Source organism: Cyprinodon tularosa, unplaced genomic scaffold (genome assembly GCF_016077235.1).
Source record: "Cyprinodon tularosa strain WSP-4 unplaced genomic scaffold, ASM1607723v1 ctg666, whole genome shotgun sequence".
NCBI classification, from domain to species: Eukaryota; Metazoa; Chordata; class Actinopteri; order Cyprinodontiformes; family Cyprinodontidae; genus Cyprinodon; species Cyprinodon tularosa.
The window spans coordinates 294,458-355,405 of record NW_024039414.1 but is presented as its reverse complement, the minus strand read 5'-3'; the positions used below and the strand labels follow the sequence as shown (position 1 = coordinate 355,405).

Genomic DNA, 60,948 nt, shown 5'->3' with positions numbered 1-60,948 from the left:
TTCTTAGGCTACGTTCACACTGCAGGCCTTGATGCTAAATTCCGATTTTTTTGTGAAATCTGATTTTTTTTTGCGTTGCCGTCCACATTTCCAAATATATGCGATTTGTATGTAATCTCCTGTGTGAACTGCATTCATACAATCTAAGTGTCCCGCATGCGCAGTAGAGGACGCAGTGACATCACAAGCCAGCATGCTCTGTGTTTACAGAAGTAAGCATGGATGGTAGAGCTGGAGCGCATCTAGCGATCTTTCCCAACATTAAAAACTCAATCTTTCAAAGATGGTTAAACATAAATACGACTCTCTGCATCATCGTCCACCATTGTTGTTGTTGTTCTTGCCACCTCTGCGTAGCAAGAAGCAGAAGAGTGATCACTGTCGGGTAATAATGACATTCAGGACGGATGAATGTGACCTGGTCGCATTTAAAACGATCAGATTCATATCAGGTTTAGGACCACATAGCCAAGCGGCCTGGGTCGCATTGAAAATCGGATCTGTGTTGTTCAGACTGCCATTAAAAGATCAGATCCAGGTCGCACATGGGCAAAAAAAAATCAGATTTGGGTCACTTCAGGCTGCGCTGTGAACATAGCCTTTGTTACCAATTTAATTTCCCTTTGGAAACCTACTAGCACTAAGTTGCTAACTGGTTAGCAAGATGCTTCCGACAAACGGGCCACAACCAATCTTGCTTTGGAACCTTCCGCCACAACAATCCCGCCCTCTTGTTAAACGACCAATCACATTCACTTTATTCACTCGTGTAAAGTCGTGCACCACTCGGGAGTATTCAGAATTCGGAAGTTTAACCTACGACTTTAAAGACCCACTGCTTGACCTATATTTATAGGTACAGGTTTATACCTATGCGCAGGTTTATTAAGGCTCTCATTAATTAACAATCATATTAACAATCATATTCATTTCATTATGAGGATATTTGACTACTGAAGTTTCTTTCCTCCTGTTGAATTTAAAGTATCTGCCCTCTCCTGAATTTTCAGTGCCTCTCTTCATGCAGAAAAAGAACCCCCCCTCCTCCCTTTAATGTAGTTTACTGACACAAAAAAACATTTTAAATTTAGGATTATTTAAGTTTAGGATTTCCAGAGGACGGAGAGACAGGCAATAAATATGTCCCACGGTTACCTAGTTAAGAATAAAGTGATTATATGAAGGAATAAAGCAGGCAGGAATGCAGCAAAAATCACAAGCATGATGCAAAAGTCGAATAAATAGAAAAGGTTTCCTATGTGAGAGCTCTGAGCATAGCAGGAGCTGTTTGACATTCTCATACGTAGTGCTGAGTGACAGTACCTTGGATACATTATAGAGCTTTACATCCATCACTTTATAGTCCAGAGGACGGATAGAAGAGGAGGAAGGAGGTAAAGAGAAAATAGTATTTACAAGGATGCAAGGCCGAGGTAACCCAGGAAGGAGTGTTTGTTGGAAGAAGGCAGAGTAGAGGAGGAGGAGGATGAAGGGGAGCGAGGTTTCAGGGAGATGAGAGTTGTGATGGGGAGGAGAGGAGATAAATCTCTCCAGCCGGCGCGCTCAGGGAGCAGAGGCAGCAGCACAGCAGGGGGAGGATGATGATGAGAGGAGGCAGTGTGAGAGCTGGCCGGCGTGTGAAGCCGCTGGACGTGTTTGTTCGAGCGCTGGCCGTCCCCGTGCTGGGCGTACGTCCGGTGCGTGTGCACGTCGCCGGGCACGTCGGCGGCGCCGTGCGAGCCGTGCTTCACCTTGCAGTGCAGCCGCAGACTGTCCCTCCGCTTGGCGCTGTAAGGGCAGAGGCCGCAGGTGAACGGACGCTCCCCCGTGTGCACGCGCACGTGTTCCACCAGCTTGTTGGCCGTCCGCGTCAGGTGGCCGCAGCGGTCGCAGCGGTACTGGTTGCCTTGGCGATGACCCTGGAAGTGGACCAGGAGCTCCTGTTGCTCGGGAAACGACCTCTGGCAGATGCGGCAGCGGTGCTCGGAGGTGCTTTGCTCCGGCTGGGTTGCCAGGGAGATGGGCAGAGCTCTGCTGGAGGCGGGGGGAAGCGTGACCGGGCGTCTGGAAGTCAGTCATGTTAACGACACAAACAGGCGTCACATGATGAGGAACACAACATGAAACAGAACATACAGAGCCCTGCAAAAACACCTAGAGCTTTATTATTTCCTTGTGTTCTTTAATGTTTTATTTTATTAAGAATTTATGTAACAAACCAATGAATGACAAATAAATTCAGTTTTTTTCTTAAAAATAAAGATCTAAAAAGTGTGTTTTAATATTCAGCTCCTTTTTTACACTGATTAAATCTTGATTAAATATAAAAAGTGACCTAATTAGAACATATAATTCCTCTGTGTTTACTTTAATCCTATAACATACTGGGAATACTGAGGACTGAGACACTGAGAGTATTGGTAAATTAAGTGTTAAATTTTAGGGCTGCAACAACGAATCGATAAAATCGATAAAAATCAACTTTTAAAAGCGTTGGCAACGAATTTCATCATCGATTAGTTGTGTCGCGCGATTAATGCGTCATCCGCCGCGCCGTCATCACTGCCTCTTGACTGAAAGAGGAAGAAAAAAAAATACGGCAGAGCGAGCCAGCGCCGCAGGTGCAGTGTTGCCAACTCAGCGACTTTTCAGACCCCTCTAGCGACTATTTTTCAAAAAAGCGACTAGCGACAAATCTGGCGACTTTTTTCGGTGTCACTGCCGGCTTTTGGAGACTCTTACGTGAAAGCATGCATCGTTCCTACTCTGCCGTGGGGCGCCTCCCCCACCCCAACCCCGTTCTCCCGCTCCCACAGGAGTCCCTCTCAGCGCTGCAGTCAGAGCCTCAGCGTCCAGACTGCAAATGAAGCGCGCATGCACCGGGATTGACGGCGCAAATTGATCACAATAATTAAAATAGCCTGCGCTTTGTAAAGTGAAAAAAGTGATAACATGCAACTTTTGTCAAAAGAAATTAACATGGCACGGAACCACCATGTTTGTTTGGTTTTAAAGTGGGGAAACGTAACATTAGTTTCTCAGGTAGCTCATCTGATGCTTTCCTTACCTTGTTAGTAGGTTACAGACAGTGATAAGGTTGGCTACTTATTTTACTTTTAATTTCATTTGAATTAGCTTAAGCAGCGTTTACATTTACTTTATAAATAAATTAACTTGCAAATTATGAGGGCAAGGCTTTTAAAGTTTAAATCTTCTGGCAAAGATAAAGTAAAGATGATCCTGCAATTTATGGAAGTAAAGCAGAATAAAATCCAGCAAGATCAGTAATATGTCAATTAATTATATGCCACATTCCCATGTAAATTGGAGTCTTTGGAGGATGTGTTTTTTAACACCCCTAGTTCTCTCATTTTTATTCCAAATACAATTTATAATTTGAATCACAGGGCTATTTTTATCTCTATGGTTCAGTATTTTCTCAAGTAGCAACTTTAACTGCTATACTTTCCTGTCTTGAAAGGCAGAACTCTTCTAGTCTAAAAAAAACCCTCATTTGTTGAAATGGGGGGGCCTATTGTTTGAACCCCTTAGGGGCTTTTAAAAACAAAAATGTCTTTTTTTGCGCTTTATGAAACAAAGTAGCCTATATTTTGTGGATGTACAGCTACATTTCTCATGTAAGTTTGCGTAGTTTTAACACAAACATTTATTTTTCATATTGCACCAGTACAGTTAATGAGCAACCTGTACTTGTGTGCTTGTTTGTTCTGTCTAAAATTTTTATTTTGGAATAAAGAGGTTAATATAAAAAATATTTTTTGTCCGATTCATCGATTAATCGAAAAAATAATCGTCCGATTCATCGATTTTTAAAATAATCGTTAGTTGTAGCCCTAATGTATTTTTCTTTACACTGTCAAACTCAATAGGTAAGTTAAAGTGAAATGATATAAGGAAACTAACAACCTAAACAATTAAGTTTATTATCTCAAACTGTTGAATTGAATAGGAAAATATAATCAAGTGCATTTAATTTAATATTTCTGCTAGGGTAACATGGGTATTAACATTGTTTTGTTAGGACTCCAGTCTGTGTTTCTGTGTGGTTGTCTTCCTTCCTCCACCAGGTGGCGCCTGGTTCTGATTCTCCTCCTCACACACTTGCAAGGGGTTACCTCTTTAACGGAGTGCTCTTAAGCTGCTGACTGCCACTACCTCGACGCCAGAGTGTTTGCCAGTTTTGGGTACTCTAACCAAGCTGAGTTTTGCTGATTCAAACTGAGATTTTGTCAACCTGAGTCTTAACATTGTTTTTTTTGTCTTTGCCTCTCAGCAGGGAAACATCCTGCAAACTGAATTTTTCGGACCTTCTCTCCACGGAAGGATCAACTGAGCTTCAAACTGAGCTGAGGAAACAAATCAGAGGTTTGGATCCCCTTTTCCCGAGGAAACGTTTGAGCTTCTCACTGAGCAAGGGATTCATCTGCACAACAGTCCGTTCAAGTACCGCAGGAAAACCGAGTGGCAGTCAGTCTTCTACATTCATCTACAAGCAACCGCATTCTGGGTAACCCTGTCCGCCCTCCACCGTATGAGACAAACACCGGAACACATTCCTCACCAACTGGAGTCTAAGAGTCAACCTAATCTCTGGAAACGTGAGTCTGCCTACCTTTCCTCCTCTTCAAGTTCGAGAATCAATTCTCCCACTGAACCTGAACTAACCACAGTGTCTTCCCCTCACCTTTCAGTTCCGGTTGAGCAGTGTTCAGGGCAACACTGGAACCTCCACTAAACTTCTCAATAAAACTGTTAAGCTTTTTCCCTGGTCTCTCTGTATTGGTTTTGCTGCATGTGGGTCCGAGCTCTTGATAAAATCATGACATGTTTATTTACTGTTCTATTCTGTAAATTGGGCTTAAGAACAGTAAGATTCCTACGTATACTTTTAACTTAGTTATCAGTTATTCACTTATTAGTACTGAGCCTTTTTGAATTAGTTGGAACAAACTTTTCTTTATTCTGTATTCAATTATAAATATAACATTATTTTATTACTCATGACTGCAACTAGAAAGCTTTGAAATTGAACTACCTGAAAGGTAGTACGCTGCCCAGCCAGGTAGAGTCTGGTAAACCGCATTTGACTCAGGAGACGGGACTTTACAATGCGTGACTCTCAGCGCCAGATTTACCCATAATGCAGCAGTGAATTTCTGCTAGAAGAACAACAGGCTGTGTCATTACCCGATCCGTACTGGAAGCACGATCCGTTGCATCACAAAAATTTTTTTCCTCCCTAATAATAGTAAGCATACTAAACTATAATGTGTTAAAGGTCAATAATGCATTTCCTGAGAGAATAAATGCCTTAAAATCCTTTTTTAATGAGTCGTCTGTGACTGATCTGCATTGGAAATGGGATCCTATGCTACTCCTGCAAGCTAACTTTTTGGGCTTTGGATTCAAACATAAATCTAGTCTTTTTGAGTTTTATGTTTTCCTTTCATGTTAACCTTGTGGTGTATAGTGTGCTATCTAAAGAAAAACAATTAAAATGCAGATAAACATTGTTGAATCATATTTTGCCGGACTGCTCCAAGCATCTCCGATGATGATGTCAGAGAAGTAGTTTAATGGAGAAAATGTAAAAAGCATCAAATTGTCTCAGAAAAGTCATAACTTTTTAAAAACATATATGTATCAGCATTCTTTAGTGAGTTAAGGATATAAATAAGTAATTTTCCGATGGTACGGTTCGTCATTCCATGCGGATCAGGTAGTGACAAGCTCTCCACAGCTACAGCACAATTTTGCAATAAAAATTAAGAACAGAGAGCACAACTTATATCTGGAGATTTTTTGGCAAAACTAGCAGAAAATGTTCACTGGAGAGTTTCTTCACCAGCTTGAAATGTTTCACGGACTCGAAAATACAAAAATACAAATTACATAAACAGAAAGTGTGGCTTGGAATTCCTACATCACATCTATAGTTAACTGATTGGTTCTACCCAATCAGTTTATTTTATTTTATGAAATAGCACACATATGCAGAGGATGTTTGTGTTCCCTTAGGGGCAGATCTTTAATTTGAATTTTCTATGCACTTATATGCATAAATAATTAGCATATTTAAGCAATATTAAAACCTATAAAGTCCTTCAGGATGCTAAATGCTATAAAAACCATCATAATAACTATCTATTTAGCTAATACAGAGCTGCCTAAACATTTTTCATGTCCTGAGGTGAAGATAAAACGTTATAAAGAAAACAGTTGTTCAAAAGATGCCACAATAATTATCAGTAGAAACTCACTGCTGAACTTAAACCCACCTAATTTCTCCCGTGTCGCCCTGTATGTGCGAGTCAACGTGGGCCATCATCTCTGCCTCCTGATTGGTCGAGTGCTCGCACCTGCAGCAGTGTAGCGAGAAAGAGCTGTGTTCCCATTGGCGATGTTCCGTCATGTGACTATTAAATAGGGCGTGGCCTTCTGTTTCAAAGCCGCAAACGTGACACCTTAAAGGAGAGGGTGAGTACATGTCTGAGAAAGATGGTAGCCATGGCGACAGCGTTACGTTATAAATGTTATGGCTTCAATCAAACCTTTTGTACCAAGAAATCATGATGTAACAATAATTATAATAACATCAATTAATATTAATTATTATTATTAATTAATAGTAATAACAATGTATATTTCCCTTAAAAACATACATTGGCACAATACTATTTTGTCACAATTAGTTTCTCAATAACTAATAAACTAATAGAAGTGTTTAGTTAGTTTTGTGTCCAAAATCATTCAATCCTATGCTAATGCTAATGATTTTATGCAGATGATATTTGTAGTGAGCTTAAGAATGTAAGGAATCCCCATTGCTAAAGTTGACCAATGAATTATGCACGCTTGGTCACATGTAAATGTATGGAAGCCCCGAAAGGCAAATGAAAAAAACAAATCTGGATAAGAAAAGTTGTAATTTTTAAGTATTTTCTGCCCTGAAAGGCAAGTGAGTAGTGATAGTTTTCGAAATACCACTAAAGGTACTAAAGTAAAAGCATGCACATTCACAAATCAAATTTAGAAATATCCCAATTTCTAAATTTGATTTTTGCAAACTAAAATAAGCTGCGATGAAGGTACAAACAATTTATTTGTAGCCCATAGTATGTGGTTACCATATCCACCTCGTATATTCATGAGCAATATAGAATAAATTACAGCGATATTATAAATATATATAAATATGTAAATCACCATGACTGCTCTTTCTTAGGATCAAGACTGTATTTCCCGAATAACCTTAAAACTTGCTTGTCATAAAAATGACACATTTTTAAGAAATAGTATGGCAACAATTTAAATATGAAAGCTTTATTGATTATTATATGTACTTATTAGTGTCTAATCTATTTATGCTATACCAGCTAAATGACAGTTTTTAATCTCAAATACCAGAGTGGTACAAAAAAATCTTGGTATAGATTTTTAGGTCTTTTCTCCTTCACTAACAAAATGCAATAAATGAATACATACATTTCATGCCTGTCAGGCTTACAAAAAAAAAAAAAAAAAAAACAGATTAGAAACATAGATCTTATGTAGTTTTTCTTTGCTCTTTAGGGCAGAAAAAAACAAACAAACTTTGAACTTTTTTTATCCATTAATTTTTCTCACTCGCCTTCCAGGGCTTCCATATATGTAATGTTGTTATCTTGATGAACCATTACAACATATTTCTATACTTTCAAAAGGTAAAACTTATAGGATTCAATAATTATCATGCCTGAAAAAACAAATAGAGGGTGACACCGATGTAATATTAAGCATCTTATGGATAAAAGTGTTGTGTAACATGTTTATTAATCAGCGATAGCACTGTGCTATCCACACATCTCATTTCATAAGTGAAGATGACAGATGATTTAATTAACAGTCTGTTACTGCAGTGTGATTTATGTGCAGGGAAGACATGTTTGGTTCTGAGGTTGGAAAAAACACAAACCTCTGATCATGAAAATCAGACTTGTATTTATTGAAACATATTTGTGCATATAGACTGTACACCAACTAACAAATAAGAGCCTAACACATTTTATTTGAATATATTTGGCACACAAATACCTTTTTATAAAAATTTATTTGCGTTTTTAAAACAGATTTTTTTATGTGAAAATCAGGAATTTATTTCAGAACATTTAGATTTTAAATTCAAGTTAAAATAAATATATGTAAACAATAATTAATTCTATTCATTGGAGGCTCTGCATCTACGCTCTCCAGATAGCCAGCATGGTGTGGTGCAGAAAAGGAATGCAAACCCTTTTTCTTTTTAACCACCTCCTTGTCTTATACTGTAAAGTTAAATGTCTACTGCTTTTAAGCACAATGAAAAAGTGTTTTTCACACCTTGAGCTTTTCCACATTTTGAGAAAACTTCAGTTTATTTTTTACGTGTATGCCATTTAATATGCTGAAACAAAATGGTGTAAAAGCCGAATGTGAAAGGTAAAAAATGGCTTTTAAAGTTTTTCAAAACATCTGAAAATTGTTGGATGCATCTTATCTTGTACTTTGAACCCTTTACACTACAACTAGGGCAAGGTGTTTAAAAAAAATCAATTGAAATCCGATTCTAAAGATTTAGAATCAAGTGTTTTAAATCCAATCCATTCTCAAATTGTCAAAGTCTTGGTCTGTTTGTTCCTGTTTTTCTTGGTTATCCATTTGTTGTCCTCTGCTGCCCTCTTGTGTCCTCCCTTGCTCTGTTTTTCTGTCCTGCCTGCACCTGTTTTCACTTCCCTCGTCAGCTCTCTCGTTGTCTCTGTCCCCTTTAAAAGCCCTCCCTCTTCAGTTCCTGTTTGCTGGATCCTCGTCTAACATCCCGTCTAACTTCAGTCTGTGCTCCTCGTCTCTCCCTGGCTTCTAGTTTTGGTTACCCCTGATGTCTCCTTGGTTCAGGTGCGTTAGTAGTTTTCTGTTGGACTCTGATTCCTGCCCTTGGATCTGTGAACTTAAATAAACCCACTTTAATTCACCTCTGCCTACTGGTCTCTGCATTTGGGTCCTCCAAACAAACACCGCTGCATGACACAAATTGGATATCTGTTAATAAAATTTTTATTTTAGCTTTTATGTAACATATAAATACTAGTATTATATTAACATTCAATGGAAAAGTCATAAAATAATTTTAGTTAATGGAGGCTGAAAGGACCAAACCATCTACCTCATTGCAATTTAAATTCAAATTAAAAATACATTTGTGGTTATCGGTCTTAATATCAATATAAAAACTAAAAAATAATTTTTTAACACAGCTTTAACCAATAATCCTCGATAAAACAGTTTAGGTCTTGCCTTAATGACCTTAAGTTCCATGCAGCTTTTACATTACATTAATCTTTATGCTCTCATAGTCAATTAAAGGGTTAGTAATATTCTACTATTTATCTTTAAACTGCATAACACATAAAATAAACAATACATAGAAAAATTTGATGAACAGTCAATGGTGAACTAATACATTTCCAGAAATATTCAACTAAATAAGAATTACTAAACACACATGCTGGTAAAAAACAGTTAAATCTGGGAAATGCATAAGGGAGAACTTAAAAACAGAACAAATAATTAGCTCAACAAAGTGTATTAATAATACTGATATACATTTTGTTTGTTTTGGGATTTTCTTAGTGAATCTTAATCTTTTTAATGTAAAAGGAAAGAATACTTGAGTGTTACCTGAAGAAGTACGAAGAACCCGTGGTTTGATCCCTAAACATGTTGATTTTAGTTTCTGTGGAGAAAAAAAATGAGATTGTTTTCTTATGATCCTGCTCATAGCCACATGAAATAAGTTGATTAATGATGAATCCATTTGGAAGTTATCATTGTTAAACCTCTCTTTGACGAGGTAATTTAACTTTCCTAACATCTTTATTATAAACCCACCAGGCAAAGTGGCGGGATCGTAAATCCATAATACAATAGAAAAGCAGCTCAGCAGAAGGCGGTCATTAAAAACTAATAACATTACCAATAAGAGAGACAATAATAACCACTAGAGGCAAACTAAATAAACAAATTCACTATAAGGTATTTATCAACATATTTCAGTTCAGGACTTAAAGTGTTTTTTCCTGCTGAACCTCAAATGAAGCAGCTTGCAGTGACCGCAGCCTGGAATCTGATGGAGGATAATTAACAAAGTCCTCTGTCTGAACCTGCATCAGTCCTCACTTCATATTTCACACATGTGGAAGGTGAGAAAATATCTGCATGTCTGCAGGGTTCACAGGGCGGAGACTAAACCTCAGCAGGCTTTAGACACATTAGAGCAGACAGGACACAAAACTGCTGTTTACTCTTTAAATACAAATCCATCCATCCATCCATCCATCCATCCATAATTCATCCATTCATCCATCCATCCATCCATCCATCCACCCATCCATCCATCCATCCATCCATCCATCCATCCATCCACCCATCCATCCACCCATTCATCCATCCATCCATCCATCCACCCATCCATCCATCCATCCATCCATCCATCCATCCACCCATTCATCCATCCATCCATCCATAATTCATCCATCCATCCATCCATCCATCCATCCATCCATCCATCCATAATTCATCCATTCATCCATCCATCCATCCATCCACCCATCCATCCATAATTCATCCATCCATCCATCCATCCATCCATAATTCATCCATCCATCCATCCATCCATCCATCCATCCATCCATCCATCCATCCATCCATCCACAGGATAGTATCATATGCAAATATATGAAAGCTGAGTTCCCCTAACTCAGTAACTTTTAGAAAAAAATCTATGTGTAGGAGAAATTTTACTATACTCCACTTTTTGCTTTTACTTAAATATCTTAATAAAGTATCCCTACTCTTAAGCCCAGGTCACACCGGTTGTGTCTGACTTTTTATTCTCTGATCCGATTTTTTTAAAATTTCACAGTGACTGCTGTGCATAATGCGAGGCTCCTGCTTTGCATGGGGTGAGCAGATCCCAATCTGTGCTGATTTTATTCACTTCTGTCTCCGGCCCCACAGAAATAAAACAATGTGCCACATTTGACTAGATCAGATTAATACTTAAGAATGAATTAAAACAAGGAGAAAGAAAAACATCCAGCACGGCTACAACACAAAACTCAACTTCATTACCAGCCTGCACAGTAATATCTTAAACCATGACAGAGGATTTAAATATATACAGAAAATAATAGGAACTACATTTAAAGGAAAGGAGGATCACTAATTTACTTAATCTGTTTTCTGTGTTCCTGAACTCCAATGATGTACAAAGTATTTTTTTTTTTTTTATCGATTTTTTATAGCCAAGTCTGCTCTGCCTGCTGTATAGGCATCCTGCTCTTAGAATTTGTTAATGCTTAAATGAAAAAAAGAAAAAAGATGAACCTCACAACCATTTTTAAACTTCTTTTAATACTCACTAATTCTAATTTATTGTTTAGACCAGAGGTCTTAGACAGGCGTTCCGCGACCCCTAAGGGGGCCACAGAGGTGCTGCATGGGGGTTGTGAAAGTTTGGTTGATTAGACCTTTTTTTATATTCCCCCCTGCAATTTTTTCCAATAAATGAAATGTCTTTAAATGGATATTAACATGAATTCAACACACTGTAGTAAACAGATAAATGGAGGCAGAAGATGTCTTTTAGTCATCAATGCACACATTTAGCGGCACACAGGAGCTCTTTCAAGCTGGGCACCGTTTCATTCACAACACCTGTCCCATCAACCAGGAACCAGAATCAGAAATACTTTAATAATCCCAGGGAGGAATTACTTTCATTACATGACTCCATCTGTAATAGAGTGACTGTATCACCAGTTTGATATAACACAATTTCATACTATATTCTAGAGTTCTGGTTCTGTTATGTTTTTCTTGTGGATGTTCAGTTTTGCTTTGCTCCTTGTTTTCTAGTTTTTTAGTGGTTTTATTTTTATTTTGCAGGGTTCTCTGGTTAATTCTTATTTAATGTTTCAGTCTTGTCTCTGTTTTGTTTTTCTTTTGAGTTTTCAGTTTTACTTTGCTCCATGTTTTATAGTCTTGGTGGTTTAATTCTTATTTTGTTTTGTTTTCTAGTTGTTTTCAGTTTTCATTTGTTTTTATATGTTGCCCTCTGCTGGCCTCTTGTGTTCTCCTTTTTTTCTAGCTCCATTTCTGTTCTGTGCACACCTGCTCCCAATCTGCTCGTTACTCCTCTGTCTCTGTCTCCCTTAGATACCCTCTTTGTTCAGTTCTTCTTTGCTGGGTCCTCGTCAAACTTCCTCCAACTCCGTCTCTCTGAGCCTTCCTCCTTGTGATTGTGATCCCCCTGATGTGTCCATGGTTTCTGGTTTGTCTTGACCCGTTTTCTTGTTTAGATTTTTGGACTCCTGGTTTCACGTTAGTTTGGGCTTTGTTTTCTTTTTGGATTCCTGGTTTCCTATTTGTTTTTTGACTTTGTTTTCATATTTTGGTTGATTTTTGGATTACCTGCCTCTGTTCTTAGTTATCTCATCATTAAATCCACAAGAAATTCACCTCTGCCTCCCTGCCTCTGCTTTTGGGTCAACAAATGTTATCCAAATCATGACACTATATATAATTAGGGTCCTTGCTCCATCTCGCCATCAGTTTCGTGGTCCTTGGCCCTTGGAAAACATTGAAGACCCCTGCTTTAGACCATAAATCAAAATAGTTAAATGACTAGAAATTTATCACAGTAGCAATAAACGAGACGATATATGTTCATTCCTAATCATAATGAAAACTAAAAAGGTTGTTCTTCCAGAATCTAAGCTAAAACAATCTATAAGACTCTCCTGTGTGGTATCTCTTCATAAATCGTCGCTCATTAAACTATGTGTTTCTTTTCAAGGAGTAAGAAAGAGCCAAACTGGAGATGGGATTTAGGTCCAACAAGGTGCTTTCTGTAAAGATTAAATATAGTCAAGATAAATTGACCGGGTTTTTCTTATTCTCCTCCCTGCCACTTACCTGATTTATAAAAAAGAATATTTAACAGCCGTCTGCAGCCGTTGATAGCTGCTGAAGGTGTCAAACAATGGTTTGAATCAGGTGTTCTGCAGCAGAGAGGAATCTAAACCATGCAGGGCAGCGGTATCTGAGGAGCAGGTATGAGAACCACTGCAATGGACGATCCCTGAGGGATAAAGCATCTCTCAGGTCCTCCGTCTAAGACTTTGCCAGCTGCTGTTTATTCCTATCCTACAGACTCCACTGCTCTTCTTTTGTTTTGCCGTTTCAACAAACGTCTTTACAGCTCCCATGGTTCCTCAGTCAGGCTGATTTCACATTAGATTCCCATCCATCAATAGTTTAGCTCTTCTCAGGCCGACTATCTGGAACAATTTGTAAAACTCAACTTAAGTGAGTAGGTGGCAGGTGAAACAGGTGGTGACGTTGACACAGTGACTCCATGTCGAATTAAAAAGTAAACAACCCGATAACACTATGAGAGAGGATTGACGCACACTAAATCAAAGCAGGAGGAACTGAGGGCTTCAGTTCTGTGATCTGTATCCCTAATGCGTGTTTGCATGTGAGGGCTGTATTTAAAATAAAAACATTACAGCTTTATCAGTGATCTACCCTGTGAATATCATTTTTCCACCTGTATGTCCTTTGAGCTCATGAGGGCCGCTTATAAATGCTTGCATATGCTGCACTGGTAGGATTTCTTTATGAGTCAGTAAAGATCTAACAAGCTTCAGTAAGGATGTTATTCAATCAAACTGGCCTCCGATCACAGATGTGACATCAGGTTCAGGGGCGGAGTTATCATGAGGTAAAAACTGGCAGTGGCCTAGGGCCACAAGTTCCTCAGAGCCCCATAAAACTCCTCATACATGTATGTTTAATACAGCCATTACTTATTTAAGCACATTAGCTATGTTTTTGATTAAAATCCTGATGTAAGATTCCATCAAAATACTTGTCTCCACTACTATTGATCAGTTGAGCTTACTGTGCCTGTGAGGAAAGGATTCAGGATAGGGTCGCCAACTGAAAAAAAAAAAGGGACACTTCCTATGCGTGCCAGCTGACCCGATTGCCTGACCCCTCCCGGTGTGGTGATTTTTTTTTGTCCCCCTTTGTGTGTGAATTTTTTTTTTAATTTTAACTATTTTACTCAAATATGCATTGAATTAGATACATATTTGTCAGTGACATGAACACATGGAAGGGCAAATTATTATCCAGCAATTCACTTTACTACAAAATAATAAACTTTGTTGAATTAAATAAGTATCTTAAACAAACATCTGTTCTGTCAGGACTTCTGTCTGTGTGTTTGTGTTTCTGTGTTTGTCTCCCTTCCTCCACCAGGAGGCACCTGGTTCTGGTCCGCCTCCTCACACACCTGCTGATGGTTTCCTCGTTAACGGAGTGTTCTTAAGCTGCTGACTGACACTACCTCGATGCCAGAGTGTTTGCCAGTTATGGGTACTCTAGCCAAGCTGAGTTTTGCTGAGTCAAACTGAGTTCTTGTCAACCTGAGTTTTAACATTGTTTTTGTCTTTGCCTCTCGGCAGGAAGTCATCCTGCAAACTAGATTTTTCTGACCTTCTCTCCCTGGAAGGATCAACAGAGCTTCGAGCTGAGCTGGGGATTCAAACTGGAGGTTTGGATCCACTTTCCCCAGAGATCGTTTGAGCTTCACACTGAGAAAGGGATTCATCTCCACTACGACCCGTTCAAGTACCGCAGGAAATCTGAGTGGCAGTCAGTTTCTCCGTTCTCCTACAAACAACCACATTCTGGGTAAACCCTGTTCCGCCCTCCACCGAATCAGACAAACACTGGAACAACAGCATATAGACTGGAGTCAAAGATTCAACAACTTCTCTGGAAACGTGAGTCAGCAACCAGGTCCTCTATTCCAACTTCACGATTCAAGTTTCCCACTGAGCCTGAACTAATCGCTGTGTCTTCCCCTCACTTTTCAGTTCGGGTTGAGCAGTGTTCAGAGCAACTCTTCTCTCTGCATTATCTCTTCAAAAAAACCTGTTCAACCTTTTCCCATTTGGGTCTGAACTTTAGTAAAACCATGACATGTTCTATTTAATTTTAAACTGTAAAAGTGAATATAAAACAATACATAAATAGTGCACACTTTTGGTGCAAAAGCAAACTTGTGCAAACTTGTAAACATATTTGTGCCTTAAATGCACTGAAAAAAATAATGCAACCATTTTTGACATTTACTTCTTCCTATTCAGTTACTTTAACACAATTGTTCATGTTAGCACGGTAAGACATAAAACAATTGGGATAAAGTAACTAAATATGATTAAGTAAATGCCCGAAACGATTGCATTATTTTTTTCGGTGAGCAATGAATGTAGGCTACAGTTTAAAAAAAGAAAACAACACTTTTGCTCAATGCCACATTATGTGGTAATGGCCTACTTTTTTCCACCTGTATGTCCTTTGAGCTCTTGCAGAAATGAGGAGGTGTCCGCCCCCAAAAGCAGCGCCAGGATTTAAATTACTCCGTTCATCCCCCATACTGCTCTCTGAGCAACACTTGGCTCGACCAATGGGATGAGGGTATTCTGGATCGTTACATATATGTTGTCAGCTCATTGGTCACAACGCAGGACAGGGACAGGAACAAGTTTACCGTAAGTTTTGTATCTAACATGTACGGAGCCCCTAAAGGGACATGGAGGGGAAAAAAGAACTTTTGCGAGATCCCGCAATACTTTTGCAGGATCTCGCAATACTTTTGCAGGATCTCACAATACTTTTGCAGGATCTCGCAATACTTTTGCAGGATCTCGCAATACTTTTGCAGGATCTCACAATACTTTTGCAGGATCTCACAATACTTTTGAGAGATCCCGCAATAGTTTTACGAGATCTCGCAAAAGTATTGCAGGATCTCGCAAAAGTTTATTTTTTCTCTCCATGTCCCTTTAGGGGCTCCGTAAACATGCCCTTATTCGTCATTTTCCATTAGCTTTTTACTATTTCTTACTCACAGTAACACGGGACAAAGTGGGTCCTTTTTCCACTAAAGACAGGACAGGTACTTTTATTTCTAAATATGGAACGATTCCGTGTTTCAAGGGACGGTTGGCAACCCTAATTCAGGAAGACAGCAGCCAAACATATGAAAGTAAACAGAGAAAAGAGGCAAGAAAAGAAGAGAAATTAAAATGGAAAAGAATGTAAGCAATGCTGGAAAGAGGAGAGAGAAGGAGGAAAGCTGAGAGCAGCACAAAGCAACCAAAAGTGACCAGCTTATTTACTGCTAGCAGCAGCTAAAGTTAGGAAACCACAATGGGCAGCAAGCACAAGGATGACATGTGGAGATGAACAAATACCGAGTATTAGAGGCTTTCTCCCATATACTGATATGTTTCTCCTTGTCCCAATGGACACCAGGAAACTTGTGGGTCATTATGAAGGAAGCTTCAAATTTAGCTTGTGTCGCTACAGAGAATCGGTAATCAGTCTTATTTTTTTAAATTTTGCTTTTTCAGATAATATTTTGAGTAAAACATCAGTCTTTTTTCTTTCTTGGGGGTCTCGAGTAAAGCCAGGCATACACTGTGTGATTTTTTCTATTGTTGCACGCAGCTAAAGCTCACGATTTTGGTGTGTGTGATTCAGTGTGAGTTCACAGCTCATGATGGATGTTCTCACACTGTGCGGCCCGACGCTCTGATGCGATCTACCTGCTCACCCTGCACATCTAAAAACCACGTCGGACTCGGCCCCGCAGTGAGATGGTGCTACTCGGACTCGTCTATCCAGAAGCCAAATGAGTAGAAGAGGAGTATGAAGCTCAATAGAGTGAAATGCGTTGCCTTGGCAATTCGTGCAAGTTTGTGCTGAAAGCCCTAAAAATAAAGGTGACGACATATTTGGACAAAGACATGGCTGGGCAAACGTGGCTACTACGGTCTCTCCAGGGTTTTTACATGAATGAGTAGCTCTTGTTTAATGCTTTTTAATCCTCTTTTAATGCTCTTAGAAAAAGTTTTAATGCCATCAACAAGTACCCATAACTCCGTGTATATATATATATATATATATATATATATATATATATATATATATATATATATATATATATATATATATATATACATATATACACGGCAAAATCCTTCACCGTGGACAGGCTGCAGCCATGTCCCGAGTTCCTCATTTTCCCGCCACTTTGGTTCAAATAAAGAATTTTCCCATTCTCTAGCCTTTTTTCCACCTCAAGCTTCTTTTCCAAAGCATTTTAATGCCACGATTATCAAATTTAATGAATTTTAATGCCAATTAAGGCCTTAATTTAAAAGATAATTATTTAATTACTTTTAATGATTTTTAATGACCCACGGAAACCCTGCTGTCAATGTTACAGAAAGGACTCCATTTCAGTCGCACCTTGCCATGCTTTTGTGTTTACATCTGAGAGAAAGAAGAATCCTTGTTTGTGCACGCCCACTGAGCGATTTGCCCACGATGGCCGACTGAATTTCAAACATGTTTAATATTTCTGATCACCCCTCGTTACCCCCCTATAGACTGCACAACGCATGATCAGGCTGAAAGTCGGCCCGATTGAAAAACCCTCACATGACTGGAAAGTCGGCATGAAAAGGACAAAAAAACGTACAGTGTATGCCTGGCTTAAGTAAATGTAGACCTCTTAATTGACAAATTTGCAGAATTTGCATTCCAGGAATATAATGGGAGAAAATATTAAAACTGATAAAAAGAGACAAAAAACACGGAGAGAAGGATAGCAAGAAAAGGGGACAGAAGGAAAAGGATGGAGGAATGAGTAAAAGGGACAGAAGAGGAATGAAAACAAAAAAAGGGAGATAAATAGAAATAGAGGGAAAAAAATAATGGAGGACAAAAAGAAGAAAGAAAAAGGGAGAAGAAAAAATAAAGGTAAAACAAATAATGCACGTCGATTCTATTAAAATGTTTATAATTGACCTCTTGTTTTGTACGTTTTCTTCTTATTCAGAGGATTCCATACCAGCCTTCGCTCAGGGCTCCACATTTCGTAAACATACTACTGGTCAGATTATTGGTTGGACCCAAAAATGTGGGCAGGACCACACCGCATGGATCAGCAGAGGAATTTATTATAAAAACAAAGAGTAGAAATGAACAATGAAAAGCTAGGAAGATTAAACACTGAGCCAGAGGTAGCAGCCAGGTGAGTTAATGAAAGGAAATGTGAAACAGCTGTGACAGAGTGAAAGCAAGGAAACTGAGGGAGGAAGACTAATTAATACAAAGAGAGCTCAGCAAACGGACTGAAAGGGTTCCACTAAGAAAGGGGGAGAAAGCCTCAAAGTATCATAGGGAAACAAACAAAAGAGAAAAGCAACACAAATGAATGGGCTGATCTGGCAAAACCCTAATGACAATAATTAACCAGGGGATACGGCAAGACCTTTCAGACAATTATAAACCCAGAAACGATCAGGAAGGACAGACAAAAGAAAAGCAAACATGAAGACGGTGCTGTTGTGAGTTTCTACACCAAGCTGAGCCTTTGCAGGCGTGACGCCTTTCAGCCTGGTTCTGGTTTCCTCCTGTTAAATGGGAGCAAACCCACAAATTGAGCAGGCGAGCATCTCTGGGGAGAGAGATGCTTGGGTTTCCCTCCTAGAACCATTACTTCAACAACCCGATCTCAAATCAGCAGAAGACTAAAGGGTTGCAGTGGATTGGTTTTGTTCATGTCAGGATGAAGGTAACATATCAAAATAACATTTATAAAAGCCACAACCTAATTGTTAACATTACAGTGGATCAAGGCTGCTTTCTAGATTCTCAGATAGAAATGTTTCTCTGTTGTGGAAATTAAACCTTAGAAACACGCAGAGTCCAATTACCATGAGGAGCTTCTTGGGGAGTCAAAAGTGGAGAGGAGGGGACATGGTTTATATTGTTCTTCAAGACAGGACTGCAGAGAAGACAACAGACATACACAGAGTCAGGTACATATGTCAGATTGATCTGTTACTAGATGGATTATTCGTTAAAGTTATTTATAATACCTGTTTCTGATGGGTGGTGCCATCTTTGCCACCTGCTGACAGCTGGATTTACTGACCTTTTCTGTTTGCAAAAAAACACAAACGCAACAATCAATTAAAGCCACAGCAGCATGTGTCATTTTAACAGCTAAAGATACTGACAGAAGGTTAATAATTATACTTAGATTAAAAGTATAGATACACCTTTTTAAATTTTAATTGCAATACTTGAGTTTTTATATCTGTCCCGATATGTTTCCAATACCAGAGCTCTGTTTGATTCAATGACAGTACTGATTTTTTTTCATGAGGCTTAATATTAGAGACTGACATTTTTTTGGGAATCCAACGGGTCACGGGATTCCCGTGGGATGGGAGTCAGTATTAGTAACTATCACGTGATTGGGACGGTACAGGATTAAACATTAACGGGAGCAGGTGGGAGCGGGAGCAAACCAATAGTAATTAAAAAAAAAACTAGGATCGATGCCAAAAAAATAAAATAAAATAGAAAGAAAAAAAATCCAGTACTGGCACCGCCATTTGGTAGTTTTTTTTTCCTTGAAGCCTACACTATAATACGAGTCAAAAAAACTACACAACGCAAAAACCAACAGTGCTTCCGCTCTGAGTTTTTCACCCGTGCTCAAAAACAAGAATGGGAGTGGTGCAGGAGCGGGAGTCATTCTGAATGGGAGCGGGATGGGAGTGGGAGTAATTTCACCAGGAGTGGGACGGGACAGGATTTAGATTTCTACTCTGGCCCGGGATCGGGACGGGACACAATTTTTTTCTGGGGGAGTGGGACGGGTAAGGGGTGAAAATCCACTCCCGTGTCAGTCTCTACTTCATATACCCCATTTACTCTACCCTTGAAAAACCGTGCCGAGACTGGTCCGAGCTCAGTAACTGAGATAACTTATCGTGTGTAAATGGAAAGCAAACTGAACTGAACCGAGCTAGACAAAACCAAACCGACATAACTGCAGACCAGTTCCAGAGGTGGGTTCGGTTCTCTGATAACAAGAGCGCATGAGCAGAACGCGTCATCTCCGTCTGGCTGCACATTGCGATTTACACTCCATTCCAGTAGTTGGCGGTAATGCCCCTCCAGAAACAGAAGAAGAAGAACAACTTCTTCTTCAACTATAAACAGCAATCGAAATCTTCTCCACGCAACATTTTAAATAATGGCATTTTAAATAATAACACCGAGTACAGCAACAATAATCAAGCATAACTTTCTGAATTTGACGGTAGCCACCATTTTGATTTGCTTGATTCCCTCCTTCTTCGTCTTCTTCTTCTTCTTGTGTTTTATGGCGGTTGGCAAACAACTTTTGGTGCATCACCGCCACCAACTGCTTGATTTCCTCCTTCAATACTGGCAGTAATACCGCAGATCGTCACTAGGAGGTGAGGAACCGAGATAGCGTGATGTGTAAACGGTCGTCAGAACCGAGCTCGGCCTGGTTAACTGATCCGAGCTCGGACCCGTCTCGGCATGGATCGGTTTTTCAAGGGTAATGTAAATGGGGCTATAAACTCCCCCTACAAGCAAGTATGACATGGAAGAATGAAGACATGTATAACCCAAAAGACAACCTGAGATTGCTTTAAAGTCCAAAAAAGAAAAACAGTAAATAATGCAAAGGTGAAGAATATCCTGAAAGACCAATAATAAACTGTAATGTTTTAAACTTAGAGAGATTTATTGAATGGAGCGTAGGTGGAAGATCATTTAGTTAAACTGATTACTCGCCAAGCTAATCAGCTTTGAACCACGCCTCCACGAAAACCCAATCAGCATCCAGAGTTCATCTTAGAAGGTTTCCAAATCCCAAACTCAGTCTGCTACCCAAAGTTCGGGCAGTGGATGCTCTATGTCTGACTTCCATTCAGATGACACCGTTTCAACCCACCTCCATCCCCTCCTCCACCATCGTAGCTAAAGCTTCATCAGTGTTTTTCCTCACGGACTCTTACTGCGTTCCCTGACCATCTCAACCAGCAGAAGACCGCCACATAAAGCCTGGTTCTGCCAGAGGTTTCTTCCCTATGCAGAGCTTTTCCTCTCCACTGTCGCTTCATGCTTGCTCATCATGGACAGGTTCTCAAAACCTGTGTTATCCAAGCTGGACTTCCATCTTCCAGGTCCCTGAGTGAAGCTCTAGTATCAGCTCTTTATCACTATGTTTCCTGCTGAGGTCTGAGCGTCAAAAACTAAAATAACCGTATCAATAAAATTCTTCTAATTGTGTTTTTCATTCCGTTTGGGTTTTTCAGACTGAAATCAAAGACAGACAGCCGTAAAGGGGTATACTTCTCTGCTATTCAAAATATTTTTAACTTAACTTAGATTTATTAACTGAATACAACTGCCTCGAAGGATCGGACCGATTCTCTAGAAGTTTCTTTGATATCTTCTAAAATCTTTTTTCCCCCGACTTTTCTTTCAATCCTTCGGCTCAAACAGGGAATTCTATTTTTACGTCCATAAAAGTTAACCCATGCTAACAAAACAAAGCTTCTGCAGTCATCAAAAAATGTACCACCTTGTTCTGACAAAACAAAAGCATGTTCCACACCTGATTCCACGCATTCTCAAATCAGAAAAGCTTGAATTACTAGAAAACCACTTTAATTGCAGACAGACATGTTTTCACCTGTGGGCAGACATGGGCAATGTGGAGTCAACAAGTCATCTCCATGTCATGTATTTAATCTACCCAGCCAATTAACCAGGTGAGTCCAATCTGCACAGGTTAATTCACGGTGAAGATTGGACTCAACTGCTTCAGTGGCTGGGTAGAACAAGTACATGACATGGAGATGACTTGTTGACTCCACATTGCCCATGTCTGCCTGTGGGCTTCATCAGGCTCATTGCAAAACACCAGTTTTTGGTTAAATAAATGCACAAATGACCTCCTATAAACCAAAAACATGTTCACATATACAAAGATTAACCAGTCAGGTTTTAGGTGGTCATTGCAAACTAGTTAGACGAAATAATGCAGGCTAACAGAGTCTCACCAGGCGTATGAAGCTCTCAATAAATCTTGAGCTGATTAATAAACCAGAACTCCTTTGTATTTTAAGTTTTTTAAATAAAGATGGCAAGTCTCACTATCTGTGGCAGCATTTTCATCTTCTTTGATTCCTGATGTTTTACGATGTCAGATAATATCAAGCCTATTCGGTTTTTGTCGGAATAAACAAGCTGAAACCATAAACCTCCAGGGTTTGAAACACTTTAATTGATTATGTTGATAAATTATGAAAATTAGGGTTGCACTGATAAAAAAAATATGGTCTGATAACAATATCTGATATCAACACTGCTGTTGTGGCTGATAAGCAGTGTTTGGCAAGTTACTGAAAACAGGTAACTGACTGGTTAAAGGTACTAGTTACTTCACTTCTCCCTCCTGGCAACACCTGTAGCATGCATTGGGGCGGTTCGCAGCTGAGTGCGAAGAGGCTGGAGTGAGAATCAGCTCCACAAAGTCTTCTCGAGCAAAAAAAGGTGTCTCCTTCCATTCAGGTTGGAGAAGAGTTCCTACCTTAAGGGGAGGAGTTCAAGTATCTTGGGGTCCTGTTCACTAGTAAGGGGAGAATGGAGCAGGAGATCGATAGACAGATCTGTGTGGCTGCTGTTATAAACTCTCCAGCGGTCTGTCGAGGTGAAGAGAGAGCTGACCAAAAATCAAAGCTCTCGATTTATCGGGCGAACCACGTTCCTGCCCTCACCTATAGTCATAAAATCTGGATCATGACTGAAAGAAAGAGATCCCCAGTCCAAGTGGATACAAGCAGCTGAAATGAGCTTTCCCCGCATGGTGGCTGGGCTCTCCCTTAGAGATAGGGTGAGGAGTTCTGTCTTGGAGAGGCTCGGATTTGACCTGCTTCTCCTCCACATTAAAAGGAGTCAGCTTAGGTTGCTCGGAGATGTTTTTGGGATGGACCCTGGACGCCTCCCTCGGTCGGTGTTCCAGGTACTTCCCACCTGCAGGAGACCCAGGGAAGGACCCAGGACACGCTGGAGGATCCATGTCTCTCAGCTGGGCTGGGAGCTCCTCAGGCTTCCCCAATCAGAGTTGGAGAAGGTGTCTGCAGAGAAGTCTCTGCTGAGACTGCTGTCTAACGGCCCGGTCTGGATGATGCGGAAGCTATGAGACAAGTTACTTCACCAAAAAACTACGGCTCAGTGAAAGTAACTAGTTAGCAGCCAAAGTAACTGCAGTAACTTTATATGATCTAAAGCAGAGGCATGGATTAGTGGATCAGGGTCCGGATCTGGATCCACGTGCTGGCTAATCTGGACCCAACCTGATTTAAAACATTTATAAATTACTGCATGTTTTCCGACAACAGTCTCTAACTTCACTTGCGCCGCTTCTCCTGTTAATACGGTAAAGCCCTGGATCAAAGGGCTACACGTGATACTACTGTAATTAGCCAATGAGCTGCTGTCAGTCTGGGTTACTTTTAGACACAGCAGGCAAACCTGTGGCAAGCCGGGCGATGGGAAAGAAGGAGAAGACGATGAGAAAAAGAGAGCAGAGAAAGTGTGGACTGCTGGAAGACATTTTTGGAACCCCTAATCTAGATTATTGTTTCTCATGCAGGTTAAAAACATAATGGAAAACCCCAGCCTGATGCATGGTTGGGATCTCCTGGGATAAAAGCCTCCTTTGCATACCTGTAAAATCAGTTATATAAAAGCTAAAACTGCTTTATAACAGAACTGCAAAGGAACTAAATGAGCAGAACTCACGGTGGTTTCTTGTGATGAGTCTGTGTGTTTCTGTCTTTAAGTAGCCTTTGTCGTTAATTCTGTTATATTCTTTGGATTTTACTTCTTCTGGCATATTCTTTAAGGTAAGTTTTGCTTAAGGCTGTCATTGCATTCATTTCTGATTGGCTCCCTTCCTTTGTTTACTTTTGTCTGTAAGCACCAAGCAGACATCTAACAGTGACCCATTGAGGGCTGGACGCCACCAGACCCCTGAAAATGTGCTGCAGTTCTAGCAGCAGGACGTCAGCAGCAGATCCTTCAAGTTGGGTTTGTGGGCCCGGGGATCTGGGGAATTGGAAAGTCAAGTCAAAGCATTCCTACGCCATTTCTGCTTTGAGGCAGGGTGTTTCATCTTGCTGAAAGATGTCAAAGGCATCAGACACTGTTTCCACCCTGATTGGTATGTAGCTGTGAAACTCAGTATGTGACACACTGTGTGTTCTGACACTTTTCTCCTGGAACCAACCATTAAAGGAATAGTACACCCAAAACATGATTAGCCTTCATTTTCTACTCACCCCCATGCTGAACAAAACTCTGGAGTACTTTTTTGATATCTCAAATGCATCTGGAGATCTGGGAGGCTTCTTGCTGTCTGCTGACATTCAAATAATGGAGGTCTATGGCGCCCGAGACAGAAAGGTCCATAAAAGTCCACAAAAACGTGTCAATATTCCTCCATACTGCTCGTCCAATGTAATCCAAGTGTCCTGAGTGGGTAGCATCCAGAATTTACTCGAAACGAAGTCATTTAGAACGTTTTAGAGCCTAAACAGTAGTGTATAGGATTTCCTAATAGCGCCCCCATGCGCGCTCACGATTCTACGGAAGCCGGCAGACCAAACCGGAAGAAAGTGCGCATGCAGCGTCTGCTCTGCCGATAATGCAAGCGTAGAAGAAGAAATGTGCTGTTTACCTGTGCAAAGAAAGAAACAACGAAAGAAAAATGTCTGAGGACTTCAGTGTTGAGGAAGAGCATGAGTTCTTTGCCGAGCTGAATGCGCTGGTTTGGTCTGCCGGCTTCCGTAGAATCGTGAGCGCGCATGGGGGCGCTATTAGGAAATCCTATACACTACTGTTTAGGCTCTAAAACGTTCTAAATCACTTCGTTTCGAGTAAATTCTGGATGCTACCCACTCAGGACACTTGGATTACATTGGACGAGCAGTATGGAGGAATATTGACACGTTTTTGTGGACTTTTATGGACCTTTCTGTCTCGGGCGCCATAGACCTCCATTATTTGAATGTCAGCAGACAGCAAGAAGCCTCCCAGATCTCCAGATGCATTTGAGATATCAAAAAAGTACTCCAGAGTTTTATTCAGCATGGGGGTGAGTAGAAAATGAAGGCTAATCATGTTTTGGGTGTACTATTCCTTTAAGCTCTTGTGCGGTTTAAGCTACGTCAGGTTGTCTTGTAGGATCGGCCCACATGGTCCAGACTTCACTCCCTGCACACATCAAGGAGCCTCAGCCGCCTGTGACCCTGTCACCCATTTCCTACCCCTCCAGTCCTTCAATGACTTCCTTCACTCTTGAAATATAATGACCACCGCAGGCCAGGAAGATCCCAGAGGAGCGGAAGCTCTAAAGGGTTTATGAACCAAACCTCTAAAACATCATTGTCTTGTTTTTGTCAAATTAGCTGAAATCATTCAGACACACACTGAGTAAAAAACCTTTCTACCCACTATTGGTCAACATTTTAATTGGTGATTCTGTTATGCTTGATATGTACATATTTCTGCTGTAACTGTTTTCTCTTGCTGGGTTTTGATATAGAAGGGTTTATACGGGAACGAGTAACTCTAATTTAATTCATTTAAATGCTGTTTTAATACTTAGAAATAATTGTAATGCAATCAACAAGTACCCGTGACTCTCATATATGTATATTTATATATATATATATATATATATATATATATATATATATATATATATATATATATATATATATATATACCTGGTTTCGCCTATGTTGGTATATATATATATATATATATATTAGGGGTGGAACGGTTCACAAAATCCACGTTTCGGTTCGGTTCACAGTTTCGTGGTCACGGTTTTCAGTTCGGTTTGGTATATGTTGATTGTTAGGTGTTGCACAATGCTTGCACACTGTTGCACTTTTATCCACCACTGTCTTTCCGCCGTCATCGTAGGTCACTCTAAATGCAAAGTGGTCCCATACAGCAGACCTATAAAGTGCTGCTGGCGCGTCTTCCAGCTCCTGTTCTTTCCCACTCGCCATACCCACACAATTCCCCACAACAACTGATTTTTTTCTGCTACACCCGGCTAAGCTGCTTCGCTTCTTCTTCTTCTTGTTTACTACTGGTGGTTGGCTTTGGTCGCAGTACCGCCACCTTCTGCTCTGGAGTGTAAACGCTTCCCTATGAGAAAAAGGAGCAGCGCATGAACCGAACGCAACACACGCGAATCGAGCCGAGACAGTCGGACCAAACGATTCGGACGGTTTTCAAAAACCGTTCCATCCCTAATATATATATATACATACAAAATACAAAACACAGCAAAATTGTTCATCATCATTAACGTCGACAGGCTGCAGCCATTTTTCAGAATTTGCGTTTTCCAGCCACTTTTGTTGAAATTTGCGCTTTTCTCTGCCTCAAGCTACTTTTCCGAACATACGGCCGTTCCGTGCAAACATGTGGAACCAGATATACCTGATATATTATAGCTGACAAAATTGTTTTTATAAACTTTTTTTTAAAGCATTTCAAATACGATAATCACGTTTAATGAATTTTAATGCCAAATAGGCCTTACTTTGAAAAATTATTTAATGACTTTTAATGATTTTTAATGACCCGCGGAAATAGGCTTGCATACTTTGATTTTTCTCAACTTCTCATTAATTCGTCCTCCTTTTTTTTTAGTCGCACTAGTTTCCCCGGAACCCTGGAAAGTAATTCTGTCTCAAAATTTATTTTAAATATTTAAATATTGACCATAGAACAACCAAAGTAAGTGATTAATTGATTTACCGGAGAGCTGGTGCAGCAATGTGGAGGCCAAGTTGACGGACATGTCCTGCCACAGAACTGCCCTGAGGCACTGGTCCTCCATCTTGGCCCCGAAGAGAAACGGCTCCTCTATTTTTGCTCCAGAGAAAACCTGAGCAGCCATCTTGGTTCCAGATATAAGCCCATTCTCCATCATGGCACCCGATGGACACTGGTTCTCTTTCTTGAGACCGCAGAAGAGTTTGTCGTTCAGCTTGGCTTCAGAAAAATATTTCTCTGGACCGTTTGCTCTAACGGGAGAAAGGTCATCCATCTTGGCTCTGGTATGGATCTGATTGTCCTCCGTTAGTTCCTCCACTTTCACCTGAAACTGACAACTGTTTGAAGGATTGATGAAGCAGTCTGCTGTTTTCAAGGCAGTGCATCCGTCCTCTGTTTTAAGACCAAAGTTAAAATTGTCCACCATTTTGGCTCCAGGGTTCAATTGTTCAGCTTTCTTTTTCCTGTTGAGGCCCTGCTTTTCTGTTTTAACGGTGAAAAGATGGTGTTTTGTCATCCTTGAGGTACAATGCGTGGCCTCTGGCTGATTAGAGGTCATTGCGTCGACCTCCAGTGGCTCCTCTTCCTCTTTGAGTCTCAGAATGCTGCCGCTCACTTCCTGACGCTCTGCAACAGGTGGGAAAATATCAGATATAGAGTCTGTTTTATTTCTGGACATTTAAAAAAAAATATATATATTGCTGTTTACATATTTCTGGGTCATATTATTTAGCTATCTGTACCTGCTAGTTTCCTGAGAAGGTCTGAAGCCAGAGTGTCTGTGACGGCGTTTCCCTCGGGGGTGTGCGTCAATGATGGCGGCTCCGGACTCGCCCCGGGGCCATCGGGTGAGAGTGCGACGCCAGGTTCATCCTGTTGCTCCCCCTCCTCTCCACTCCCAGGATGCAACTGGGCCTTCTGAGTAGCCTCTGCAAGGAACAAAACACGACTTTAAATCACAAAGCAGACTTTACCCCCCAACTGTCAAAGGTCTGCAGAGATGTTAACCTTATGCTAAACATAAAGGATCAAGTTTTCTTTAAGTCGTTCTTGATTTGATACAGTTAGCATCATTAGCTTTACTAAATTTGTGGCTAATGAATATTCTTTACCTACCGGTATTTAAAAGTCAATTTTTTTTGCTTTTATTTTTATGTCTTCCTGGTACAAGATTGGAATTTGGATGTTAAAGTCTAACTCATCCCAGGCACTATGTTCCTCTCGCGCTCCCTTTTTGTTTTATTAAAGGAATAGTACACCCAAAACATGATTAGCCTTCATTTTCTACTCACCCCCATGCTGAACAAAACTCTGGAGTACTTTTTTGATATCTCAAATGCATCTGGAGATCTGGGAGGATTCTTGCTGTCTGCTGACATTCAAATAATGGAGGTCTATGGCGCCCGAGACAGAAAGGTCCACAAAAGTCCACAAAAACGTGTCAATATTCCTCCATACTGCTCGTCCAATGTAATCCAAGTGTCCTGAGTGGGTAGCATCCAGAATTTACTCGAAACGAAGTCATTTAGAACGTTTTAGAGCCTAAACAGTAGTGTATAGGATTTCCTAATAGCGCCCCCATGCGCGCTCACGATTCTACGGAAGCCGGCAGACCAAACCAGCGCATTCAGCTCGGCAAAGAACTCTTGCTCTTCCTCAACACTGAAGTCCTCAGACATTTTTCTTTCGTTGTTTCTTTCTTTGCACAGGTAAACAGCACATTTCTTCTTCTACGCTTGCATTATCGGCAGAGCAGACGCTGAATGCGCACTTTCTTCCGGTTTGGTCTGCCGGCTTCCGTAGAATCGTGAGCGCGCATGGGGGCGCTATTAGGAAATCCTATACACTACTGTTTAGGCTCTAAAACGTTCTAAATGACTTCGTTTCGAGTAAATTCTGGATGCTACCCACTCAGGACACTTGGAATACATTGGACGAGCAGTATGGAGGAATATTGACACGTTTTTGTGGACTTTTGTGGACCTTTCTGTCTCGGGCGCCATGGACCTCCATTATTTGAATGTCAGCAGACAGCAAGAAGCCTCCCAGATCTCCAGATGCATTTGAGATATCAAAAAAGTACTCCAGAGTGTTGTTCAGCATGGGGGTGAGTAGAAAATGAAGGCTAATCATGTTTTGGGTGTACTATTCCTTTAATCTATTTCTTTTATAGATTTTGTTGTGAGATGTTTCTTTGGTTCTGTAATATTTGTCTTAACCATGTTAGGGCTGGTCCTTTGCGGTTAAACCGTGCCAGTTTAATTTTCCTGTTGGTCAAAACAGTAAATTTGGGTATTTGGGTATAAATAGTGCTCATTAAGGCACACCCCCCCTTCAGCATTGACTCTGGGAATCAGTAAGGTTTGAGTTATGCTGGACGCACGTACGAGCTGTTTGGAATATGACCTGCTAAAACAGCGCAAACCACGAGCTGACAACACCACACTACACGAGGAAGTAATAAAAACAACCATTTATATGTTTATATTAAACGTGCCATAATGCCGTCCAAGAGTGACGGTCATCTCTTTCCAATTTGTACACTATCTATTGACAGTGGTGGTATTCATGGGCTACATCAAAAGATGGCTCTAGATCAGGGATGTCAAAGTCAAATAAACCGAGGCCCCAAAAAAAAAATTTGCTAAAACCAGAGGGCCAAACTGGTTAAATGTTTATTAAAACATATTGAAATGTACATAGTCTATTGCAGTGTTTTTCAACCCTGGTCCTCAAGGCACACTGCTCTGCATGTTTTGGATGTTTCTGAGCTTCAGTACACCTGATTCAGATGATTGCAGTTCAGCAAAGCCTGATAATCTGCTATCAATTGATAACAGGTGTGTGAAAGCTGGGAAACATCTAAAACATGCAGGGCAGGGTGCCTTGAAGACCTGGGTTGAAAAACACTGGTCTATTGAACCAAGACCTCATACATAGTTTTTTTTTAAACAAAAAATTTATATCAATATTATTAATAAACTTTTATTATATTAATAAAATTATTAAGATAATTAAGATACTTATTAAGATAATATATTATATGATAATATGATTGTATTTTTCTTTGTTTTGTTGTGCTTTGCATGTTTGGATTGCTTTGGTTTTTGATTTCCCTCCTTTAACAATCCAAGCACACTGGACTGAAGCCGGTTGTCTAGGACGCGGAGCGCAGTAACTGCGCTGAGCATATTCTACGCGCAGGTTTCACCAGAGGCTGATTGAAGCCAAAATAAAAGGAGCCTGGATGGAGGGAGAGGGGAGCTGATCCTGCAGGTGATAAAGATGGAAGGGGCAGAATATCGGGAGGTGAACAGACGGCACAGTCAGGGCAGAGGTCAGCACCTGTAAGTAGCGCTAGGGTGGCCATTTCTATAGCACCAAAAAGGACAACATTGTGCGGCATATCAATAAATCACTAAGGTGTACATAAGAATCAGGTAATGTCACACTTATAGTCCAATTCTTAGTAGTTTAAAGAGGATGCTTGTGTAGCTGAATAGAAAAAAATATTTTAAAAATGTAAAAAATAATTGGTTCCTAGCATTTGTATTTATTTACTACATTGTGGTGTTTAAAAAGAGACCACCAAGATGAAATGAAGTGCAGAATACCACAAAGCATAAGATGTGTTGAATTAAAGGTCATAAAAATAATTTTCAACAAGAAACATTCATAATAAAATAGCCTAATTGAAGCCAACATTGAAGAGTTTGCTGCTGCACATTTATTTGCAGCTTTTCCTGCGACCACATCTCATCGACAAAGTGGCAGAAACCATGGAATGACTCGCCACTACCTTTGCTCATAAATTCAGGCTCAAAATGTGCGGCGCGCCCTATAGTGCGGTGCGCCCTATGTGTGTTGTTACTGCGGACGTTGTTGAGACCGCCATGAGAACGTTAAAGGGGGAAGTGTGGGGGTGGATTGGCTGCCACGCAAATGGACAGAAACTGCCGCCTATGGTGATTTTTAAGAGAAAGACTTTGCCTAAAGAGACATTTCCAGGTGGAGTCGTTATTAAGGCAAATGAAAAGGGCTGGATGGATGAGGAGATTATGAAAGCGTGGCTGAGGCAGGTGTATGTGAGGAGACCAGGTGTTTTTTTTTTCCATGCATCACCATCGCTTTTAATCTGTGACTCCATGCGTGCCCATCTCACAGCTGATGTGAAAAACATGGTGAAACATCGGTGTGAACCGGCCGTTCAAAGTAAGGCTGCGAGCGGCGTGGGAGCGTTGGATGACCGACAGAGACCACAGTTTCATGAAAAGTGGAAGGCAGCGCCGGGCAAGTTACGCCACCGTTTGCGGATGGATTGTTGATGCTTGGGCTAACGTGTCTGCTGGAACTGTTGTTCGAGCTTTCACAAAAGCCGGCATCATTTCCGAGGAGCCGCACGGCACGGAAAGTGACTCTGACAGCGAAGAAGGGGAAAATGGCATGTCTGATTTAGCGCAGCTGTTTAATTCAGAAACAGAGGATGATGACTTTGATGGGTTTGATTAATACTTTGTAATAAATACATGAATAAAGCACAATCATACTCAGTTTTGCTCCCACTAGAGGTATTTAAATGTAGTAGAGGACATGTACCGGTATATAAAACCCACGCTCTATAATCCGGTGCGTCTTATGTGTGTGTTAAATACAGTAATGGCACACATAACTGAGACTGCGCCTTTTAGTACGGTGCGCCTTATGGTCATGAAGAAACTTGCCGCCCTGGCGTCCTCCATCCCTGTGAATTCTGGGACGTAACTCAATGGGAAAGTAAATTATTCTTATTTCTTTTTTCAACCGTTGCATATATTAGCTGCGACATATGAATCAAGATGCTATGACCTAAAAATGTGATTGACAGATGACCCTTGAAATATGATTGGCCGAATTTAGGTGTACAAGCTGACGTATAACTAACTGGACTGCATCAGCCCTCCTCCCACAGATTTTAAGACAGGATTTTTTTAAAAATATATAAATTTTATTACATGTTAACAAATATACATGTTTAAGCCAGAATGATTTGAAATTTAAATATGATTTCCCTACGACTTTAAGAATCTTTTAACTAAAGGTTATTGGCTTCTGATTAAGCAAAAATGTATTTACCTCATGGATTTGCATTGTGAATTGGTTTGAACTAATTCCAATTGCTCTAAATTAATTAAAACTTATTTGACACATTCCAAAGTCTGGTTCTAAAATATAAAATCCTTGTCTGTAAAAAACCTCTGCCTAATATTAACCAGAGGAATTCCTCATCACTGCAGATGAGTCCCTTTCCCTCATGGTTCATCTCATCATAACAGATTAAATTATTTTTATTCAAAGAGTGAATTTATTTGTGTTTCCAGCTGGCCTCACACGGGAGGAATTCATCAGGTCCGCAAACATTTTACCACATTATGGACTGAACTACATCTTATCTGAATGCTTCCCTCTTGATTGGACTGACAGGTTCCATTTTTTTCTGTTTGAGTTGTCTAAGGTGGATGGATGGGAACTCTGATCAGAGAGATATCGGATTATTGCTCCCAGCAAAGACACTCACCGTCTTTCATGGGACAATGATTTCCATTTTATATAAACCATCATTGATCTTTTTTATGTATTTCTCTACCAACACTTATTAACATCTATACTCATTAATCAAATTGGAGAGATCGACATACATTTTTGTAAAGATCTCAATACTTGTTGAACCACTGCTGTGACTCTACAGTCATAGACCTTAAATTACTGATATGATATGGAAAATAAAACTGATTCAATATTTGTGTTTAATCATCTTTTTATGCCCTTAAAGGCTCCAGGTGCAACAGATATTATGATCAAATGTTCAATAAGACTGGATACACAACTTATCCTATTTGTTTTCAAGTCTTCCAATATAATTATTATTTCTTTGTATCCATGTCTGGACTTTGACTAGGCCATTCTAACACAAAGATTTACTTTAATATTAGTCATGGAAAAAGTCAAGTGTAAAAAAAGGGAAAGTTGGCAGAATAGAATAGAATAGAAAATCCCTTTATAGTCCCACAAAGGGGATATTCTGGTGTTTAGACCTTAGAAAAATGTATAAGAATAACATACTAGAAGATTTAAAAGATAGAAAATAAAATACTGTACTGTAAAGTGTTTCAACAGTATAAAAAACTTTGCGTCTGGAGAATAAATAACCAATATGCAGCTATGGACATTTTTAAAGTCATGAATGTTTGAAAATAGCAGCAACTCAAAATGTTAAGCTGATATACTTGAGCAGATTTTCAAGTTTTGGACTTTAACGTAATCATTAAGTAGTTTTCCAAACTTTGAATTATATGTAACTTGAAATGATTGTTTTCCACCTTTTTTTAATTTTCCCAACATTTACGGTTAATCCAAGAAGCAAGAACTGTGCTGATTTACCACTATAGATTAGCCTGATTACTGGTGGTTTAACTAAAGGTCAACTTTAGACTCAAATAAGAAATAAATAAGGCTTCACTGTCATTGTACAGAGCAGTTACTTTGATTGGCATCAATTTGTATTGTTAAAATTATACATTAAAAGAGCATTGAGTCTTTAACTCAAAAGCAAACTCTAAAAGTTGGTTTTTGCCACATTTCACAGCATAAACATGAAAGTTAACTGACGTCTTATCTTTTTCCTAATTTTCTGAACTGACTTAAATTATCGTCACTATATCATTTTCAGTTGAGTTTATTTATTTAAATAGTGCTAATTTACAACACATGTCATCTCCAAGCACTTTACAGTTCACCAAAGGTTTGCATAGATAAAAAACTTTGGTTTTCAGGTTAATACAACAAAAACAACAACAAAAAAGGTGTTTTTTTCCGCATAGTGTGGCTGTATGTTAAGAGTTGTTGCATTCCTGGACGGCGACCCACCACCCTCCTCTCAAATCTTTTCCAGCATTTTACAGGTTTCCTTCATATATTATCCCCCACATGACTTCATCCATCTTGCAATTAATTCTTTCCAGGTTCCCTGCTAAAGAAAAACATTCCCACACCATAATGCTGCCACCACCGTTCCTCCACAATAGGACGGTGTTATCAGGTGTTAACCTGACTCCGCCAGATGGATTTGCTCTGCATATCCATCTGGAAACCTTCCGTTTAAGTCGAAAATACTGGTTAGCTGATTGGCCTATGTTGGTGATAGACGGGCCAAATAAACCAATCAGATCAACGAAGCATATGACGTACTAACAGAGCGACGACGAAGAGGAGCCGATTGATAGATCAAACTCTTGCCGAAACCAGTCGGGAGAAGAGCAAAAACATATTTTCCTCTGAGAAAAGCCTCCAGAGCAGTGTTTTGCTCTTCTTTCAGTGAAGAAATACTCTGTAATTCCGATAAAACTTGCTCGATAGCCACGTTAACGCTAGTTTCAGCGGCTGAAGCCGCCATGTTCTTTAGACTGAACTGTCTCGCTTCTCGTTGCGTCACACCTCAACCCGCCTCAAAGCCAACGCTGATTGGACGTTCGTTTGGTGAACGGCTCCAAATTTTCTTCAACGGAAAGTAGCCAGACTGATCTGCGAGTGAAACCTTGAAAGCTCGCGAGATCAGGACGGTCTCACGAGGCTAATCAGGTGTAGGGCTAGTCAGAAAGTTGAATATTTGGCTCAATTCATCAGAAGATCTTTCAGGTGTTTGTTGCATTTTCTAAATGCAACGAGGACTTCAGGGTCTTCTTTCAACATGGTCTCCCACCAGAGCTGAGGATATCTGCAGCTCATATATACTCTTACCCTGTATATAGCTAGCTCTTACTCATAGAAAACATATTTATTGTGCAGGAATAAGGTCTTAGCTCTGTTACACTGGTAGCCAAGTAATCGACATTTCGTTGTTAAGATTCACCTTGTGTTTTTTTTGTCTAAGTCTATCTAATTCCCATGGGTCACCTACCTGTTCATCTAATTAAATACTCTCTGTGTGTTTTTCTTTCCGTTTTACTATTACCCAATACTTTGTGCCAGTATACCTGATAAAAACTTCTCAAAAATAGTTGGAAAACTTTAAGGGGTGTGAATATTTTCACAAGAATCTTTTTTTTCTCCAAAGAATCTGCAGTTTTTCAAAGCTAAAAGAACCCAAGGTGGCTGCACAGAAAATAGACATAATCAAAGAGCATACTTCTGAATCTGCTGAATTCTTTTAGCTGGCATTACTGGATCCAAGAATTTAGAAAAGAACGAATCAGGGCTCAGTTATTTCAGGGTTACAATAGGCCTCCACATATAATGGCATGGGTCGGCAATTAAAGGCGGCTCTGGATCTAAGGTAAGCTGCGTTTTTCTCTTAATATCCTTGAGTCTAAAGAATCTGCATGTGCTCGGTTTATATGATGGTCGGCCTGGATCCTTGGAGTCTGCAGCAGCTGCTAAATGACCTGTGTAAAGGGTCATTTATCAGATGCAGATGGAATAAATTGGTTGCATGGGTATCTGCATTTACCTGTTTGGAATATGATGAAAAGTATTTTTTTCTCCATTTTTTCCTCCATCTGTTGCAGCTCTGCAGCAAAGAGTAAACCCTTCCCTTTGCCCATACATTCCTAATTGTAAAAACATTCAACAGATCTGCTATCATGAGAGTCTTTCCTGCTAATCATCTCAGTATGACCGATGCAACAGCTAAGTAAAGTGGGATGTGTCTGTGGGACTACCTGAAAGCCTGATGAGGAGGTCAGACGCCATCTTGGTGCTGACATCAGGGCTGAACAGAGAGGTGGCTGAGGGGAAGGGACTCGAACCTGCGGCACGCGTGCCCAGCGTGCTCTCCGCTTGCGCGTCGGACGCTCTCAGCGAGAACGCATCATCACCAGAGGGAGTCTTTGTGAGTGTGGGGTGTGTGTGTCGTTTGGCAGCATCAGAGGGAGGCTGCAACACACTCGACCCACGCTTCATCTTACAGCGTGGATTCGTGTGCGTTTGACAAAAAAAAAGTAAAGAAATATCAAGAGTCGAAACTCAGAGAAAGAGAAGGGCAAGAGAGGAGGAGGAGGAGGAAAAAGAGAAGGAGTAAGGCAGTGTTTCTAAAATAAGAGAGCTGCGGTTCCTAACGTATGGAAGCGAGGAGATCATGGTGGAGGAGAGAAGAGAAGTGGGATTGCAGAGGGAGGATTTGCTCTTCACAGCGAGCTGTTGCTGCCTCTCGTTGACCTGGAAGACAGAAGAAGAGAGACGGATGGAGGGGAACGAGGTGAAACAAGGGGAGAGGAAGAAAAAAACGGCGAGGAGGACGGGTGGGAGAGGACAAGGGTGAGACAGAGTGGAAGGGAGGAGGAGAAGAGGAACACGAACAAAGTGAATCTGTGAATGAATAAATTATTGAACAGATAGAGCCTAATAATAATAAGAGGATAAATCTTTCCCGTTACCACCATGGTAACAAACCCTGCTGTGTCATCTCCTACCCTGACCTTCCCACCGACAAACAATCATCAATTACAATCAATAATCGTCACTTCAGCCTGCCACCATCTCAGTCTAGATCTCTTCATTCACTTATACCCTGACTGTGTCCCATATATATATATATATATATATATTTGTTTTTTTTTCAATATATTTCTTCTTAAACAGAGATAAAAAAAACTAATAAAACATCAAAAGAAAAACATTACATCAGGGATAATTACCTAATATTCTGATATAAAGTAATATAATAGATTAAAACACTAATTGTTCAAATAAATACATATGAAATAAATATTACAATTTTTACTGAAGTAATAAACCTATAAAATAGAAAAAAAAAAACAGACGCAATTCACATCCTTTATTAACATTTTCAATACAAACATATGAAAACAACATATTGGGCAAATCGTATGTTTACAGGCTACTGTTATCAAAACATTAAAGTTTCATTGTCAGGTGAATTAGCTAAATTCTATTAATAAATATGTTAGAATGGATTAAATAAAAATATAGTTCATTAAAGCTTATATAAAAACAAAGCTTAGACATTTTAATAAAGGTCAATAAATAATATTTTTAATTTGAATTCTTCCAACATGACATTACAATCAAATCATACGAATAATTTTAAGAAAAATATAACTCATAAACACATAGCAATTAGTATTTTTATTTTTTTTATTATAAAAAAATAAATAAAATAAAGAGAACTCACACCACATTTACATTTATTTCAACTGAACCTCTAAATAATAAATTTTTATGTATAAATGAAAATAAGTGGAGCACGTTGTGTACTCGCTACACTCGACCCCGTTTCTTTCAGCCTCTCGCCCCCGTCTCTAGGCGACACCACGCGGGCTGCTGCCGCCGCATCCGGCATGGAGCGACAATTCACCGGACACCGACCCCCTCCTCCCGGTGTCGGTCGGTCGGTCGGTGTCAGAGCCCCCCGGAGCCCCGCTGTGTGTTAGCTCGGTTACCTCTCCCCTCCCTCCCTCCACAGCCGCCCCCCTGCTGCAACATGGCTGAACGGCGCTCAGACTCCTCAGCCCACCGAGTCAGAAAGTCACCCCCCCCCCACCCCGGGGTGGGATGTCGGAGCGATGCTCGGCTCAGTTTTGAACAGCTCCAACGGTTTCCGCTCGCGCCGCCTGTCGTTACCGGGAACAGGGGCAGGTGTCAGCGCGCGACCGAATCCACACACACACACACACACACACACACACACCTCCTCTTCCCTCCCGCCCCCTCTCCATCAACATGGCTGAACGGTAACCCGACCTCACAAGACCTCAAAAGTCCTTTTCACGGGTCAGTTCTCATCGGACCGGTCGGACCAACCCGCCCCGGGACGAGACCCCCCCCCCCCCCCCCCCCCCCCCCCCCGCTGTTCCCTCCGTGACTTACCGGTACCATGGGGGGCAGCTGGTGGCGGTGGAGCTGCTTCTGGTGGTGGTGCAGTCCGGGGCACAGCCTATATATAGACTATAGATCCCATCCTCATTAAATCTGCTGTTTTTATTTCTTCACATCAGCCCTGCACCGAAACCACTCTCCCTTCTGCACCCAGTGTTATGTAAAGTCGAGAGAATAAAAGGAGGAGAAGCGAGGAGATGATCCGTCTCCTCCCGGTTCCTGAGGATGACGGGTCGGTCACCGAGCAGGGCAGATGGAGGTTTCCGCCTCCTCTCTTTCTCTCTCTCTGTCTCTCTAAGTGTGTGTGTGTGTGTGTGTGTAACAGAGAGGAGGAGAAGCAGTGTTTCTTGTACATGTAGTTCTGGGTTCATACAGTTCCCAGCAGTAGAAAGCATGAAGAGCCAAGCAGCACTAAAACATCTACATCCAGAAGACACTGAAGCCCTTTATAAGCATTACATCCAGTGCAACTCAACTCTATTACAAAGGGGGTTCTGCATGAAATTGATATATATATATATATATATATATATATATATATATATATATATATATATATATATATATATATATATATATATATATATATATATATATATATATATGGATACATTGGAAAAGTATTTATACATGTTGAACTTTTTGTCATAATGCAACCAGGTGGTTGAGGACAGAGGCCAACATGGCCACTGCCCCGGTAGAACTTGTCCTGGCCCCTATTAGGGCCCCTGTAATGACAGAAAACACTCAGTGGCACCTCACTAAGAATCATTGCGTCCTCTACTGCGCATGCGGGACACTTGAGTTATATGACTGCAGTTCACACAGTAGATCATATACAAGTCGCATATATTTGGAAATATGAACGGCAATGCGAAAAAATCGGATTTCACAAAAAAATCGGAATTGAGCATCAATTGAGTCACCAATTTAGTGCTACTTGGTCCCAATAAAATTTCCCATTGGGAACCTATAGCACTAAGTTGCTAACTGGTTAGCAAGATCCTTCCAGAAACCGGCCACAACCAAACTTGCTTGCGAACCTTCCGTCACAACAATCCCACCCTCTGGATAATCAACCTATCACATTCACTTTATTCCCTCGTGTAAAGTCGTGCACCGCTCGGGAGAATTCGGAACTGCAACCGTTGGAACAGCCACTTCCCTACGACTTTAAAAATCACACCATAAATCAAGATATGAAAAGGTGTTTACTTAAAGGGGTACGCCGGTTTTTTTTTTACCTTGGGCCCTTGATTTTACGTTATTACATCATGTTCTACTCACCCATATGAGTTTTGTGTCATTTGGAGCTGTTCTGAAGATATTCCGTTAGGTTATATCCAGGTAACGTCTTCCTATGTGCAACGACTTGAAGGCACAAACTAAACTGTTCATAATTTATTCTTTATGGTACGCCAGCATTCATAACATGTAGGCGAATCACTGTCTCCCAGACATCCGTGGTTATATTTTTTTATATTTTTATGTTTAAAAAACAAAGTGTCGCTTGTATGACGTCATCCGCGAGCGCCGGCTACCATTCACTCATCCTGGGTGAGCTTCAATGACAATCTGAAACAGCATTGTGTTAAATAATTTTTTAATAAATGAATATATTTTGAAGTATGTTATTGTATGTTTCTGAAACCATCAAATATAATCCAACTAGAGTCGTTCCAGTTAGTAAATAGAGTCCATGCAATTTGTAGTTTAATCTCGGTATAAATCCAAAAGAATTCTAAAGAAGAAAGCAATATTGGCATAAGGGCAATGAGAAATCCCCTCTAGATTTGCCACAAGGTCTACAGAGATCACAGCAAATGTGGGAGAAGAGACCAAAATAGAACTAGATGGTGGCCGGATCATGCTGTGGGGTATAATTCTGGTCAGAGTTGATGGGAAGATGGAATAATCTAAAAAATGGATAGTGCATGAGATCCACAACTCAGATGGGGATACATTTTCATGCCCAAATCCACATATCTGGTCTCTATTCAAAGTCCATTAGAAGAAAGTAAGCAACTTTAATATGGAAGGGCAACATGTTTTGCATGTAGGACTGAATAATAACTGTTGGTGTAATCTAACTACGTGTGGTAGAGCGTGAAAACCCTGAACCTACCTTCCACATCTAAACTGATAAGCTGCACAGGGAGGAGAACATCAATCAGACGAGGAGAAAGCACAGAGTTTAACTATTCAAGTGGAAGGTCAACAGACAGGACGACTGTTAGTTTTTCAATCTACATATCTGATTTTTATGGAAGAGAGGCTGGAACAAAGGCCTAAAACATTCCTAGTGTGATTTAATCCCACATCATAGCTGTATGTCCATAGCTGTATATTGGTTATTTATTCTCCTGATGCACAATTTTATATTGTTAAAACACTTTACATTGCAGTATTTAATTGTTTATCTTTTAACTCTTCACTAGTGTGTTATTTTAATACATTTATTCAAAGGTCCACATTTGTGTGACCATTTTTTCTATAATCCTTTTGCTGCTGTAAACCCCAGAATTTCCTCATTGTGGGACAATAAAGGGATTTCTCTTCTATTCCATCATATGGGGAGAACGCTACAAACGTTTCAAGAAGACGCTGGTTATTTGAAACCAAAAGTGACCTTTGTTGCGTACCACCAAAATATTATGCAATTAGGAAAATTATAATTGTGCATCACCCCTGAAAGACATGGAAACTTATGTTCAAAGATAATCTTCATCCAATCTGACTCAGCTGGAGAGTCTTTGCAGAGAACAATAGCTGAGATGTTCAGTCTGGTTGAGCAAAGCAGGCATCTTGAAAGACTTGACTCTCTACACTACAAAAGCACAACGTCTACCAGGCATAACACATGGCAGGAGGTATGCACAAAGAGGAATGAACTGACACTGGAGTAAAATTGTTCTAGTGTTAAACTAAGATCATGTAAGCTTAGAAAAAGTAAAAGGTTCCTTTATGGTAAGTTTACAGCGACCTCCGTGTCTGCTGCAAGATTGGTGGATTTACATGAAAATGGCGCAGGCAAGAGAGGTGAGGTGGCCAGCGCAGTATTCCACGTTTTGAGAGCGGAAAGGCCTCGTCCCTCCCTCTCAGTAGGAGCAGAGCGATAACCAATCAGGGACTGGTTTTGGTTAGACGTCGGTTAAAGGATTGCAGCAAAGACAAAAAAATTTTCAATTGAAATGGAATAAAGAAAATATTATTTTGACAAAGGATGAAATAAGGGACACTATTAAGAGGTTTTTAGGTGGCTTTTAAAAAAGCTGGTTTAAACGACTGTTGATCCTTCATCATTTGTTGTCCTAGTTCCAGCGGGGACCCCGGCCAGCCGCTGCCTCTCCCCAGCACTGGTGCTCTCTGCCCGGCTAGATAAAAGGAAGTTTTACTCAAACTGACTATCATCCACATGCAGCTCTTGGAGCAGGTAACCACCGAGCAAAAATGGGTTAAAAATATCAAATAATTTACGTCTAAACGATATCTAGAGTTAGTTGAAAAGGGAAAGGTGAAATATTTCATTTTTCAATTTCTTTTTAATGTCTATTACTGGACTAAAGTGGGACACAGTTCACAGTTCTGGTTCTGTTATGTTTTCTTTTGAGTACTCAGTTTTACTTTGCTCCTTGTTTTCTGGTTTTAGTGGTTTAATTCTTTTTTTGTGTGTTTTCTGGTTATTTTCAGTTTTCAGGTTTTTATTTGTTGCCCTCTGCTGCCCTCTTGTGTTCTCCTTTTTCCCTAGCTCCTTTCCTGTTCTGCTCTGTTCACACCTGCTCCCAATCTCCTCGTTATTCCTCTTTTTGTTCAGTCTCCCATAAATACGCTCTCTGTTCAGTTCCTTGGAGCTGGTTTATCGTCTAACTTCCTCCAACTCCGCCTCTCTGAGTGTTCCTCCTCCGCCTAATCACAGACACTCTGCAGGAGAAACACAGGTAAGTGACCACGATCATCTGACTGCAGATGATGTTCTCAGTGAGTCACTTACCTGGTTTAGCAGTTCAGGTCATGAATGTCCCCAAGTGCTGCAGTTCCAGAGGACATGCTGGAAGCCGATCCTGGTCAGGGATCCAGAACAGACAGGAACAGACAGGAACAGGATCCAGATCAGGCAGGAAGAGAACAGGTGGCAGGATCCAGACTTCGAAGGAATTCACAAGCTCCCAGGAGGGTTCAGAGTCTGACTGGGACCAGAAGCATGACTGGGTGGTCACGCACAGGAGCAGACAGGATCAGGTGCAGATGAGCAGGCTCAGTGGAAGAGGGTAGCCGAGACAGGACGTGGAACCAGAACTAGATGCAGGACATTAAACTGGTCTCCTCCCTGGAGCCAGGCTTACTGGATAAAAACTGAATCTCCCCACATATAGAGCCAAAAACCCAGAGGACTCCGCGGGGGAGGAACAGTGGACGATCAGGAGACGAGACAAACACTAAAACCCTCTTTCCACTGGCCGCCAGGATCCACGACACGAACCAAGGAATAAAACTGAACAGACAGACTGACAAAAAGACAGGTAATGATCTGGCACTGAATGCTCAGGCTGAACTGAATATAAACCAGAGGAAACAGGTGAGAGGAATAAATTATAATTGAGGCAGGGAGGGAAAACGACAGGTGAAAGGAATGACTAATTAAGGGAGAGCAAACAGGCCAGATCATGACAGTAGGCTGTCAATTCTTTGTGGTACAGGTGGAAATTGCTGTAGACAATGCTTTTGTTGTAAACTCACCATTAAAAAAAAAAAACACAGGAACAATAGAACAGACATATTCAATGAGGAAAGTGGTCACTAGAGGGCATGGATTCATCTAAAAATGAAAGATAGCCTGGGAAGCTGAATGAGGTGATTTCTGAGATCCTTTAATGGTGGAGGAAAGCTTAAACAAGAGACTCAAAAGAAAAACTGTTGGTACCTCAGGATCCAGTTTGGGTCTAAGACAAATAATGGTGGAAGATGGACAGCCATGTCAGCTGATGTGAACTAAACTGGTTGTCTGGAGTAACATCAGTCCAGATGATAAACATAAATCTAGCTGGGACGAGAAGAGTGCTAGGGGGGAAAATCTTAGATGGCTTGTTGGTTGGAAAAATCAACTTCTTTTCTCATCCCTTATTTTCATATCAGTGCTTATTTTCATTTATTTACCTTATAAAAGTTTACACTCTGACCTTTTGACACCTGCAAGGCTACATAGTGGATTCTACATAGTGGATTCGTGAGAGGGTTCTTTTAGTAAAATGACATTATTTGGAACAGAAGATTATTTTTCCATCTTATATAAGACTCCTTCTTCTCAAGGTCAAGGTCTACCACTGTCTGCAACGTGCTTTTGATTAACTATATGTGGAAAAACCTCCACAGCTTTAAGTAGTTAGTGAAATGTTGTATGACCAGAACTGCACACATTTAGTGACACACGAGCTCTTTCAAGCTGGATACCGTTTCATTCACAACACCTGTCCCAGCAACAAAGAATCAGAATCGGAAATACTTTAATAATCCCAGGGAGATATTACTTTTGTTACATTAATCCATCTGTAATAGAGTAACTATAGGACTGTTTGATATAACACAGTTTCATACTATATATAATTAGGGGGTCCCCGCTCCATCTCGCCATCAGTTTGGGGGTCCTTGGAAAACGTTGAAGACCCCTGGTCTAGTGGATGAAAAAGAGATTTCCCAAAAATACACCTTGAAAAGTAGTGATCATCCATGTTCATTAGACGAGCAGATATACCCCAGAATGCTTTGCGAGAGCTCTTCCTCTAAAGCATCATGGGATTTAGTGATAGCGGCCCACTATCAGGTAGTAACAGCAGCGAATAATAACAAAGATGGCGCAGGCACCGTGCAGGGAGGCTGAATTATGTGACAGACTGGGAGGGAAAGTAGTGATCATCTTTCCGAAACCATCTGTGTGGAGGAGGGTTCAAATATTTATTTGCAGATGTATCATACAAATAAATAGTAAATCATACATTGTCATTTTCTTGATTATCTTTTTTAGATTATGTCTCTCACAGTGGACATGAACCTACGATGACTATTTCAGACACCTCCATGATTTCTAAGAGGGACAGCTTGCAAAATACCATGGTGAAAATATATATATATATATATATATACAGGACTGTCTCAAAAAATTAGAATATTGTGATAAAGTTTTTATTTTCTGTAACGCAATTAAAAATCATGAAATGTCATACATTCTGGATTCATTATAAATCAACTGAAATATCGCAAGACTTTTATTGTTTTAATATAGCTGATTATGGCGTACAGCAGAAGAAAACTCAAAAATCTCATCTCAAAATATTAGAATATCGTGAAAAAGTATACTAGTAGGCTATTCAACTAATCACTTGAATCGTCTAATTAACTCGAAACACCTGTAAGGGTTTCCTGAGCCTTGAAAAACACTCAGCTTGGTTCAGTAAACTAAATCACAAGTATGGGGAAGACTGCTGATCTGACTGCTGTCCAGAAGACCATCATTGACACCCTCCATCAGGAGGGTAAGACAGAAATAAATTTCTCAAAGAGCAGGCTGTTCACAGACTGCAGTTTCAAAGCACATTCACAAAAAGTGTGTTGGAAGGGGGAAATGTGGCAGGAAACGCTGCACAACCAAGAGAGGTGACCGCAGCCTTAACAGCATTGTGAAGAAGAGCCGCTTCCAGAATTTGGGGGAGCTTCAAAGACAGTGGACTGGAGCTGGAGTCCAGGTATCAAAAGCCACTGTTCACAGACGTGTCGGGGAAATGGGCTACAATAGCCGTATTGCCATGGTCAAGCCACTTCTGAACGCAAGACAACGGAAGAAGCGTCTGACTTGGGCTATGGAAAAGAAGCACTGGACAGTTGCAGAGTGGTCCAAAGTCCTCTTTTCAGACGAAAGCAAGTTTTGTATGTCATTTGGTTGTCAAGGCGCCAGAGTCTGGAGAAAGGCTGGAGAGGCGCAAAATCCAAGTTGCTTGAAATCCAGTGTGAAGTTCCCACAGTGGGCGATGGTTTGGGGAGCCATGTCAGCTGCTGGTGTTGGTCCACTGTGTTTCATCAAGTCCAGAGTAAATGCAGCTGTGTACCAAGAGATTTTAGAGCACTACATGCTTCCATCTGCTGAAAAGCTCTATGGAGATGATGATTTCATTTTCCAGCATGATCTGGAACCTGCCCACAGTGCCAAAACCACCAGTAACTGGTGTACTGACCATGGCATTCCTGTCCTTGATTGGCCTGCCAATTCCCCTGACCTGAACCCCATAGAGAATTTGTGGGGTATTGTGAAGAAGAAGCTGAAAGACACCAGACCCAACGATGCAAATGAGCTAAAGGCCGCTATTGAAGCATCCTGGGCATCCATAACACCTCAGCAATGCCACAGGCTGATTGCCTCCATGCCACGCCGCATTGATGCAGTAATCTGTGCAAAAGGATTCCCAACCAAGTACTGAGTGCATTAATGGACATTTTCAAATGTTTGATTTTGTTTTGCTGTCATCATTTATTTTTTTTACTTGGTCTGAGGAAATATTCTAATATTTTGAGATAGGATTTTTGAGTTTTCTTCAGCTGTACGCCATAATCAGCTATATTAAAACAATAAAAGTCTTGCGATATTTCAGTTGATTTGTAATGAATCCAGAATGTATGACATTTCATGATTTTTAATTGCGTTACAGAAAATAAAGAACTTTATCACAATATTCTAATTTTCTGAGACAGTCCTGTATATATATATATATATATATAAGGTCTAATTTTCAAGAGTGACTAATTTTATATATAAACTACATAAAACTACATCATATTAAAACATACCATTGTCTTTACAGCTTGTAAACCAATCAAGCAAAAACACACAGACATAACAAAGCATTACATGACCAAATACTCCATTAAACTGGAGCTAAACTTATCTTCAGCAGTTCTATTAAAATTTACACTTTACAGTTCATTAGATCATACAGTCAAATTGATTCAAAGTTTTCTATCTAAGGAAAACCAGTTGATTGCATCAACTCATTAACTCCTCAGCAATCTCTCACACTAAGCATGCTTGTAGCGACAGTGGAGAGGAAAAACTCCCTTTTAACAGGAAGATACGTTCAGCAGAACCAAGCTCTTTTCTCAATTTGTTGCCTGAATAAAGCATATTGCAGTAGTCCAGATGGCTAGAAACAAGAGTGTAAAAACTGCTTAAAGGGATTTAAAGATAGAATCTATTTTACCATAGATAAAATAAGATGATAAAAACACAATTTTAAAAGGCTCGTTATTTGTTTGTCCAGTTTAGGATCGCTGTCTATGGTGACACCAAGGCTGGATGCTTTGGAACGTACAGAATCCTTGAAAAGGAGTCAAGTCAGAGATGGCACTGCCAAACACCATCACCTCTGTCTTGCTCTTATTCAGAAAATGAAAAAATCAGAAAAATCTTTGATAGCCAAGCCTTGACGTCACCCAGACAGTCGATTAGGCGTGTCAGGGGGCAGTGGCTGTTTATTGCAATGGGCAAATAAATTTGAATATCGTCTGCATAGAAATGGTAAGCTATGCCATATTTAGTAGAAATCTCTTTGAGAGGGAAGGTATAGCACACACAATAACGGTCCCAGGATAGAACCCTGAGGGACTCCACAATAATAGACGATGTAGTCGACGATGTTATCAGATAATGTAGTCTCATAACAAATAACAGTTTTAGAAGCTTTTTAAAGTTTTTTAATAGAATGTTTGATAGAATAATCACAACAGCATATCATCAAAAGAACCAAAAATATCTTTTTAGAACTACTTTATCTTGTAAAAAGTTGGAAATGTTGTGAGGATGTTTTAATCAAGTAATATCCATGCTTCATATTAGTGACACATTTTATGCTTTTCCTCATTATAAAATCTAGAAATACAAATACACTTTTGCTTGTTTGAAATGGCAACAGATTTCCTATAACAGATATAAAAAAAAAAAGTGCTATTAAAGATTTGGGGCTTTTAATTTTTACTCAGCTGAACCCAGAGAAAAACCTTGTATTTTAAAGGTTTAGACCCCTGCTCTGTTTAGTACATGTATGTACGGCTGGGTAACTGCAGTTCCCAGTTTCAGGCAGCAGAGGGAGACAGAGTGAATCATTTCTAAAGTACTGCAAAACGTATGCAGAAAAATAGAAGAAAGAATATGTAACTTATACTTTTCTTTAAAGGCATGCAATATTTTTTTTTTCTTAGACACCAACTGAATGAATCATAGAACTTAGATTTTAACATTATTCATGTGGTAGAAGAAGAGGGGAGAAGACTTTATTTAAATAACATAAGGTAGCATCACCAAGAAACCTGTGCACAGCCTTCATACAAACATGATAAAAAACAAACTGACATGGATGTTCTTCACATTTAAATATTCAAGATAAAAAACACACAATATCCCTGTAAATAGTCCAAAAGTCTAGGACCTTTGTGGTGGTAAACTGCAGTAAAGTGCTTTCATTATAGTGGTAACTTCCTGCTAAGCTGACTGCAGTATTTAGTGTCTCTTCTAAGACTTTACTATAGCAGTTATGATTTTCCCAAAGTGATTTAAAGTTTTTTTTTTCAATCCCGCAAAACCAAAATCTATTTTTATCTCTTTGATAGTCTTAATAAGGATGAGGTATTGAAAGTATGCATCTACAAAACATAAGTCCTGCTGTGGACTTCTTCATCCCTTTCATCCTCACAGTTCCTGCAGTGGAAGAAGAAAAACCATCAGATTTAAAGACTCTCCAGGTAGACATGGGCAATGTGGAGTCAACAAGTCATCTCCATGTCATGTATTTGTTCTACCCAGCCACTGAAGCAGGTGAGTCCAATCTTTACCGTGAATTAACCTGTGCAGATTGGACTCACCTGGTTATTTGGCTGGGTAGATTAAATACATGACATAGAGATGACTTGTTGACTCCACATTGCCCATGTCTGTCTCCAGGTCATCAGTGAACAGACCCATGTGCTCGGTTCTTACAGAGCTTTATGGAGGCTCTTCTGACTCATCATGTGTTCTCTGAAGATGTTGATCGCCTTGTAGGGGTCCATCTGATCTTGATGCGCCTTGATCACCTTGCTGTACCTGCCAAACAAAACATCAAACAAGAAAAAAATTAAGAAAGAAATAAAAAAATATATCATTTTCCTTTCTTTATTAAACATTTTAGGAGTTAAAATCCCTCTTGTACCCTCTTTTTGCAGGTTATATTGTAGCTTAGCTTTGGCTCTTTTTTTGGCTAGCCGTACTCTGTCCTCTTTGCTGTTTTAGGTTTGCCAAACTTCTGCCAGGGGATTTCTAGCTCATTTCTCTTTTGCGTTTCTTAGTGTTTTAGCTGCTTTGTTATTTACTTTCTCTAGTCATTATTTCTGTATTTGACCATTTCCCTTAGTTTTTTCCATGTATTTTTCCATCCATCCATCCATCCATCCATCCATCCATCCATCCATCCATCCATCCATCCATCCATCCATCCATCCATCCATCCATCCATCCATCCATCCATCCATCTTTTCCCGCTTTATAAAGCCAGTTATACACTATGCGTATGTAACCCTGCTGTATTTTTAAATTTTGTGTTATTGTGAGAGGTGTCAGGACTCCTGTCTGTGTGTTTGTGTTTTCTGTGTTTGTCTCCCTTCCTCCACCAGGAGGTGCCTGGTTCTGGTCCGCCTCCTCACACACCTGCTGATGGTTTCCTCATTAAACGGAGTGTTCTTAAGCTGCTGACTGCCACTACCTCGACGCCAGAGTGTTTGCCAGTTTTGGGTACTCTAGCCAAGCTGAGTTTTGCTAAGTCAAACTGAGTTCTTGTCAACCGGAGTTTTAACATTGTTTTTGTCTTTGCCTCTCGGCAGGAAGACATCCTGCAAACTGGATTTTTCGGACCTTCTCTCCCTGGAACCATCAACTGAACTTCAAACTGAGCTGGGATTCAAACAGGAGGTTTAGATCCATTTTCCCCAAGAGTTTACCTCGCTCCAGTTTTTCATTAAATTCTCTAACTTTGTTGCTTTTCAGTGTCTGTCTGCCCTTCGGTCCTGTACAGCAGATCTAAACTCTTTCAGTTTTAGTCTTTAATCTGTAGACAATAAAACTGAGCTCTAAAAGAGGTCTAACTTAAATGTACAAAAATCCAACAAATCCTTAAAAGTTTTGATTCAAAAAATATAGAATGGTTGACCCATAGCCGTTGCCAATGGTGAAAGCGGAAGAAAAATGAGTTCTTCAAGTATTTGAATGAAATGCATGCAGCCTGCTACAGCAAACACTTTGAGATAAGCCAACTTTACACACGACAGAATCACTTCCACCTTTTTTTTCCTGGTAAAACGTCATTATTTAATCTATTTTGATATAACAGGATCTCCACCACCTTTAGTCAATATCCAGCACAATGTTGTGTTAGTTTGAATACATCCCCTTACAAAGCAGTTACAGTTATTGGTTTACACTCTACAGGTGGGTAGCTTTGATCAAACACCGGATCAGAATTTTTCTAAGCTGACCTGATAAGACATCACTCTCCCTTTCTTATATAAAACTGTTAATCAGTAATAAAACTATTGGTTTATTCTAGAATATAAATGACTTATGAAAGACCTTTTTACAGGAAACATCAACTGTGCTTTTGATAAAGAAAGATCGAAAGGAAAAAAAAAATTAACAAGCGCTATTAGTCACATTTTATAGCAATTTGTAGGTTAGAAAAAATATCCCCGTATTCATGTTCGCTCTGTTTTTTTTTTGTCGTTTTTTACAGAAGAATGGATCAAAATAAGGTTAACCAATTCCATTTTACTCAAAGCAGTTCAGACTTACCGCTTTACCCAAACAAAATTCATGTTCTCTATCATCCATTGCTGGTAGAAGTGGTTCCATCTTAAGCTTGGAGGCTGCATCCCGAGCTCCTGATGCAGCCTCTTAACCAAGAAGTTCTGGAGGCAGGCCCGGGCCGACAAAGCCACGAGCCAGTACACAGGCTCCTCCAGAACCACCCGGTGGAACGACTGCAGGGGCCACTGCAGCCACTGTGGGGGAGGAGAAGAAGGCTGGAGGCCCTGCAGGAGGAGAAGGTCAAGATCTGACTCAGAAAGTTCATGGAAAATATGAAAACAATTAGTGGTTGTGTGTTTCACCTGCTTTCTTCTCCTGTACTGTCTTAGTATGTCCAGCAGCAGTGACCTTATATCATTGTCTTCATGAAGACCATTGATCAGGACCTACACAATGCAAAAAAAAAAAAAAAAAATGATCAAAGGAGGAAATTCAGTGGCTCTGAGCTTCAGTTCAGTCCCAAAGCAACCTCAGCAGCCTCAGGTTAAGATAGTAAATGTTCAAAATATTAAATGAAAGATCAGAAAACTTAAGGAAAATTATAGAAAAAGATGGAAAAAATCCCTCTTTAAAGGCAACAAGAGCAGCAAAGTGCAGGGCAATGAGATAAACAAGTAGAGAACACAGAATCTAGCAAATAAACCAACTCTGGTAAGAAAGTAATGACAAGAATAATAAAAGCACAACGAGGTTCAGCGTGTTCAATGCATGTGAATTAAAGCGACGTTTTAAAACAAGAATGAGAGGAGACCGCCTGACACGAGAAAGTAAATCATTCCACAGATTTGGACCTGCAACAGAGACGGCTCTGTCGTCTCTGAGCCTATATCGTTTGCTTGTGTTATCTGGTGACCTCACAGAGATCAGAACGATAAGCGGGAAGAGGTGATAAGTGCTGATGAAGGTTCTCAGTCATCCAGGTCATAGTCATTCCGTAAAAATTCAAAACAATATCCACTGGACTTGGTTTCCAAGAATTGAAGACGTTTTGCCACCTCTCCATGAAGCTTTCTCAATTCATTGAATTGAGAATGCTTCCTGGAGAGGTGGCGAAACGTCTTCAATTCTTGGAAACCAAGTCCAGTGGATATTTTTTTGAATTTTTACGGAAAGAAGAGGTGATAAGACATTTAAAAACCTATAGAAGAGTTTGTAAAGATCTGATTGTGATCTTTAGACCTTAAAACATGGAAAATAAAGTGTGGAAATGAATGAAAACAGCAAAGTGATTTAGACAAACGGACAAGTTGGGGAGTAAGTTGGAAGTTAGGGGCACAAATATGGAAGAAAAACAGTCTCATTGGAATCTGCCTTTTTTTTAAACACCGAATTTTAAACACTGAATTTTTTTAGGCATTGAATTCCTTACACTCAATTTTTATCTGGTAAAATTTCACCAGAAAAAATTCAGCTGCAAAAAATTCTGCTGCAAATGTGTTGACCTTTTGGTGAACTTAAGCCAAAGCAATTTACACTTGATAGAGTCGAGCAGCTTCTAGCCAATGAAATTAGCTCATTTGGTCACGTGACACAACGGCTGGGCTCAGGGCTGAATAAAGCTGAATGAGGAATTTTTTTTGTTAAACAGAATTACAAAACGTCAGTTAGCTTAGAGTCCTGCAACGGGTCGGGTACCCGTGGGTCCCTGACGGGTCACCCGCTAAAATGCTCTTTTGCGGGTGAAAAATACATAAATAAAAATAAACGGGTCGGGGGTCGGGCGGATATTTTTTTAGTGCGGGCGGGTAGTTGGTGATTTTTTTTTATGCGTGTCTATTATTATGGACATCAGAAATGTTATATTAATCAAGCACTGGGGTCACCCTTGTTGTAGCTTAAAGCCCTGCTGGCAGTGTGGGCTTCCCTCCAAAAAGGCCACAGTCAGTGCATACACGTCTGCTGCAGGGTTAATGGCGCTGCTCTGCAGCGTACTATAGCCTATTACTTGATGTGTTAACGGGTCGGGTTGCGGGTTAAATATCAACGGGTCGGGTCGGGTTCGGATTTGAATTGAAGATATCTGCGGGTGACGGGTCGGGTTCGGTAGTCATCCTAACGGGTTCGGGCGGGTGCGGGTTGGTAAAACTCGACCCGTGCAGTACTCTTAGTTAGCTACTAACAGACAGCTATTAGAGTTTTTCCTCTTATCAGACTGGGTGTAACAACTGAGCCGATCACAGCTAGTACGGCACCCCTGTCTGCCAAGGTTCTTGGTTTGATCCGGAAGAAGCAGCCGGCGGCAAACCAGCCGCTGGCCGAAATGAAGAAGAAAAAAAGCTGCTTGACTCTATCGAGTGTACATTGCTTTGGCTTAAGTTCACCAAAAGGACAACACATTTACAGCTGAATTTTTTTGCTGCTGAACTTTTTTGCAGCTGAATTTTTTTCTGATGAATTTTTACCAGATAAATTAAATTAAATTGAGTTTAAGGAATTCAATGTCTAAAAAAAATTCAGTGTTTAAAATTCAGTGTTAAAAAAAATCAGTGTTTAAAATCCGGTGTTAAAAAAATTCAGTGTTTAAAATCCGGTGTTAAAAAAATTCAGTGTTTAAAATTTGGTGTTAAAAAAATTCAGTGTTTAAAATTCGGTGTTAAAAAAATTCAGTGTTTAAAATTCGGTGTTAAAAAAAAATCAGTGTTTAAAATTCGGTGTTAAAAAAAATCAGTGTTTTAAATTCGGTGTTAAAAATATTCAGTGTTTAAAATTCAGTGTTAAAAAAAAATCAGTGTTTAAAATTCGGTGTTAAAAAAATTCAGTGTTTAAAATTCGGTGTTAAAAAAATTCAGTGTTTAAAATTCTGTGTTAAAAAAAGGCAGATTCCAATGAGACTGTTTTTCTTCCATACACAAAAACCTGTATTAGACTCTGGCAGAGTTTTCTTATCTGGACCACAGTCTAAGCCAGGGGTCACCAATTGAAAATCAGGTTCGCTAATCCGTGACCTCTGCTCTAAGCTATTTAACTGAAGCTAAAAGGAAACTCCAAAACACAGGAGGAGAGCGGAAAACTCTGCTCTGATGGATGCTCGCTAAAGAGGGAGGGGCCTAACAACATCCAGGGACTTTGTCCTTTCTCTTCTGTTCTTGTGAACAGCATAACAGTGGTGACCTCTGACCTCAAGGGTGCTTGTAACTCTGTGCAGGTAGAGCTCCTCCAGCTGGATGAATGTGGTATAGCAGCGTTCTGTCAAATTTCCAGACATCAATCCTCTGAGCAGCGAGGAGGAGTGAAAAATCCCCTCAGCTTCAACAGAGCTGGAATCCCACATGAGGTCAAACAGAAGCACTCCGGGGACAATCCCTGGGCAAGGAGGAGATGCAGATTAGAATTTAACAGGCTGATCTGAGACATGTTGTCAAGCAGCAGTTTCCCTACTGATCACTTATTCTCACTGAACTTTAACTCTTTAGTGACTAAATGTAACTTCAGCCTGACGTAGTGCTGATTTAACAAAACTTAAATCCCTTTTTAGGGCTAATTCTCAGTATTTTGTTTTAAAATCCCTCTGATATCTTAAAGTCATATTGAAGCGGCTGTTCCAACTGTTGCATTTCTTTATTCTCCCAAGTGGTGCACAATTTTACACGAGTGAATAAAGTGAATGGGATTGGTCGATTATCAATTGTTGTGGCGGAAGGTTCGCAAGCACGTTTGGTTGTGGCCGGTTTGTCTGAAGCATCTTGCTAACCAGTTAGCATCTTGTGCTAGTAGGTTCCCAATGGGAAATTCCATTGGGGCCAGTAGCACTAAATTGGTGACTTAGCAACGACGCTGTTAAGGAACGCTATGGACAGAGGAAACATGCAAGAGGAGGAGAGTTTTGTGTCGGTGGTCGTGGATGAGTCTCCTCCATCAGAACTCAATGGGAAAGGAAATTATTCTGTTTTCTCATTTCAACCGTTGCGTATATTTGCTGCAACATTTGACTCAAGATGCTATGACCGAAACAATTTACCTGACAGATGACCGTTGATATATGATTGGCCGAATTTAGGTGTACAAGCTGACATATAACTAACTGGCCTGCATAAGATAATGAAAACCCCCACAGGTTTTAAGACAGATTTTTTTTTATATAAACATTTTCTAACTTTTGGGACAATATTGTCTGAAAAAGAGTACATTTATATACATGTTTAAGCCAGAATGATTTGAAATTTAAATATGACTTCTGTATGACTTTAATGTTTTAATGTCAGATTTTCAAAATAATGTGAGATAATTATCAATTTTTAGAAAACAAATTATATAGTCTAAATAACAGGAAAGACACATCTGGTTAAAATAAATTTACAATGCAGCCAAATCCATCTGAAATGCATTATGATCATTAATGAAAAACACATAGCCTAAGAGTTTTAGGGCCCTTTTCCACTTAACAAGTTCTAATACTAAAATGGGGATTGCTGCTCACTAAGGACCAGGTTTTTGTGTTCCCACCAATCAGAAAGCCAGGCTCCATCCCTGAAAACGGGAGCAACCCCTACTTCAGTTTGCTGCTGGGCGAGAACACAAGGACCGACTGTTATTCAGACGATAAGGACGACTTCATGGGTCACAATGATCTCCACGTACTTGGCTAGCTAAAGTAAGGCACCCATCATGCAAACAGGAAGCCTGGATTCGTATCCCAGCTGGGGGCAATGAGCTACCAGTTTGGCTCCTTAGGCAAGACCCTTCATGCTAATGCCTGCTTTGGACTAGTGGTTGTGGCATTGCCCTTGGGATCTGAGTTTCTGAGTTCAGGCCCCCACGGCTGGATTGATTGACATGTCTCTTTATCTATTGGGCTCTTTGTGAAAAAAAAAATCACTGATGGATCAAGATTTTTGCACTGTACTGTTTGCATCAACTCTAACAAACCAACCCATCTGGAATCAGTTTTTTTTAACCAAATATTACAACTCTCATAACAAACTCACCTGGTTGGAGCATCCTGGGGTTTTTCAGGTCAGGAGAGTTAAACCTGAAAGTAAAGAGAGAAAAATGTTGCTGCCATGAACTCTGTTCACCCAGAGCTCCAGTGTTTGGTTGTATATAATGATGTTTAAGTGTTATTATTGTGTGTCATATCCAACTATTGAAGGGATTAGAGTGGCTTTAAACTAAGCTTTAACTTTACATAGAAAGTTAAAGTCCTGTGTCTCCGCTTTAGACCATTTGGGGATCTTTTTTTCCCCATAATATAAAATGAACCAGGCTAAGTTCTTTTAATTCCTCCCCCAGACATCGTCATTTGGCCTACCTTGGTGAAGAGGTGCAGATGTAGAACATAAGTTCTCCACAGGGGGCGCTCCCCAGCTCTCCAGCTACAAAACAAACAGGTTTTTGAGGATCCGATAACACTACAATGGGATCATTGTAAGCTTTTAACATTCAAAATAATAATATTTTCTGTATTTGGTAATTAGAATGCAGCTGCCTTCTTAAAGTGTAACTCACCAGAATAAATATCTGTTTTTTTTGTGTGCATGTAAACTGTATAAAACTGGCCAGTGCTGCTATTTTAATATTACCACATTAAAATTTTTCATACTATATTTCTTCACTGCATCCCCATTTAACCATGAACAATTTAAAAAAAGCTAAATTGTATCAATATAAAAAATTCCTTTATATATTCGGCTCCTATCCAATTAGTTTCAACTGTGCTGTGGAGGAGGAAAGAGAGTATTTTAACTTTCAGCCGTGTGATATGATCAAGGCGAGTGGGTTTTCTGTACACTTTGTATATCCTAACGTGTCATAATTTCCACCTTTTGGGGAAATTGGACACCTTTTGTTAGGTAGCAATGAACAAGGAAACTGTAATATTTACTGATAAGCCAGTCCATTCCCGAAACCTCAAAGTAATTTAAATCTTCCTTCATCTCCATGCCCTGTTCAGTGCTAAAGACATTTTGGAGCTGTAACTGTACTAGTCTGACATATATCTGACATTTTGATTGAAATCTGTAAATCCTCACACCCATCTTTCCTCACACCTGCAAAATGGGGAGTATTGGCACAATTTGGAGGTGCATCTTAGCAGCAATATATGGGAGGCTCAGTTTAGTGGGGGGTCAGGAGACGCCAAGTTGAGGTCACAAGATGGTTTACTGTGGAGTTAGTTTTGTGCCAAAAAGATTGAGAAAAACTTGTAGATGATCAAACAAAAAATAAGAATATGTGGGAAAATACATTTCAAAAAGCCATTAAAATCTTAAATCAATACAATAAAGTAATTTTCTTGTCTTTGTAAGATAGAGTATGTTTTTTATTATGAGTTTCCTATGTTTCATTCCCTGTGATAGTTGTGCTCTCGCTGCCAGCTTTGCAGTTAAGCTACGCTCTCATTTCCGCTCCCTCACTACACTGTCCCACCAACAGGAGAAAAGGACTTTATCGTATTGATTTAAGATTTTGACCATAGGTTTTAATTTTGCTTGTGAAAAGACTTTTTAGATTATATTTTTGTTTAAAAATTCTTGGTTTTTGTTTGATCATCTAAAGGTTTTTGTCAGTCTTTTTGGCACAAAATGAATCCCATAGTTTTCCTAATCTGGTGAGGAAAATGAAGGGCCCAAATATATCATGATATAAGCAGATGGAACATTCAGCAATTACATTTGGTATATATATATATATATATATAATGAAATGGACCATTAAACAATCAAATCCCTTGTTGAATATTTAAAGATACATTTGAAGTGATAATTAAAGTGAGAAATGATAATCTCATTCATTTAATTTTGTTTGAAAAATAATACATTTATTTAAATATAAAATTAATTACTGCACCTGTTATTTTTTAGAGAAGAAAAACAGTGAATATATGTAGTAAATATATGTATTTTTATGGGTCGCCAGTCTGTTGCGACGCTACTTTTTGGGGTTTTAATGTTGAAACGTTTGGGAACCCCTGAGTTAAGCACTGATCCAGATTAAATAAAACTCTTGTGTTTGGCTGGCCTAATGATCACCTTAATGAGATTTTAAAACAAAAATTTTTAAACGTGACGAGTTCCATCTCATTGTCCACCATAAGCGGCCAGACCTTTAAAACATACAGTGAGGAAAATAAGGATTTGAACACCCGATTATTTTGTGTTGATTTTCTCAGGTGTTCAACTAAATATTTGGAGCTGGATCATACAAATAAATAGTTAAAAAATAATTATTCATTGTGATTTTAGGATATATTTTTTTTTAGATTATGTCTCTCACAGTGGACATGAACCCATGATGACAATTTCAGACCCCTTCATGATTTCTAAGTGGGAGAACTTGCAAAGTACACTGCAAAAAATCAAAATCTAGATAAGTCATTTTTTTCCTAAAATACATGTCTTTGTTCTTGAATTGAGGAGGTGAAAGAGATATTTTGCCAATGGAACAAGCTAATTTACACTTAAAATAAGAAAACACAATTGCATTGTCTTATTTCAAGTGCATATTATCGAATTATCTTAGGCCCCGTCCACACGAAGCCAAACCCTGGCCTAAACGCACAAATTTTTCACCAAACCAGCCTCTCATCCATACGAAGCCGGCGTTTGGGGGGTCTGTAAACAATCTTTTTTTTATTAAGCCTTCAGAGTGGGAAGATTTTGAAACGCCGTTTTCGCGTTTCCATCTTTAAGCTCTAACCGCATTTTTTTTCTTACACGCATGCGTCATAGCGTCGCCTCTAAACACGCATGCGCGACACAGTATCACAACAACAATGGCGCCGTACTGTGTTGAATGGTTGCTGCTCATGCTACTCACCCTGCTGTCGGGCTTACAACAGAATCTTCTTCTTCTGGAATATCTCCAGGAAGAACAGAGCAATATCGACGACATAGTTCATCACCTCAATTTGACTGAACCACGAAAATGGACCCGCAGGGCAATTTTCCGGTTTTCCAGTTTAGTTGTTGTATAAATATTACTGCGCATGCCCAACATTTCGTTGCCTGTTTTCGCCTATTTTTGCTTTGGCACCACAGCGCCACTTACAGGCCTGGCATACATTTTGCAGCGTTTTCATGCATTTGTGTGGACGATCACATTTATTTTACGTCTCCGTCTTTACGACAAACGTTCTGGAAAATATTAGCGTTTCGTGTTCGTTTTGACTTCGTGTGGACGGGGCCTTATTTTAAGAGTAAGATTACTCATTCCATTGGCAAACTATCTCATTTACATACTCAAATTGATGGTGATTAGACTTAATTTAAGAAATTTTTACTTAATTCTAGATCGTTTTTGTAGTGTAGCAGGGTGTTCAAATACTTTCTACACTGGAAAAAAATTAAATCTGGATAAGAAATTTCTTTCTTAAAATAAGTGCATCTGTTCTTGGATTGAGGAGGTAAAAGAGACATTTCGCCAATGGAACAAGACTCTTTACACTTAAAATAAGAAAACACAATTGCATTGTCTTCTTTTAAGTGCATATTATCTAATTTTCTTATTTTAAGAGTAAAAATACTCATTCCATTGGCAAACTATCTCACTTACCTAATCAAATTAAGGGTAAATACACTTAATTTAAGACATTTTTACTTATTTCTAGAACATTTTTCCAGCGTAAAACAGAATAAAAATCTTCAAAAGGTCGACCTTGGCCTTCAAAGCCCACAGGCGGTCAATGAACATTTAACTGCTTAATGTTAACAGCAAGATAACAGAACACTGGCTGCTTCTTGAATGAATAACTTTACTTTTTGGTGTCATTTGCATACAGGCCCTGCACCCTTTGGTCTTTCCCTCAGCCTGGTCGGTCCAGTTGTCGTCGTTGCTCCAGAGCTGAGGGTCATTCTTACAGAGATAAGACAAAAAAGATGAAGAGGTAAATATATATTTAAAAAAAGGCCATGACACATGCTTTGACCCGCCCCCTCACCTTGTATCCACCCAGCCACACAGGTGTGCTGATGTTTGTCAGTTGATTGATAATTTTCTTTTCCTCTGGTGTGTTGAGCAGCATGAGGGTCCCACCAGTCTGAGAGCACAAAGTCTAAGGCGAGAGTATTCTGATTATACCATGAGGGACAACGTGCGTCATCGGTGAAAAAAAAACACTTTAATTCTTATTTACTCTAGCAGTGCTCCAGGAGCTCCACACGGGGAAGAAAGCATAACACCTCTCTCCAAAAAGGATCCATGATGGTTGGCACAGAGGAGCAGGGGCTACCACCTCTGAAGAAACTGTGAATACACAAAAAATAAAAAGTCTTATATTTCCTATACTTTATGCAGCAACAAAACTAAACAAAGGGAACTTAAAAATCTTGCTTACCTAGAGAAACCTCAGACAAGGACCAAATAAGCAGACAAAGATACAGACGTAGCATTTTCCAGCTGGAACACAAACAGAACACATTCAGGTTAAAACCAAAGAGTTCCTCTTTGATCCCTCCGTCCTCGAGTTATATTTGTTTGGATGTAAGTTCTGTCCTCTTTAACATATTTGTTCACTGCAGGCTCGGACTGGTCATCTGTGATGCCGGTCCTAATTTCAGCGTGCGAGGGCCCTCAATAAATCATACCGACCCCAAAAATTACTCTCCGGATGAAGCTCTTACCTGTGATAGTAAATAACTTAAGGAGATCAAAAAGTAATCCAATCTTAACTACCTAAATGATGCATGTAGTATACATAGTCCTTCCTTGTCATGCACATCCTGGTGACGGTTGGCATATGGTGTCATTTTTTATTTCTTTAAACTGTAAAATCCTTGCAACAAACTAAATTATAATAAAACTAAAATGCTTTCTTTAAACCAAAATAAGATGTTTCTCTTATATGTGGCAAATTTATATTTTGCAAAAATATGTTGCGGTGCATGATGGGGTTTTGCATCTAGAGGCTACCGTTTCCCGTCTTACGTGCATTGTCGTCAGGTTTGGATGTTTCCCAATCTGTCAGTTTAGGATGGCCGTCTTTGGGTAAAAAATGTTTTTCTTTAGATTTATGGCTTAAGAGATCAATAGACTTTGGCGGTTTATGAAAATGTTTTAGTCTGGAAAAAGGTAAGTAAGTGATATCTGGCAACTGATGCAGATGTGGTGAGTGTGGACGTTATGCAGCAGCAGTCACTGACGCGTAACCAAAGTCAGTAAAACCACATCATAGAAGTCTCGGTGATGGTTGTCGTGTGATGCTTGAATATAGATAGGGTAATCCAAAATGTGTACTCGTATTGTGTGGCATAAGTGGGCCGGTGTAGATGGAAAAAAACGTTCCCTGATTCACTGACACTGTTTTCAAAATTCAAAATTCAAAAGTTCTAGTATAATTAATTTTAGACAAAGCACCTCACATTACTTTGAATGTCTGCATAAAACACAGCACAGTTTGATGTTTATGAAACTAATTGCAAGAAAAAAATACCAACTGCTGAAAGCCAGTTATGCTTTTGACGTAGCTGGCTTTGGAAAAGATCGTAGAACCTGGAAGGGAAGCTGCAGCGTGTCTCTTTCTGAAACCTAATAAGCCACGTGGATGAGTTCCAAGCATCATTCTTAATAATTACGCAATCTGATTTCTTTGTTGAAATGATGAGTTTTTTAAAAGCGAAACTTCGAAAAAGATTCAAAGGTTTCACTTTTTCTGTGATCCCTGCCGCCTTTTTTTGTTATTTAATGTGGATAAGAAGATCCAGAAACACACTTATGCATTTTTTTGCATCTGGTGAAAATGATGGTGTATTTTGAGTGATGTTGGGATCAACGGTGTTAGGTTTATTCTTTATACATCATGTGCATTGTTAGTTTGTTAGCCAGATTAGACGGAGTAGAAGGCCTTCCTTCACATGGTGAATGTCGCTGTGTGTACGGAGGTCATATAGTCAGGACAGCCTTCGTGTCTTTAGAAATACACAGGATATGGACACATCTTGGAGCCGGACTGATAAAGGAGAGCTATTTGAATCCTGGGGTAAAGAGGTAAGATGCATAAAGGTCAGAGCATGGATGGCGTGTCAGTTTCTGATACGGACAGCTGAGAATCCACCTGGTGCAACACATGGACTCATGAGCTATAAGAAGGAGGAGATGACCTTGTTCGGGGCTCAATCTTTGCCGGACGCTCGCTGACGTTTTCTGAGCCCACAGCTGTGCCAACTCCAAGCAAATTCTCTGTCCGGTAACGACCTGATCTGGCATAAACTCTGTTATTTTTTACTCCTGTTTTTTAGTCCTTTTTTATATGGTTTTACCCAGTTTGAGTTAAGAGTAGTAAATAACTTGCTCCCAGGTAAAGAAGTGGTAGGGAAGTTCCGAGGCGCAGCCGCCTTAAGGGGGACATACAGTAACTTCCATATTTAACAATGGTCTACTCTACTACTCCCCTC

The 60,948-nt window shown here is 39.9% G+C and overlaps 1 protein-coding gene across 1 annotated transcript; it reads right to left on the bottom strand.

Moving 5' to 3' along the window:
* Positions 1-613: 613 nt before the first annotated feature.
* LOC119771341 (zinc finger protein 827-like) lies at positions 614-38,024 on the bottom strand. The gene is made up of 9 exons (XM_038267210.1): positions 37,741-38,024; positions 35,574-36,069; positions 27,624-27,809; positions 26,863-27,507; positions 19,065-19,125; positions 18,900-18,970; positions 9,715-9,769; positions 6,300-6,485; positions 614-2,064 (listed from the first exon to the last, which is right to left on the bottom strand). Exons 2-9 carry the CDS (start codon positions 35,812-35,814, stop codon positions 1,413-1,415), a joined length of 2,097 nt encoding a protein of 698 aa, XP_038123138.1. The 5' UTR covers positions 35,815-36,069; positions 37,741-38,024; the 3' UTR covers positions 614-1,412.
* Positions 38,025-60,948: the final 22,924 nt, after the last annotated feature.

Bases quoted from the DNA above. Each gene is read 5' to 3' on its own strand.
- LOC119771341 (XM_038267210.1), bottom strand. From the start codon at position 35,814: ATGAAGCGTGGGTCGAGTGTGTTGCAGCCTCCCTCTGATGCTGCCAAA. The intron at 9,770-18,899 runs GTAATTGGACTC...TTTTCTCCACAG, and splicing joins TCCCCAAGAAGCTCCTCATG to AAACTAAAATCAACATGTTT. The intron at 6,486-9,714 runs GTAACACTCAAG...CTCTCCTTTAAG, and splicing joins GGTTCTTCGTACTTCTTCAG to GTGTCACGTTTGCGGCTTTG.